Source organism: Pezoporus flaviventris, unplaced genomic scaffold, assembly GCF_033815535.1.
Source record: "Pezoporus flaviventris isolate CSIRO_AGI_PZ_B2104156 unplaced genomic scaffold, CSIRO_AGI_Pfla_v1 ptg000036l, whole genome shotgun sequence".
In the NCBI taxonomy this organism is placed as follows: domain Eukaryota; kingdom Metazoa; phylum Chordata; class Aves; order Psittaciformes; family Psittacidae; genus Pezoporus; species Pezoporus flaviventris.
The window spans coordinates 31,578,145-31,650,233 of NW_026892584.1; the positions used below are offsets into that span (position 1 = coordinate 31,578,145).

The 72,089-nt window shown below is 36.7% G+C and overlaps 1 long non-coding RNA gene across 1 annotated transcript; it reads right to left on the minus strand.

The window, feature by feature from the left end:
* Positions 1–20,886: 20,886 nt before the first annotated feature.
* LOC133274784 (uncharacterized) lies at positions 20,887–54,362 on the minus strand. The gene is made up of 4 exons (XR_009745262.1): positions 54,332–54,362; positions 26,021–26,130; positions 23,448–23,517; positions 20,887–21,545 (listed from the first exon to the last, which is right to left on the minus strand). It is a non-coding gene; the product is annotated as an uncharacterized LOC133274784 (long non-coding RNA).
* Between the last annotated feature and the right edge of the window lie 17,727 nt (positions 54,363–72,089).

Genomic DNA, 72,089 nt, shown 5'->3' on the forward strand with positions numbered 1-72,089 from the left:
GGACAGGAAAGGTAAACAAGAAAGCCATGGGAGGATGGGTCAGGATGTGGTTGTGGCAGGAAGTAGTTGGAGGCCAGAGGATGTGGGGGTTTGTGAGAGGGTCTGCAACACTGTGATTGGACTATTTACCTGAAGAGTTTCACAGTGGCCAATAAGATTGAACGTTTTATGTATGTGCAGGTTGGGAAAGTACGGAACAAGAGGATAAAAAGGGCTTGGTGGTAATTAACGAGGATTTGAGTCTCTGCATCAACTTGAGTCTGTGTCGTGAAATGCCACACTTGCCCTCCCCCCATCCTTCAACTCAAAGTGTCAACTTACCATTAGAATGACATATCCTAGAATCATAGAATAGTTAGGGTTGGAAAGGACCTTAAGATCATCTAGTTCCAACCCCCCTGCCATAAGCAGGGACACCTCTCACAAAAACATATCACCCAAGACTCCATCCAGCCTGGCCTTGAACACTGCCAGGGATGAAGTATTCACAGCTTCCCTGGGCAACCCATTCCAGTGCCTCACCTCCCTCCCAGTAAAGAACTTCTTCCTTATATCTAACCTAAACTTCCCCTGTTTAAGTTTGAACCTTGTCCTTAAGACTCTCTTAAACAATCTTTGGACAGTTTGAAGGAGAATGTTATACTTTGTAAAAACTAGAATATATATTCTTAGACATGCATGCCCACTACAAATCTTGGTTTTTTGGATGTATATGTGTGTCACTGGCATCTGATGTCAATTTCCTCCATGTGAGATAGCCACTGCATGTCAAAGACTGAATCTCTTGCCAGCCTTCAGCATCTCAGTCTTTTGCATTCTACAGCACCAAATGCCCACGCTGAAGCTGTTGTCCTTTTCTCATAGGTGTCTCACTAACCGGGAATGTCTGATTGATATTTTGTGGAATGCTCCTTTCAACTCATTCATCTATGATAAAAAAACATTCTAAACCACAAGTTTTTCTTTTGCTGTGGAAAGGTAGGGGTTTTAACCAAGTTAGTAAAATATATGTTTCTTAGATGTAGGAAGGATTAGACATTTTCTAATAGTATTCTAATGGTTAAAATATGGCCCCGAGATGTGGGAACCCCCAGTTAGCAAAAGGACTGGAATCCCATATCCCTGAAGCCAGGCAGGGTGCCCTGACTGCTGCTATTAGGTTGCTTGATGTCAGCACCATCTAGTCAGAAAATGAAGTTTCTGACAAGTGCAACATATGAAATCCACTTTCCCAGGTATCTAATTAAATAAAGGTGGTTTTTTTGTTAGTTCAAATAAACATTAGCTGGATGTTTTACAATCTCCCCCACATCCTTGCTGTTGGAAAAGTCAGTCATCTGCCTTGTGTTTGTCTTTGACTTCATAGAAATTGAGAAAAGAGGTCCTGAAAAATTTATAATGGAGGTGATAATGTTTTAATAGTCTATGAACCTGGGGAGAACTTTCCTAGTCATGAGTGTGGTTTGTAAGTGCAGACAGGAGCTCATTGGTTTCCAGATTCTCTATTTCTCAAATCTCATGCTTCTTCCTTAGACAAAATATTCAGAGCTGTCTGTTGTTTGATAAAATAAAAACTATTTTGCTTCTAGGTCCTGAACTCTGATTTTAAACCCACTTTATTACAAGAAAAATAAAAGTGCTGTCCAGCTTTGTATCTAATATTAACTTCTTTAACTTGGAAAAATATCTTCACTGAAATTAGTTTACCTCAGATTATCCTTTCTCTGTATTATCTGTCAGTGATTGACTCTTTTGGGTATCTAGTGAAGTGAAGGTTTCTTCTTTTTCATAGAATTGCTTTACAAATCTCTGGGAGTTTGCTTGACTTCACTTGATTTGACCTGTTGCTTGCCCCCTTTTCAAGTGAATTTAACACATTGTAGTCATTCCAACAATGAAAAAACAGTGTTCTTTTAGATTCTGCCAACTAGCTGACTAATAACTTTAACAAATCAATTCATTGTCACATTTAAGAATGTACAAAAAAAAGCGCATTGTGTAGATGTTTGCTACAGTTTTATCCTACTGGTTCAATTTCTTTCAAGGGCTGTTAGAAAGCTATGTTATCAAAATTTTTGATTGAATGGTTGCAATGAAGATAAGTAAGCATGTGATTGTGGAAAAAGAAGTAGTCAAAATGAAAAGATGAAGATAAAGAGATTGACACTAAACCACATTTGTGGTAACATCATAAGTGCCATTGATATTTTTAGTGAATAGTAAAGTTAGTAAAATAGTAAAATTACTAAAGTTGTTCTTCTGTTGTATAATATTTACTAGCATATGCATATGAATTTCCTGCACCGTTTTACCTGTTTCAACAGTTGAATAACATAAAGCTATTGTAACCCTTTCAACTCAATCAGATTGTGAATATCAACAAATTTGCTTAAAAAAAAACAAAAAAACTAATTAAAATGAAAAATCTACTGGTCTTAAGAATTGGATTAGACTTTACTAATACATTGTAATCAGTACCTGAACTTTTTATTATTTTGGATTTTTCTTTTGAAACAACCAAGGATGATGTGTCAGTATTTCTAAATTAATGTGGGGGTTTTTTTAGTTTTAAGACTGCCACTAATTGGTATATTTATTTATTTATTTTATGGCTAATCAATGCATTTTTAATGATTTTTCACTACATCTCTTACTTCAGTCTTTAACTGAGAGCAAAATTAGTCATAACTTTTTAGTCTTCCACACATTTCTGGCTATCTAGGGCTGTTGTGTTGTTTGTTCTTTAAAAGTGCTCTCTAACTCCTTAGGCTTGATAAAACTAATTTCTGATCTCCACTGCCTTTTTTCTTTGCAGTCCTGAGCACTCCAGCTCCACTAGAGACTGCACCTAGGAACTGTTACCAGCTTGCAGGGTCAAAGAAAGTCAGGGCCCATGTTTTATATTATCCTTTCTACAGAAATTTTGCTCCTGAGAAGAGACTAGTGCCAGGAACACTTTGCTGCAAGAAAACTTAACTGAAACTTATTAATGATTCACAGTAGATTAAACAAGAACTGGGAAAGAAATGACCTTTGCTTAAAGCATAGTTTGCCTTATTAAAAAAAACATATTATGTTTAGGGCACAAAAGAAGTGAGATTCAGCATTACATTTGGTAATGCATTGTAGCATATTTTAATCCTTAATGTGCAATATAATATTTTTTTTCTTCATGGTGAGAATTTCTGTTGCTTTTTATTCCAGTGATGGAGAGGTATCTTTAACACCACTTTCTCATGAATGTGAATTTAGTGACTGATCAACTAATCCCCCTGCAGAATCTCACAGCAAGTAAATTTCTCTAGAACTTGATTAATTTTAATTTCTTCCTGCATCAGCTGAAGGCTTTCTGCATTCTTTTAAAACATGAGGTTCAGAATTGGACTTTTCAGTGTGGCTTTCGCAAAATTCTGTGTACAGAATTAAATCATTGTCTCACTCAGAACTTCCTGATTTGCACAAGGTTTCTATTAGCACCCTTTAGCTACAGTATTATCTGGGAATTATTGCTTTCTCGCCAAATAAAGCACAAAATCTGTGCAAGGTGACTCCTTAGATTAGAGACGGCCATGAGAAAGGGATTAACTGGATTTTTAAATTTTAGTTATAAAATCATGCTTCAGTCATGTTAAAATACAGTATGTCTGACTTAGATAACTGTATCATATAGACCACCATCTTGTACAACTTCCATTCTGTCCTTGTTTTTCACCTCAGAAAGCCTGTATTTGTTCTAGTCCTAGCATTTCTTGTCTTTTAAATAAAAATGCTAAGTTAAATTCCAAAATTCTAGTACAACAAATTATTTTTATAATTTAAACTTGCAACCCCAGCACAGCACGAAATTAGAACTGTTTGAATACATTAATTCCTTAGAAAACACGTTGTCTATCATTAACAACATTAATGCACTTAGTTATATTGCATTTTTTATTATTTTTCTCAATTTTATTTCTGGCCAGCTCTGTGAGTACTTTGTTCAGATTCTGCACACAGAAGCTTTTGTTTATTCTGAGGTTTTGTGTATGATAGGTTGTCTTCTTCAGAGTGCTCCTGAGATCAGCTTGAGGCAATCACTTTGCTTAGTCTGAGAGCATTGCACAAAACAAACATAAAATCAAACATTAAATACAGCTGGTCTTGGAGGAGCTCTGCTGTGTATCAATAACTAGTACAAGTTGCATAGGTGTGATGAGCTAAGCATGTGTACCACTGGTAGATATTTGGACCTGCCTCAGTTAATAGAGTACAGGAAACCATTTCTTCACCTTCACATGACTAAAAATGCAAAACGGAAAAAAAAAGTCTGTTGAATATGTCTTTCTGTCCTGAAATGACAAAAGTTTGCTCCATTGCTGAGTTTCATCCTGCTCTTTCTTGCTGTCCTCTAAACGGCCATGCATGTATTTTATTTTTTTTTTTCCATTGGATACTGTTACCTTCTCTATTTTCTGTATAAACTTCATATTTATGTTCAACATTTCTCTTGGATTTTTTTCCGTTTCTGATGGTTCATCAACCTTCTATCACTGAATCTGGATTTGATTTAAACCAAAAAAGTTTTTTTTATCTTCTGAAAAAATCGTTACTTTGGTCACTAAATAAATAAGTAATTCTCTCTGGCTTTTATTTATGCTTCCTACATGATGAGTTTTGCTCATAATCCCATCTAATGCTGCAATTTTCCAACCTGAAGTAGTAATTTTTGAGTCACAGTAAAAAAGCATTAAAATATTTGTGGACCTCTCTGTTCTTTTTAACCTAATTGGTCCTGTAGTCATCATAGATTCCTTTTTCCAGCACCACACTGATTGATTCTTGTTAATAATAAGAGCTAAGATAAAATTATATATTTTTAGTTTATTTTTGAGCTGAAAAATGATTAGAAGATTTAATAACACTTGATTACTATTTATACGGGCATCCCGCTTACATTTTTCAAATAGCATCTTTGGATTTCTTTTGTTTACTTATACTCTTTGTTTATAGATCATCTTTTCTTTGTTTTCTCTCTTGCCTCTTAATAACCAAAATTCAACTCTTAAAATTCTCATGCCTGATCATGTTCCCACATATGTCAGTATAAAGGAGGAGTAATTCAGCTACAGTAGTAAAATCAGCACAATAAAAAGGATAAGAATTTGAGTCAAATATTTCTATGCTAACTAAGGAATAAAGGAACTAAGAACTATGCATAAATATGAATATTCTATATCACATATCTGGTTTTGAGATAACTTAGGCTATAACTTCTTCTGGGCAAAGGCTTTGCTTAATCTTAAAATATTATGCATACTTCTACTCCTTTCTACCATTACAAATTGACAGTATTTGCTGTAGTCAGTGATACCATATAATAAACAGGAAAAGGAAACATTCTTCTGAAACAGCAGTGACACAATAATTTCAAGCATCTTAAACTATGTGCACTTAAAAGCACTGTAAGTAGCAAGTGAACTATATCTACTTGAGAAAATAATTAAAGTTTGGAGTTTTTTCCAGACTTTCAATTGCTACTAAGAGAAACATAAATGTACTTTTACAGTAGTGTACCATGGAACTAGTACATCCTCTTTATGACCATATGTGACCATAAGAGGATTTTTAAATATTGGAAGAAAATTAAAATCAGATTCAAGAGCAAGCAATATGAAACATGGAACAGGAGGTTTATCCATGTTAGGTCATATTTTTGTATAGTATGTAGATCCAGGATAACAGGATCCTCCTGGTTCTGCATTCACATAAGGCCCACTAAACAGCTGAAGCACATGCATACGATATTAGAAACTAAAGGACTGCTGAAGAGCTGACATGCGCTTGTTATCATTATCTAAGAGCAGGTGTCTTTAAATGGTCCTCATTGGTCTACAGCAGTTTGCCATGAGGGCCTCTGCTGCACCAATGTCACAGAACTACAACTTTTGTTTTATCAAAATACCCATGGTAATAGATGCCAAATGCAGCTCAGTAAAGACAAAAGAAAATAACTTCTCTGCATCAAGTAATAAAATGAGTTGTTACTAAATAGAAAAGTGCTGAAGCATAATGACCTCAAAACAGATTTAAGAAATATTACCCTCAAAAAGTCTCAGAAGAATTCACTAGAAATTGAAATTACTTTGAAGAAAACAAATAAGGACACATTTCTGGAGCAGTGATCAACAATATAGATGTAGGCTAATGTTTTAAAATACACGAGATTATTTGTTTTAAAGCTAGAATACATAGTATTGCAAAACAGATGATGATATGTCAGACAGCATACAGTTAAAACCAGTGGCTAAGAAAATAGATCATCAGTTTCAAAAACAATGGTTTCAGGTGGGAAAGAAAAAGCTCTGCTACCCAATTCTCTTTCTCTAAATTTATTTTTTAAATAGCATCTAATGGTACAGCAGCTGACAAACAGCAATGTCACACATGGAGGGGAAAGTGCCCCTTTACTTGCATTTTGTTTGAGATAATACTTCGTTTTCCACATATCCTTATAATACAGCATAACATTTCTGCATCTATAAGTTACTTGCATTCTTTTATTTCTTCATCTAAAACTCTCCTTCAAATGTATCCTAGCTCAATGGAAAGAAGAAAAATTTTTAGAAATTTTTTTTCTTTTTCCCCACTGACATTGAAACTTGAGTATTTGATCAATGCCACTTCACTTGATACGAAGCAGTAATGTTACTCATTTACCAATAATTTTCACTGTAGTTTTGCCCCATACTGCAAAAAGACAGCATGCAAAAGTTGCTGTCTTCAAGTGGATATTATCATTGCTTTTAGTCATCTGATGTATTTTATATGCACCTTCTGAAATTAGAAACTTCCTTAAGTCTACTGGTGTTTCACAATTTTGCGGTTTCAGCTGTGCTGCTATTCTGATTCTTCTTCTGTTGTGTTTTTGTTGAGTGTGCCCAATGCTACATGCCCATAATGCAGACTGATGTTCAGCAGTCAGACAAAGTGCTGTCTCCATACTCCACCTCCCCCTTCCATTTATGAACAAAAAAGACAATTTTGCTGTTAATATAAGGGGACAATCCTTTTATTTTCCTGGGAAAAATGGAACATTTACAACAGGAGTAGACCAGTGCAGGACGTAAAATGACCCCTGAACCATATGGCAGCCACATTAAATCATAGAATCATGGAATCATAGAATAGTTAGGGTTGGAAAGAACAGTAAGATCATCTAGTTCCAAGCCCCCTGCCATGGGCAGGGACACCTCACACTAAACCATATCACCCAAGACCTCGTCCAACCTGGCCTTAAACACTGCCAGGGATGGAGCATTCACAGCCTCCCTGGGCAACCTATTCCAGCACCTCACCACCCTAACAGGAAAGAATTTCCTCCTTATATCCAATCTATCTAAACTTCCCCTGTTTAAGTTTTAACACATTACCCCTTGTCCTATCACTATAGTCCCTAACGAAGAGTCCCTCTCCAGCATCCCTATAGGCCCCCTTCAGATACTGCAAGGCTGCTATGAGGTCTCCACACAGCCTTGTCTTCTCCAGGCTGAACAGCCCCAACTTCCCCAACCTGTCTTCATACGGGAGGTGCTCCAGTCCCTTGATCATCCTTGTGGCCCTCCTCTGCACTTGTTCCAACAGTTCCATGTCCTTTTTATGTTGAGGACACCAGAACTGCACACAATACTCCAGGTGAGGTCTCACAAGAGCCAAGTAGAGGGGCAGGATCACCTCCTTCAACCTGTTGGTCACACTCTTTTTGATGCAGCCCAGGATACGGTTGGCTTTCTGGGCTGCGAGCGCACAATGAAGCCAGCTCATGTTCATTTTCTCATCAAGCAACACCCCCAAGTCCTTCTCCACAGGGCTGCTCTGAATCTCTTCTCTGCCCAACCTGTAGCTGTGCCTGGGATTGCTCCAACCCAGGTATAGGACCTTGCACTTGGCACGGTTAAACTTCATGAGGTTGGCATCAGCCCACCTTACAAATGTGTCGAGGTCCCTCTGGATGGCATTCCTTCCCTCCAGGGTATCAACTGAACCACACAGCTTGGTGTCATCGGCAAACTTGCTGAGTGCGCACTCAATCCCACTATCCATGTCACTGACAAAGGTGTTAAACAAGACCGGTCCCAACACCGATCCCTGAGGAACAGCACTCATTACTGTTATCCAGCCGGACATTGAGCCATTGACCACAACTCTTTGTGTGCTGCCATCCAGCCAGTTCTTTATCCACTGAGTGGTCCACCTATCAAATTGATGTCTCTCCAATTTAGAGACAAGGATGTTGTGTGGGACAGTGTCGAATGCCTTACACAAGTCCAGGTAGATGACATCAACTGCTCTACCCCTGTCCATCAGTTCTGTAGCCCCATCATGGAAGGCCACCAAATTGGTCAGGCAGGATTTCCCTTAGTGAAGCCATGCTGGCTGTCACCAAGCACCTTGTTGTTTCTCATGTGCCTTAGCATGCCTGCCAGGAGAATCTACTCCAAGATTTTGCCAGGCACAGAGGTGAGACTGACTGGTCTGTAATTCCCCAGGTCATCCATTTTCCCCTTCTTGAAAATGGGGGTTATATTTCCCTTTTTCCAGTCATTGGGAACTTCACCTGACTGCCATGATTTTTCAAATATGATGGCCAGTGGCTTAGCAACTTCATTTGCCAGCTCCTTCAGGACCCGTGGATGAATTTCATCAGGACCCATGGACTTGTGCACGTTCAGATTTTTAAGATGGTCTTGAACAAGATACACTCCTTGCACCAGTGGGTGCAAGGTCTTCATTCTCACAGTCGCTGTGTCTGCCTTCCAAGACTTGGGTGGTTTGGTCAGAGCCTTTGCCAGTGAAGACTGAGCAAAAATGAAGCAGGGAAGGAAGGGGTGCTTGAAATGGACCTTTCAGGGTCACTTTTCCCCTGCATGTTATGCTTAGCTGAGTTTAGTGCGGTCTTAGGCATGCAACCATTGTGCTACAAAGGAGTAAGTTGCAGACTAAGGAGTGAAAGTATTCACATAGGCAGGTATTATGTTTGGGTTTTGACAAGGCTTACTTACATCCCCATAGTTGTGGGATGTGAGGTGTGGTTACAGTCTTGCACATCTAGCAATCTTTACTTGTCAAAACCTTCTATTGAACATGGACTTGACTTTTAATTCTTGGATCTGTAAGATACATAAGTTTAAAGGAGTTATCCTTGTTTACTAAAAGAAATTGATATTCTTCTGCATAAAGAAGTTATTGTGGAAAAATTCACCATTTACTAACAATTACTTTTGAAACAGATCCACTTCCACACATTTTTTTTTTTTCCATTTTAAAGACAGAATTAGTATACAGATCCCACTTTACAGCTACAGATGCTATGAGTTCATTGAGTCATTCTCTGGTATATCTGATATGATTCCCATAGCTAGGTGAATGAATGCTGCAAATTGGAACGTTGATGAGTTAAAAACGTAGAGTAAAACCCTAATGTACCTGACTAAATGTAATACAAGAGTCTTTAAAGGGTTGTCTTACAGGAAGGAAATTCAAGCTAAAAAAGAGAATATCAGCTGAGAATAAAATTAATATTGTACTCTCTGAAATAAGTTTTGTGGTATTTGCATGTTATCTGGAAGAAAAGTTGCAAAGGATAGAATTAGAGGCAGAAGACAACTATTGGAAAATCACCAGTGGGTGTCTATTTTTGTCATCCATGTACCACAAAAATCCAGAAACTGGATTTCTACTGAACAGATAAACTACAGGGGAACTAAAATGACTAGCATGACAGAGAACAATTTTTTATCAAAGCTATGTACACTAAACTATCCTGAAGGAGAAGCTAAATATAATGCTAGATATAGTTCTCCTTCTTTCTAAATATAAATATAAAATGAGAGAGATGAGAAAATTATGAAGGAAGGAAGAAACCATGGGGTGCAGGGTATTTTTAATCAATTAAGTAACCCTTTATTTGCTATAAGAGTACTTAGCCAAACATGCATGATACTAAGCTTTAAAGTAGAACAGGGTACATCTTTCGATGCATCCTTTCCGCCCTCCATAGTCATTACCGCTGCCTGCATTTCACAAGATATGACAATAAAGCAAGCCATAGATAGAACAGGACAAAACTTATGTTGCTACAGATTTTTGTAGGTTTGGTTTCAATCTACTCAGTCAGACTGATTGTAGGAGAAAGGTAAATGATCTATTAATGTCAGTCAGCATTTATACAGAATTTTGAGTTACAGTTCAAAATTTACATTGTCACTTATTTCATGACCCCTGGATTGGAGAATGGAGAATTGTAATTGGAAAAAAGAGTGATTTATTGACTCTGGCAGTAAGCTGAAAGTTCGATAAAAAAACATCTATGGATAAGGGCAGCAGAAAAGTAAGAAACAGAACAGGAAAAAGGGATATAACTGCAAATTGAACTCAGATGAATGCTGCTTTTTTTTTTTTTAATTGTCATCAAATAAGGCCTTCATTTCATAACTGTTGTAAAAGAATTTATATTTGGTTTATGTAACTTTATATTTAGCTCATTAACATTACATGACTTGCAAAGAGTAAGATTTATCTAAACTCATATGTTTCAAAGCTTCCCTATAACAATTATTACAATAGAGTAAAAATTGCCTCTATTAGTGGGGATCTGTTTAATAAAGCATTCTTACTAACATGTTTATTGTCTATTTTAACACTCCTGCCAGTCAGTCTTGTTGGTTGTCTCTTGCATATGCATGTATTGAAACCGCTGGATGAAATGTGTCAATAAATAGAAAGCAGTGCAGAAGTATAATAAGTATGTACATTTATTTTTTAAACTGAAACTTACAAAACAAATTACATTTCCTTAGGAAAAAAAAAAAAAGTCAATTAAATTTCCTCCTGTTATTGAAAGCTGAAGAGCCTCTGCATGTATATAATGTTGCAATTCATTCAAGATATTCTAGAAAGTACCTGCAAAGACAATTCTGCTGAGTTCTAAATTGTGTATCTTCATCAAATTCTAGTTCTGGAGGTTTCTTTCTTCAGAAATCTAGATTATAAACTGGAATCTATTTAGAAATGCTCTCCAGTAATAGCATACTTTGAAAATCTTTGAAAAAAGTCTCATGACCCTTCTGAAAACATAAAACACTTATAGTGGTTACCTGGAATCTTTTTGCACCACTTACCATAGCGTCTATATACTGGTCTGCCCTCTTAGCCCAGTCTGGTGTTGCCACCCTGCAGTGCAACAGAAATCAGCTGCTCACTTGGAGTATTTTCTTCCATACATACAGTTACAACTCTGATTGGCCTGGCTCCAAGTTTTTTTTCCTATATCTTCCCTTCAGAACTTTCCGTCAGCTACAAATCAACACATACATATTTGTATTTACAGAGCTGAAGATAGCTGAATACAACTTCATATGAGAAAATACCAAAAGGTTTTAGCACCTGCCACCCTGGCAGGAACTCAGAGGGGGTTAATAAGGTACTTTAGAAATTGTGGGGCTCACAGGTCTCCAAAAGGTTATAGCAGCAGTCAGTGCCAATTTAAACTTGGACTAAAAGTTGCCTATATCTATGCCATCAAGAGAAAGCAGGCTTCAAGGGTTGTTTGTTATGCATATCACAATTATAAATAATGTATAAAATATATAAATGGAAAGCGGTCACCCAGTTTTGGTGGTTTAGTAGCTTTTATGGCCAGTGCCAAGATTTTAGGTTTATCATTCAGAGCCAAATTTCAGTATCTTGGCCACTGAGGCAGCAAAAGATAAACTGGGCCAGATTAGACTTCAAGGGACTATAAAAGGCTGAGTCCCGAGTGTTTTATGCACAGTTGTGCTGTCTAATACTGTGAGCTGATACAGGGAGCCAGGAGGCCTCTTTGCCTGTAGATGACATCATCAGATGTAGATTTTGGGACAAGGAGAACATTTCAAGAGCAGCACAGCCTCTCCTCTGAATTCAGAGTTGCACTCAGGGAAGATCCTGCACTGCTGGGGAGCAGCAACAGCCAGCAATGCAAGCTGGTTTGCAGCTGTACTTGATAGAGACCTGTAGGCTCGGCATGACCATCAAACACAGAAAAGATAATCTGAGTATTTGTACTTATCTCTTGAGGAGTGAAGACCTTTCCAAGCATCCATACCCAACCATGAACATAGCTGCTACTTAATTAGACCAACTTCTGTAGCAGAAATTCTGAGTGTCACATGTACTGTGAATGCAACCCAATGGAGCTTTTTTGAAAAAATTACTCCGTTACAATTACTGTTTGGTTTCTCAATATGATCTTGAAGTTTCACAGTAGCAAGTGGAAGACTTGCTTAGAAAGTATAAGCAAGCCAATGCACCAAATGGCTTTACTAGTCTTGCTCTTCCCTTTTTTTTTAATGCATTGCTCCGTCTTTTCAAACCCTTGAAAATCTATTCAAAACTTCAACTGCACTCTAGGAAGTTTCCTTGTTTGGTATAATGTGCTCTTTAGAAAAGGTTTGGCACAGGGAAAAATAGCTTTATCAAGTGGTTGATTTTTCAGAGAAGGAAGAGAAAGAAAGGAAACAAGATGAAACAGGACATGACTGGTGGATGCTTCCCTGTGGGACATTATGCCAACACCTGCCACAACTTCCCTGTCTGCCAAGATAGGCAGTGCTAAATCTGCTCAAGACAGGAGATAGACAATCTCATTCAGTTCCAGATAGGAAAAGTCAGCGTTGATTGGCACTCTGATTATGGTATCTCCACTGGTCCCTGGCATTTTCTATAGCTTTTTGCCAATATACTTAGCTTCTCATGAGAGATGACACCCAAGACCACAATTTGTAGTGGACTTTCCATCACAGGACAATCTCTGAAAGGGAGACAGTTGGGGAAGGTGGGTAGATGTCAGGGGAAAGAAGCAATGGGTCATGCAAAAATGTCATAAAAATCCTTTTCGTTTCTTGGGATGGTTCTGGGACATTTGATGACATAATGCTGATATGTATCATTTTACTATGATCATTTGTGCATTTCATAAGAAACAGGATATCACTCTTGTTAGGAGAGGGAGGTGAGCTGTCCATTTTGAAAAAGATAGATGGGGGGCTTAGCTAGTGGTAGCCAAATTCTGAGAAAGCATGAGTTCTGCTCTCCACTGACAGCTGCTGGAATGACGGAAAGAGGACCTAATGAGGGTGTAACACTTTTCTAGCTCAACACAGTTGGAACAACCATTGTCAGGGCATGAAGCCCACTTTCCCACTCCCTTAGGGGAATAGCTGACTGCACAAGAATAGTTGTTGGGAAGAGCCATTATGAGGAAAGAGCTGGAAGATAGGCCTCCCTTCTCATTTTCTTGGAACCTTTGTTTAACCTCGGGTCCACTCTCAGCCCTCACCTGAACCACATTAGAGCTGCATTAATGTCATATCCATGCTTTGGCTTCTATCCCATTGAACCAGATAGTGACCCAGAGCCATGTGTTCATGAAACAAGGATGGAGACACTGAGCTCTGGACAAGCAATGCTACACAGCCTACTCTGTGTACAAGACGGGCGCTGTGCATGATTGGTGACCTGATGGTAGCAAGATAAAATGTGTTATGCAATCGTAGAGTGCAGTATGGCTGTGATGGAAGAGACTTCCTGAGTTAAATCTGCAACGCTTTCTCAGAAGTTTCTTTCAGCATACTTTACTGTAAATGTCAATGATTTTACAAATGTAACCTTTAAAAATTTAATCACAATAAAGCTCTGACAGAGTATTTTCAGGGATGCCTTTTCCTTTATTCAGTGAAATTGTTTCACCAAATTATTCTGAAAAAAAAAAAAGGATTTTTTGGTAACCTTAGTCAGCTGAAAGCCACAAAATGAAGGAAGGATTGAGACACAGTAACAATCTTAATTTCTTGTCCAATTTTTGCCTTACCTGATTCTGGTAATGCTCTTACTTATAGTGTTCCTTTTCCTGCTTTTTCCTCTCCTTCCAGACAGTAAGGGGAAATAAATAAATAAATAAATAAATAAAAATGGTATATCAGCCTTGCAAGACTGGGAAACCGGTTGAGGTAGATCCAAAAACTGAAATCAGCACTTGTACCTTTGGGTGTTATATCAGGACTCTGAGCCATGTAAGATTTCTCCTTCTTCAGTAATAATATTTACTTTTAAATCATAAAATATGTCTAACATCTGTGCTATAAAAAATCAGGGTGGAGAGGAAGAATAATAAGCAGGAGAGAATTCTTTAGAAGATGATAAAAAGATAACTCTAATCTGCTATGGGTGTAATCTGTGAGCTCTGAATTGTCCCTTCATTTTACAGAACATCCCCTGAGCCAAAACAGCAATACTTTCTAAGCATGGAAGTTTCAGAGTTGCCTTATATGAGAATTTGTTGTGAGCTCTTTTCCTTTTTTTTTTTTTAATAGCTTCAGAAGAACAGTGCCATTTAGACCAGCTTTTAACATGTTCTTAAATTGCTATTTTATTACTCTTCCTGACATTCCAGAGGCACGAAATTACCAGATCACATTAAGCAGACAGTATGTGGAGGGAGGAAGCTGGTTAAATAATACAAGACAGGCCAAAAAACTGAGTCCTTGTCTTTAACTTTCAAGGACATGCTTATTTAAAAAAAAAAAAAAATGAAAAATTCCTGTTAAAATTTTTAAACACTACAAAGGCAAATAACTGCAGATTCCTTTATGATATAAGGTAATTTGTCTATACCGCTTGGCCTTGATTTTAAGTTTTTGTATGCTTCTTTTTGGATAAATTTACATACTTAAATATATACATATATATGATATGCATATATGAAAAATATATGGGAAAGACTTTACTCATATAATGATTTTACTAGTGACACAAATATCATTGTTAAAGAAAGTAGTTAATTTGAACATGTTTGGCATAAATCTTTACCCTCTGAAGTCAAAACACAGCACTGCACCAGCTACCAAGAAGGAGAAAAATTGACTGCTACTGCTAAACCCAGGACACTGGAAGTGCAATAAATCACCATGTATTTGTTTAAATCCACATATTTTAAAGACTCAGCAGCTATTAAGTATCAAGTTCAAGATGAGTCATAATCAGTATATGCTTGACAATGTGCTATAATCACAAATTGCCTTACTCCTGAATTTATGGGTCTCTCCTCAAGTTCTTGTTGTTCAAACACTCATGTCTCTCTTTTCTTTATTCACCTTCATCAATTCAAATTACAATCTTTATCATCTTAACCTGCTTAAGGGAGCTAAATGGTCAGTTTTCAAATAAATGATTTTCATAGAAGAGCACATACAATACGATAACTTACAGTTTGTCGATTCTGATTATTCTAAAAGAATTACACTGTTCACATCTTTTTAGCAGGCTTGTATGCCACTCTTCCCATATAAAATCAGTATCTTCTTTTAAAGGCACTTTCAGTATGCTTCAAGTTACCACAATATCCCTGGGTTAATCAATAGAAACTGACAGTATGTTACTAAATCTGTAGTTACAATATAATGAATTTTGAATGAGAAATGATTTCTTTTAAGTGTTGCTGAGTGTTACATCTACACTGTGCAAGGGTACATATAGTAAACACTCATCTCCAGGTTCTGGGCCTTGACTTGTGTTCTCAGATTTATTGAGTTTTGTTAATGTAAATTTATTTCACCTTTATTGCACATTCTGCTCAAGAGAGACTATTATTGAGCAAAGAGCAAGAAGGAGGGACCAAGAAGGTGGTGAAGAAGAGATATAAAATCTATGAAATATATAAACTGATGACACAAGTTTTCTCTTTTTAACATGTTTTGAATATATTTTTTGTTCCTTTTTAAGGTGTATTATGTAAATTCTACATAGAAGGACGTTAAAGAGCACACTGAATATCAAATAACCTTGTTTCTGGAGAATTGTCTGTATTTTCTTGGGGAGGGTGCATGATTGTAATTATATTTCACCTAGTGGTAAAATAAACCATAAAAAAAGATGGAAGGACCTTGTGCTGAGTCTTCTCTTTGGGGTGAAGAGGAGCATAAAAGACTTCTTTACAGATTGCGCGTATATTGTAAACAAAGACAATTTCTGACTGTTGAGTACTTTATTGAATTGTTTAGTATTTTATTGAATTGTTTACAATTCAGTTTACAACTTGTTTACCGGACCAAATAAGCAATAGCAGCTTATCCTTCAAGAATTTAAAAATTCTTCAAGATTTTAAAAACTTTTTGTGACTATAAGAATAGAAAATCATGCAGTGTATATCTATCACACTTTTCTGTTACTCAGGGTCTCCATATCCCAAACAGGTAGCATTTATTCTGCCTAGCCTACTTGTATAACTTCCACTTTGCAAGTTAAGTTATACCTGGATATAAAACACAACTGCTCTTTATGCAAAGCTTTATAAATATAAAAGAAATTATTTGTGAAAAATGGGTATTTACATGCAGACCTCAATTTTTCAGTCTGAATTCAGGTCAATTGATTCTGGAACATGGACAGCTATGTCTCCTCAACACTGACCGTTTGGATGCCAAATGAAATCTCAACTTTCTATTAACAGCCTTTCCAACTACATAGCTGTTCATGAAAATATTTTAATAATAGAATAATATTTTAAAACAAAAAATGATATATTTTTAATCCTCGTCATGTGCAAAGATATCTGGATCATTTGCATTCGGTCTTTCCAAATAAATTCAGATTTGGTCAAGAGCCCTGGGGGCTAAAGATGCAACCAAGTAAAACAGAAAATATTGACAATCAAAGCTATTATGAATTTTTAATTAAATACAGCTGCTGCCTTTCTCTTCACTAGTTATGACATTGCCCAGATCTTCGATGAGAGATTTACCCTGATGGGAAACACACTCAAAGACTCATCATCCAAATGTTAAAGTAAGCTGGCTGATGATCATCCAGAGATTCTTTACTTACTCTCCACCATATTTTTAAATTATGGTGGTGTCATGTATCAGTGTTAGAGGTGGCAATTACCTGCATTCAAAAATACATGCTTAGAGCAGTCACACCTTGAATTTCAGATCTAAGAACAGCCAGAGGGGTACATGCTGTACACACTAAAATCCAGTTGCTAGAAGCCTGCATGTGTGGAAGGGAAATATTCACTCCCTGTGTTTGTGTTTTGAAAATGAAAAGGCAGAGGATATCTCCTTGCTCTGAGTTTAATGGTTCATTTATACTACTACAGTGTCCTATAAAGTACCGTACATATGGTGCCTCCTAATGTACTTGGGAGAAAAAAGCAAAAACTTCCTAGGGGTTAGAAGGTTACATCAGTGGGAGGGAAGCCTAGTTAAGCACTAACTATATGACTGTTCAGCAGCAATTTTATTTCATACCTCTTGCCTGAGGCTATAGCTGTCAGCAATGACAGCCTCCTCAGTGGTAGGTGTGTGCTCTGGTTGCATGAGTGTTACCGGGTGAAGAATGCAGGGTGCAGAGAATACACCACATAACATAGGAGAATGAATGGGAGATCAAAACAGTTTTTGCAACTACTCCAGGGATGGAGGAGGGCTGAAGAGGAGGAATCCAATCTCCATCTCCCACAGTAGGAGGATTTCCTCAATGGTGGAAGCTAAAAGATGGTAATTCTGGACAGCAGAAAACTCTTTCTCCACCTGCAGATGTGGAAAAACTGTATACCTCTGGCAAGAGGAAACTGCCACTAGTTACTGTAATGGAAATGTACATGTAGCCAAATCTGTTGTACTTGTTGAGAGAGAGGATTTCTCCTTCCCAGACAGATAAAGCTGGCTTTGCTGGGATGGAAGACCCAGGGGTTATTCCCACCCTGTCATTGTTCCTCTGACCCTTACTCAGTATTTCTGTTTAATTTGATTAGCCTTTAGTTAGATAACCTCATCTTCACAATGAGAGTGGTCAAGCACTGGAAATGGTAGTCCAGAGAAATTACAAAATCTTCCTCCTTGGAGATCCTCAAACTGGCTAGAGAACAACCTGAGCAAGCTGGTCTAAATTTGAAGCTAGCACTGCTGTGAGCAGGAGGTCTGACAACCTGACCTCCAGAGGTCTCTTCCAAACTCACTTTTTCACCTCTGCAAAAAGTGGCTGTTTATAGCAGTGACTGTGTGCCGAAAGGGAGCACTTGAATTATGTCATATCTTTTCAACCCCATTGGATCACTCCTAGAATATAATAAACTGCAGTTAAGTGCAGACCTATAGTGCCTGAACTCTGTATTACCTGATTTCATAGTACTACAGTCAATTGTCAAAAAACGTGGACTCATCAGTCAAATAATAATGTTTACCAGTGCATAGCATGCTGTAGAGCTTTAATGGTCTTTAAGTATCAAAAAGCCATAAGGGATAGTATTCCTATTATCACTGTGGCACAATATTGGGAGAGGCTGCATTATTGAGAGGTGAACGTAGGCTTCCTCTTTATTTCTTCCCTGGATATAAACTGATGCAATCTATCACAATTTAAATGAATCATTTTGAAATGTAGTGGGCTCTCAAATAATTTAAAGTCAATGAGCTAATAGTGGAATCAACTTGGCTCTCACATTCATATTCATAGTTTATGGTCTGCTTGCTGCATGTACAGCAGTGCTTATGCTGCTCTTTAGCCATTGGCATTACACTAAGAATGATGAAGCAGAAGTTCCCAACAATACAGGCATGAAAAGCAAATACCAAGCTCTTTTTTTTTTTTTTTTTGACTGCTTAACAATTGGAAATCCTCATGAGAACTGAGAGCTCCTTCTTTTCTTTTCTCTTTTCTTTTCTTTTTTTCTTTTCTTTTCTTTTCTTTTCTTTTCTTTTCTTTTCTTTTCTTTTCTTTTCTTTTCTTTTCTTTTCTTTTCTTTTCTTTTCTTTTCTTTTCTTTTCTTTTCTTTTTTCTTTTCTCTTTTCTTTTCTTCTCTTTTCTTTTCTTTTCTCCTTTTCTTTTCTTTTCTTTTCTTTTCTTTTCTTTTCTTTTCTTTTCTTTTCTTTTCTTTTCTCTTTCTTTTTTGAACCAATTGCAGGACAATAAAGCTCCATAACCACTCCTCAGCTGCATTTTGCTAAACCAACACACCACACCCTCTGACATTTGCTTCTATCCAGGAGAAAGAAAAAAAGAAACTTTCTTCTGGAGCAGCTAAATCCAATTCATTAGGCCAAAGCAAAGGGTTGCTCATGCTTTCTTTCTTTCCTTAGGCTTTTTTTTTTTTAATGCATTTGTGTGGAATTATTTTTTTATTCATGAAATAGCCAATACTAAAAAAAAACAACAAAATTTTGTTCTATTTCCCTCAAATCTTTCATGTTTGTGTGTGTGTGTGTTTGGGCATGCATAAATTTACTCTTAAATAGACAATCACTAGCTTTTGTCTCAATTGTGTTTCCCTCATTTCTCCTCTCTCTCTCCCTCCCCTTCCCCCCCCCCCATCTACATTTTTATTCTCTTGTTATTTTTTTCTCTTTTTTTTTTTTTTTTGAATGACAAAGGAATTGATGAATCGTTTAGGTTCCTATAAAATGTTTTTGTTTTCCTTGAATGCTTGTTTTTCAGATACTAGAAAAATCAACCTATTGCACGTTCTGGGAGTGTTTTAGAACTGCGTCACTTTCTTGAAAAAACAGAATTTGAATGAGTTCAGTCAGTGGTTCTAACCAAATTACAACATGAACAGAAACAGTGAATGAAAGTATTTCAAAATAATACAAATTTACAGATGGGGAGGCCCAGTAAATATTCAACACATTTCAGAGTTGAAGACAGAAAATGAGCATTTGAAGCATGAATCAGGATTACTTGTAAACAAACAACAAGAAAGAATGTAGCATTCCTCCTGTTGTTGGAATATTTACATTTCTTTGTTTCTGTTTAGACTTTTTCTAAGGTAATTATAAACCTATTACTTCATTTCAAACAGGCACAGGCAGTTGCCTGCTGTCATTGCTGTCAGGCCCACATTATTGAGAGTGCAGAAGTGATTCTTTTTTTGTTCTTTTGAGGTCTTTAACCTGGGCTCTCTGATTGCAGCAAAAGTACAGGAGCTTCAGTTCCTGTAAGCTTCTGCAGCATGGCTCCTCAACTGCCACAGTTCTCACAAATCCTCAGACCTCATTTAAAGAAGGATCAAGATGACGAATAACTAAATAGCAAGATTAAATGGCTATCCCTTCATAACCTTCTGTACTGTATTTTTGTAATACCTTAATTAATATTCAACATTTCTGGCAAAAACATCTTCCAGATGTTAATGCATTTTTCCATATTTAGTTGCCCTGAGATACATGTACAGTGCATGCAAAGATTTATACTTCTCTGCGCTCTAATACAGATATGCATAGTTGTAGATACTATTTTCCCTGTTATTAAAAAGATAATAATAATGATAAAAAAAAAAAATAATTACTACTCCAGTATAGAATGAAATGAAGACCAAGCTACAGATCTTAAGAAAGTAGCCTTTCTGGAATCAGAAAGTGTAGTGCAACAAATTACTTATAAAGTCATCTCTCTTCCGAAAGTGCTCATGCATTGCCAGTTTGTGAATATTTCATTTATTCACTTGCATAAATGCATAAATGCATCAAGGACATTTGTTATGAAAACTTTATTTCATCTTTGTTTCTCTCCCCCTTCTTCATCATGTTGTTTTCTGATGCAATACAAGCCTTGACCCAGAAGAACTTGATAAAATGAGGTAGAATAGGCTTATTTTATGACATGAAGATAAACCTCCCAAAAGGAACACTAAGCACATATTTAATCTTCTCTTACAAAGATTTGTGTTTATTTGCATGTCTTTTAGAAGTTGGCCCTTTAGTTCTTGAGAATAAAAATGGTAAGTTCAACTGATGTTAACTAAATGTTTCAAAGTTATACCAGAATAAAATATAGGTCATTCAGAAGACTTTAGTAGATACAACTTTCTCTAGAAGGCTAGGTGTAAGAAAGAATTTATTCCTCATATATGTACAGATGCTGGTACCCATGCTGAAGATCACTAAAAAGATCCAATACATATAAAATTTGGCTATGGAAACAATGATATCCGTCTAGCAGAAGCTTGTTGAAAATTCCCCATAATTTTCAACTATGTTATCCAGAAAATAGAATAAATATCAGAAAATGTATTTTAATTGCTAAGAGAGTGCGCCGTTAAGAAAGATAGCTCTTCTGGTTAGAAACTGCTTTGATGCTTAGCATTACCTGTGTTCTCTAATAGCATTTAGTAGAAATTTCAACCAGCTTGTTAGTGTCATCCTACCCCTAGGAATCTTCAAAATACTTTCCACTTTCTTAACTATTGACAGCATGACTTCATGTATTACAAATTCTTCCGATTTTTTTATTATGCAATTAGCCATTGTCCACAAAGGATTTTGAGAAGGAGGAGGACATATATATGCAGGCAGTGCTTTTCATCTTGTATAGCTTCTTGGTGTTTAAGTATGGATTGCACCACCAGTCTCTCAGTGACATGTGGCAAGAGCCATGAAACTTTGTTCTACTTATACTTACATTTACCAGTCCCTTTAGCAGCTTGAATATTCTCCAGACTTATTTCATTAACATCTTCAAATTTTGTTTTCATTTGGCTTGAAAAAGAAAAAGGGAAAAAGAAAAGAAAAAATCTGTAGGTTTCTTAGGCTTTGTAAGGACCAGACTGTCTTGATCCACATAACTTTTTAAAGGCGATTTTCGCTTTATATTTACTTTCTTTATCAGGCCAAGTGTGTGATGTCAGGCCCATTGTGTATTTCAGGCCCAGTGTGTGTGATGTCTTTCTTTTTTTTCTATCTTTCATTGAGAAACAGGCTGGCACAGATTTTTTTAAAGGTTATTCTTGTTTCAAATCTATATTCTTGATCTTTGATCTGTCACAGTATGAGATTTTTTTCTTCTCTGTTTTTTGTACTAATATCCATCTCTGCAATAGCTTATTTGCCATCCACTCTGGTAAGATCTTGTCAAACAAGACAACAGGAGGCTGCAGCAGCTGCAGACATCCTCATCTCATCCTGTCCTCCTCCATTTTTTTTTAAGTAGGAACAAATTCTCTGAAAATGAACAAACACCTATGTAAATTTGAAACTATCACCAAGGGCTAATTGAAAGACCAGAGTCTCAAAAATAATTACGTATTCTCCCTTTAGATATGAGAAAAAATATATAAATCATTCAAGGCTAGAAAGTAAGAAATAAATTTGAATACAATCAAATGTCAGAATTAATGACGGTTCCAAGTTTTTCTGTCATATAACCTTAAATGTTTTAGGCCATTGAGAATAACAGCTTTGTCTTAATCAAAATTAGAGCTGTTTTTGCAAGAGAATGTTCAAGTAACTCTAGGGAGTTGCTCATTAAAATAATGTAGTTGTCATTATCCATAACATCTTAGTGTTTATAAAAAAGGCAAAGCACAGAAATCTACCTTGTTATCTTTAAAACAGTGCTTTCCATAAACATTCTATGATACTTTGATTTGTAATGAGTATGACTGATTTCAGTCATTTGCTAGGTGCCTTTTTGAATGAAGTCTGATTTAAACCATCTTTGGTCACCACTTTGTATTGCATTGTACAGGGAGCTATGGACAAATTACTTGTACTTGTTGAACAGTAAACCGTTGAGATTGTCCTCTATGCTATACCAATAGCAGTTATTAACTTGATCTCTGTTCCTGACTTTTCTGAGTCACCTTGAGGGTTACATGACATCCACAGAACCATAGAACTATAGAATAGTTAGGGTTGGAAAAGACCTTAAGATCATTTAGCTCCTCCTGCTGGTCACACTCCTTTTGATGCAGCCCAGGATACGGCTGGCTTTCTGGACTGCCAGTGCACCCTGCTGGCTCATGTTCATTTTCTCATTGACCAGCACCCCCAAGTCCTTCTCCACAGGGCTGCTCTGAATCTCTTCTCTGCCCAACCTGTAGCTGTGCCTGGGATTGCTCTGACCCAGGTGTAGGACCTTGCACTTAGCATGGTTAAACTTCATACTGAAAATATTAAGAAATAACATTAAAATACCGCCAGATTATCATCCCACCAGTCAGCTAAATTTGAATATGAATGGGCATTATCAGGTGATTCGTGTGGATATTCCTTGTGGAATCATTTCCTGTCTTTGGTTCTGTCATTGATTCATTTCTTCCTCCACTTTGTAAATTTAAAAGCCAAAGTGGAAAGATACATAGACTCTAAACAGGATGAAATCCCATTTCCCTACATTCTCCGCAATGTGTCTAATATGTGTGTGGTCTCTGTCGAAAAGGTATTAGTAAAGGCTAATACACAGTTGCTGTAATTACTTACAGGCTTCTAGAAAAAAAATAGAAAATGGACTTTATTTTATGCTTCTGAAGATACTGATACTCCTGTCAAACCTATCAGACTGATTCCTAAACCTAACCAAGCTCATTGCCATAATAAAGCACTTTTATCTCTAAGAGCACACTCCATAGAGGAAAAGTCACATGAAGAAGAAATACTTACATTACAACAGACTGGTATGCAGAGTTCTTTGAGTCATCATGTTATTGTTAAACCAGTCCAGCTCTCCTCTCTGTAGTGAAAAATAAAAGGAAAAAAGCATTAGTCGGTGGTTGTTCTGCACAGAAGACAGTGTTATGGATTCAGAGGGAAATCTGTTGTGTTATAAATCTGTTGATTTAACAGTAATCAAGGTGGATGACGTTCCTGGGAAGAATTAGTTGTTATCAGCTTGATCTGTTGATGATTAGCAATTTCATGTTGCTAGAAAAGCAATCCGTTTTGGATTCTTTCGAAAGTTTTAAATAACACTAATATTAAAAAAAAAAGAAAAGAAAAAAGAAAAAGCAACCAAAACCTCAGCAACAGCTAGCAACCAAGCTTTCAGTATCATCTATTTGTAAAACCCTTTTTGCCTTTTGCATTACCCATAAAAAATCCCCAACTCTATTTTATCTTATACACGTCTTAGAAATGAAAACCTTTGCATTTTCACTGGTATATTTTTAATTCATAAAGCAAAAGATGAAACCTAAATTATGAAGACATATGGATTGATATTCTTCTTTTTTTTTGTTAGTTTTTACAACTTTAGGTACCTGAAGAAGACTGGTCTTGTTAATTACTTACAGTGATTTTTTTTTTTCCTGAAAGTTAGGATGCTTTAAGGATGAGCAAATGCCTTTGTATAGTGGTAGAAGAGGAATGGAAAAAACACTTTGAGTGTTTTGATTTGTTTTCTGGGGGTGGGTTTTTTTTGGGGGGGGGGATTTTTTTGTGGATTTTTTTTTTTTTTTTTACTGTATGAGAGATGGGAATGAATTTGCTCAAATGAGTTAGAATTTAAAAACAACTGATAAAATTTTTCTTCCATCTTTCTCTTCTCTTTTTTTCTCTTTTGTGTGAAGTAAGAGTGCAAGAAGTAAGATTTATTTGGAAAGAAAATTGAGTCAGTGAGAGAAATGAAACTGTATGGTAAGAATAGTCTGAAAGTGAAAACCTAAAGGAAAAATTTTTGTGTTACTGACACTACGAAATATTGGAAAGCCACTAGAGGGAAATGCTGTCATTTTCATATTTCAGGACTTTCATTTCACGTTGATGAAAATTGAGTAACATCCAATTTTCCCAATATTGCAAGGCATTTCACACATTGTCATTTTCAAACAACAAGTGATTTCAAAAGTCAACAAGTTTAAAGCTGAGATTTGACAGTGGGGGTAGTTCTGTGAAAATTGAAGAGTGGTCCGATAACTACTATAGTGGTGTCCTGGGATTTGGAATTCATAGTTTTGCCATAGACTGTCTGATCTTGGACAAGATATTTGATCTTTATGCTGTGTTTCCTCATCAGTAAAATGGGAAAGTATAGCATTCACCAGTCTCAGAGGAAACTGTGAGGATAAATACATCAATTGTCAGGAAGAAAGTTCAGGAAAAAGCAGTTTTCATTTAGGCATACAAAACTGCTGATTTGAAATGTCACTGAGGTTCAACGGTTGAGACAATCAGATGCTTATGTAGCTTTATGTCATATGTAGCTTTAAATCACTGGAATTCCAAGTAGCTGCAAATAGCTGTGAAAAACCTTCAGCCCTCATAAAGCACTAACAGAATTTTCTAGTTATCAAATTTCTACTATAAACTATACTGAGATTAAAAAGATGCACAGAATATTATTATGTATGATTAAAATCTCCAAGTGGGATTGAATAATGTGTTAAAATACTAATAACTCTGAACAGAGAAATTATGTAAAATGAGGGAAAGTCTCTCTAGGTAAAGTGAAATAAAACTTTCTTTAGGAGTTTGTTGCTGTTTGGTTTCTGTGCACTTGTCAAACATGCACATTGTCTACAAGTAATTAGAGCCCATAATTTCTGATAAATTCTAAAAAAGCCATCAAGTTGTGCACCATTAATTCTAGTCACATGTTAGGTAATGGACTATAAAGGCCTTGTAGGGTTTTGTAGAGGCAGGGTGATGAAACATGGCTTTCCATACTTCCAGTAAATACCCCAAATAACAGTGTCCTGGAAAATAACATGGAAGAATTGTACAATTGAGGTGATGCACTAATCAGAGAACTATATGTCAGGAAAAACTCAAAACAAAACAAAACAGCTAAGCTACCTAGCATGAAAGTGTTCAACAGCCCTGCCTGCTTTTCAAGCCGTTTGTCTGTTGTCTATATAGTTCACGGTGTTTCTGCTAGAGCTAGGAGCACTCTTATTTTTGCATTTATATCTGTGTCTGTGCTCTAGTTTTGCAGGTTAATGTTAAAATACAGCTGTGTGAACTGTAATGTGCAGAAGTCAAACTTGGAAGATTTTGGCACAAGTTTAAATAAAGCACCTCAGTTTTGCGTCACTCTGTGGAATTATGTGAGTTCTAAGTGTATAATACTGACGTAGGGGAATTTAGCCTTACATAATATGAAACATATTTATGGTCATGAAAGTATTCCAGAGGAGTTTTTTTCTTATTTCATATTTACTGCTTATTTCATATTTACTGCATAGTTCATCTCTAACTTGAAGGCTTTTCTGCTGCCACTGTGAAGACATGCACATCACCTGCTCAAAACCAAGGTAAATGTCAGTCCTACCCTGTGCATCACCAGCAGCTTTGCCAGGCAAATGTTCTTACTTTCTTTGTAGTCTTTATGGTTCTGGATGAGGAAGACCTATGGAATGCTTTTTCACTTTGAGTATGGCATGGGTGGTAATCACTAAACTGTACTTGAAAGTCAAGGTAATCTTTAAGGTTTGCTTAAATGAAAAAAATGGTATGTGTAAAATATTGCATGCTTAGCTTAATACTATAAAAATAAATAGGTAGGTATTGAAAATTATACTTAAATGTCTTTCGCCCCCCATGGCTTTAATATTAAGAATTAAAAATGTGCTAAAGCTTTCAAGTATGACCGTCCAGTGATTTTAAATTACAAACAGTCATGACCAGAAAAATGTGTTTCAAGGCACAAGAAGACTTGAAACAAAGCATGACCAATTCATCAAGAAATATGTATAACAAATATTTTATAAATTAAATATTTTATATATAGTAAATATTTTTATATATTAAATATTTTTATATATTAAATATTTTGCAACAAGTGTCTGCTTTGCTGCTATTGTAAAAGGTCAAGAATATATGGAACATACTGAAGTCCCGGTGTCCTCAACATAAGGACATGGAGCTGCTGGAGCAAGTCCAGAGGAGGGCCACGGGGACAATCAGGGGACTGGAGCGCCTTCCATATGAAGACAAGCTGAGAAAGTTGGGGCTGTTCAGCCTGGAGAAGAGAAGGCTGCATGGAGACCTCATAGCAGCCTTCCAGTACCTGAAGGGGGGCTACAAAGATGCTGGAGAGGGACTCTTCACCAGTGACAAGAAATAATGGGTTTAAACTTAAACAGGGGAAGTTCAGGTTAGATATAAGGAAGATCAAGTCTTGTTTCTTCACCTGTGAACTGGGAAATGCTTACTGCATGTCAGAAGTATGTATGTACCAACTTCTTACTGCATAGAACAGACACAAAAAATACATGCTGGGCTCAAATGCAGTAGGTTAGAACTTGCATTGTCATTGCTGTTGCCCCAGCTCAGCCCAAAGGTTGAAATTATATAGGGGGCTCTTGACAAGTCTTTATTGCTTACATTTTGTTCTGATAAATACACTGATACATCATTATTACATTGATGAACAGTGTAGGCATGATCTTAGAGTAGTGATAGTGTGATTTTTTCTAGTGGTGTATTAGTTCATTTTCACATGCCTGTCCCCCTTCTGCCTCTGGAAAAGATAATTTGCTCTGTGCTTTATTGACTTCTTGGCTGCAGTAAGCCTGCTAATGAACTGAGTCAAAGCTCCCAGATAACTTCTCATGGTTTACCAAAACCAGGCACTAAGTATCTGGGCAGAGATAAAGAAATTATACAAATGTGAGTGGTGCCTTTTCTTCTAAACCCCTTCTGTCATCCAACCATTTAGTTTCAACCATTCATTTACATAATTTTTGTACTTCCTATAAAGCAGAAGCAGAACACATTTAGAACTGGAAAATGCAATAAAGATTTTTTAAATGACATTATCATCTTAACATCATCTTATTGATCTGTCCACTCCGTGAAAATGTAAGCTTTTCATTTTACCATCACGTTGGAGAAGGAAAACAAACCAGGCCTGACATATTTTTGTTGTTTCTGACATCGCTCCTTTCAAGACGTCTATCTGAACTCTCAGTATGCTTCTTTGCCTGTTTTAACACCTCTTTCTGCTTTCTGTCCTGTGGACTGTGAATGCCATTTATGTGCATAATATAGCACTTTCATAGTTTTTAACTGTCTGTACTTTTATGAGCTGTCTTTTAAAAAACCCTGAGAATTACTCGTTGTTATTTGTTCTGTATTTGTGTTATAATATCTATGTCTAATCAAGCCACTTAATCTTGTACTTGTCCATTCCTATTCTGCCATGGCACTTTCCTTGCTTTTATCTAGGTCAGCTGTCTAAAAATCTTTTTAACTTTGTCTCCTATGGAAAAGGGAACCTTTCTGAGCTAAATACTGACGACATCTAGTATCAGTGGGAAAAATCTGATGAGTTCCATGGTTTTTGTTTGTTATTTGTAGTTCCAGGTTTTTGCTTACTTGAACAAGGTTCTTTCTTATATGCTTATTTGTAATTATTAAATTTGTTTATCTTCGTTCCCCTTCAGTATTCCACATTCACCCATCTTTTGGCCACTTACATATTCCAAATGATTCTTCAGCTGTCCTGCTTACTGGGTAGGAATGAAAACATTGGGTAGCGTGAAAACATGCTATTTGCAAAAAGCCACATACCACCCAAGTTTGAGAAGCTCCTCTTCTCCACATGCTATCCCTGTTATTGGCACAAAGAAGAAGTGGAATGCATACTGAAAAGATCTAAATGTGTTTTTCCTGTCCATAATTCTGTTGTTGCTGGCTTTTGGCTTTGTCTGTGTCTATATCCAGGCTGTGTGCCTTTGAATATTTTACTCTTTGATGCTGATAAACTGGTTGCGTATGGCAGTGACAAGTGTGCTGTTCTATTCCATTACAATGCAACACTATGTGTTGACACTAATTGACCCAAAAATGCGAAGTTTTGCCCTTTGATTTATTTGTTTGCCCTTTCTCATCCTTCTGTTACACTCCACCTTTTTTTTTTTTTTTTCAGGAACAAGACTCAGTTTCCCATATATCTAGTATCTTGTAAAAAGAAGTGCTTCTTTAGCTTGCAATTATTCCATCCTTTTGTCACATATGGGTCTAATTTCAGGGCACTATTTCCACTTGACTCAAGCTTTTTATTTATTTTCCTTGATTATATCCATTCATTTTATGTTTGATGTTTTTGCCTTTGAATTATCATCTAGGAAATTCCCACACCCTTTTTATTTTTTTCTTCTTTAGTTTTTCATCTTAAAGATGTGACATGACCTTCTTCACCATCTCAGCTTCTGCCACCTGGGTGCTGATTTTTTTGAATATATTAACTTTTTATTTTTTTCAAGTTTTGTCACTTAATTTTGTCCCTCGGTTTCTTTCACCAGCCAAATATTCAAGTTAGTTAACTTGGTCAAGCTAGTTAACTAAGTCAAGCTAGTTAACTAATTTTGATTCAAAAACCATGCTCAACTTCTTTTCTTTTTTTGTTCAATATAGTCAGGTTAGACATATTCAGTTTTTAATTGGGACAAAACCCCAAATATTTCTATGTATTTTAAAATGAGGGCATCAAGGCTTCAATGAAAAGTAGAATGGAATGCACATGTAGACTGTAGTCTAGACAAATAGATTGCAAGGAGATTACAGGAAGACCTTAAGTAGAGTGACTACTTCTCAGTTGTGTACTTATAAGCTCTCATATTTGAGACAAAAAAAAGTGGACCTTAATATTAAGAAAGGTATGGGACAATCTGTTAAGAATACAGAAAAATAATTTTCTTATTCAGACAACAGCTATTTTCCCATTACAATTAATTGGGGAAGTCTTTGCTTAAATACAATCAGAAATCTCATGAAAGATGAAAACCTAAATTCTAAACCTAGTCATAATTAAACCCAGTTGAAATCAAGCAGATTATAATCATTGATATTACTATAATTTGGATACATGGGGACTGTTTTCTCCATTGAGAGGTGAAGTTAGAAGAATCTGGTTCAAATCTGGGATTTTGGCTTCCCCTCATCATAACTTCAAAACTAAACACTCAGCCAGGACCATCATTCCCTGATAATCAAATTTCCAAAACATGGTTTGAAGAAAATATTTCCCTGAAAGAATTCTTGAATTCTTGACTAGACTGAACTGGTGATATTGCTTGGGAGTGGAATGTTTCAGAGGCCATGAATAGTGTTCATACCTATAACCAGGAAAGGACCTATTGTAGCACAGAACAAATGGACTAAAAAGACAATTCAGATCCTATCCAAGCTAATTCAACCAATCTCATATTTGTCTACTGCCTGAAGTTCATGCTTTAGGATTATCTAAAAATTAAGTTAAAATCTAAAACAGAACAGTGCTATCTGTATTGTTACATTTTTCAGTACCTTTCTGCTGATCAGACTCAGTGCCTGGCTTTATCAATTGCTTCCAGACAGATTTTGTTTAAGATATGAGTGAAGGTCAACCTTAGAAAGTTTCTTGAGTTTTTTGTGTGTGGCAGACTATGAATTTCACTAGTGTTCTGGCATGTTGACGGCAAATTTCCATGGAAAACATAATTCCATCCATGGGACCAGTCTTTCTCATAGCAGATGTAGTCTTTAAATTGTAGCTAAGTTACCCACTACAAATACTAAGGAACTGCAGCAACATAAAAGACTGCTGAAGGCAGAGTCTCCTGCATAACTTGGCCATCAGTTGCTTAAATGGTGGAGGAATTCTGCCCCGGAACTGGATGAACTCTACTGTACTTAGCGGCATTTGTTATAGGCAGAGGAAATTTACTGTAAAGTCTTTAGAGGGTAAAGAAGCAAATTGAACTCCCAACACCATACTGTATTTCTGGAAAATTAATCTAAAATGTTTCCAAACTAAGTGGAGGCTTTAGGAGATTCCCATCTCCCCATTCCTCTCCTAAAAATACTGTGCAAATAGTCTGAGAGTTTTCACTGTTTTGTGGGCTAAAAGATGAAAGATTTATTTGTCATATTAAATGAGCCCCTTCAAATCAGTAACACTGTAAGATATAAAAACAAATGCATGTTTGTTTTGCTCCCTTTCCCATGCTGTTTGCTCCCCCTCCTTTTTTGTGCCCAATTTTTATTCTTAGAAGTATATAGTACTCAAAATATTATGATCCCTTCTGGCAACAGAACAGAAACATGGTTTCTATTACAGTTTATTACTTTTTCCCTTTTAACTTTTTTTTTTTTTAATCAATCCATACAAATCCCAAACGACTCAAGCCTTTTTTAGAAACTGTAGGTGAGATATGTTGTGGGTCTAGTTCTCCCATATTTCTATATGACTTAAACTGTGTATTTAGTTCCCTTGTGCACAATTAAAATTAAAGTACAATATGTATCTAGTTGTTAGTATTTTGAAAATGAATGGTTTTTGTTCTTTGATAGCTATTAAACAACTACCCTCTTTCGGTTTGTGTATACAGCATGCTTGGACATGTTCTATATAAAAAATAAGGAAAAAGAAAAGAAAATAAAATGCTCTCCTTTTAATTAAGAAACCTATTTTTATGCCAAAGAAAAAGAAATAAATAAAAATTTAAAGCCAGTGTTTTCAGCTAATCTATTCAGACATTTTTAGGTAGTTTCTATTCCCCTATAGTCCAGGTCAGTCAGTGAGGTCTCATCTGTAATCAATAGAGGCAGGCAACCTATTGCATCTTATGCTATAACTTCACAATCAATTTGCAGTGGCAGAATCTGGCACTGATGCCAAGAGAAGTGTTTCTATCACCCCCCTTTCATCTCCCTGCCATCTTCCCCCTCCCTGAGGAAGCTTTGTACAGCTACACAGTGAATCAGGTCAGAGAACTGATCATGCTTAAAACTAACATGGCAAAACCCCAACTGTTTAGTTTAAACGAAGGTAAATGCATGTGCTGACACAAGGGAGAAATAGAGGTGAAGAACAGTGGGATTGCTTCTTTCTGCAGCCCTGCCAACTTAATCTGGTTTAAACTGATTGTGAAACTATACTGTTGCATACCTAGCTTTGAAACCAGATAACAGCCTATGAACATGATCATTTTTACCCTTTATCAAAGATGCTTTAATAACTACTTTAGCCTTTTAAGTGTTAGGCAGCTTGTTTGAAGGTCAAGGAAATTAGTTTCCTCAAAGTGATTTACACAAAGATAGTAAAGGTTGGAACTCCTTAATTATCTTCATGTGAGACTGAAGAAGATATTCATTTTAATCAGCTCACCTGCATGACCTGTATTACTATATTTACCTTTATTTCTGTATTTGCTGTAAGAAAAAAAGAATGTGGTTCACTTCTACAGGTTTAACTGCATTTTAATCTATTTTTTCACTGCTTTCCACCATAGATTTCACTATAGTAAAATGAAAAATCATCCTAAAATATCATTTCCAGAGCTCCTTGTAACAGTGGTTTGACCTGTTAACAGCTAGTACTTTTAGTAAAGTGCTAATCAGTGTAAGTCTTGTGTGTCTTCACCCTTTCTAGGAAATAAAAGTAGTTAGTTAACAGAGAGTTAAAGAATCAAAACTTAGTTGGTACTGTTAAAGGTCATAAAACAGTTAAACTAGGTCTAAGTGAGAACAAGCATTGTGAAAGCCCTCAGCTTAGCATACCCATATTAAATTTTACCTAAATACGATTAAGACAGGATTGATAACTACATAAGTCAACAGAATGGCATTTGCAAAGTGTTCTATGAACACTTTGTTATGAAAGACAACGTGTGGGTGAAGTATTCTATATTTCTTAATTGAAGTCCAGAAAGAAAATTAGGGTATTCTTAAATAATTTGATGTGAAGCATAGATCACAATGCAGCAAATCTTGATTTTGAATTTTTTATTGAACAAAGAAATTAGGAAAAGTAGTATGAAAACAAGTGCTTAAATGCAGGTTTTACTACCATAATTAGTGCAGAGAGAGCCTGAGAGGATAAGCAGATTAGCCTACTATTCTACCAGGAAAGACTGTAAGGACTAATAATCCAATGTACCTCATTTATATTTTAGCATTTAACACACCTTCAGCAGCCACCAGTGGAGGAACCATTGATTCACTTGTCTTATGCAAAGTGATTCCAAAGGTTGTTTCAAATTCTAAAGATGCCTGTTCACTATCTGTAGGAATGTAATTATGTCATGCTTAAGTTAAACACTATAGTTAAACACTGAATATTTGTCAGGATTTTTCTTGGTATTAGCACCATAAAAATGTACTCTCAACATCAAAATTTCTACTATTGAAAAAATGTTCAATGAGAAGTCTTAAAAATTCAACTTCTTATCTCAATATCAGAACATAAGATTCTATTTATTCCCAGAATATATTGCCTTGTGTTGGAGTACCCCCCTACTTTTTACCTCATGTTCTTTGCCTTTCACTATTTATAAGTACTATCTGCCAGACGACTGACATAGAATAAGGCCAGAATTTTGTAAAGGTTTGATTAGGATTGAGGGGAAAACAGAAAAAACAATAGCAAGTGCTGATTTTATAGTAAGTACATGTGAAACATATATGAAAATGTACTTTTTGTCACTTCTGATCTCTTACTTACATGGCTGAAGAACTGAATTAATAATAAAAATCTCTTATACATTCTCCTTTATCTCCTCTTTCCCCCCAGTACAGCAGTCATATCTTGAAACAAGTGGCAGCCAAACCTCTCTAAAGATGTTAGGCAAGCAAACACTGTCACATCATATGGATTGCTGTAGGCTTAGAACAGTAGCAAATGTCACCCAGCTTGGGATAAATTCTCAAAAGTGCACAATCATAGTACAATAGAACTTGCTGATAAACATTATTAGTACAGTAAGATTCATGCCAACCATTGCCTCTCTGCAGTTCTGCATTGTCAAATAAAAACTGTTTCATATTACAATCATTAGAGGAGGGGTTTCAGTAGGAAAATATTTACAAGCAGTTAAGTGTCTAATAAAGAAGCTCCTGCAAAGCTGCAGTTTGCTTGAAAGTGTTTTCCAGGGATTATGACAGCAGGAGTTCATTGCCATTGCTCAGTCTTCGGAAGTGCATTTGATCAGAGTAGCTGTGGAATAACAAATACATTTTTTTCCACTCTCCCATAGTAAGCCCATGTATCTTCATGTGTGTTCCTGGTGGGCAAAGTCCATGACAAAGCAAAGATCTGTGCTGCTCTTTGATTTCCACTTTCAGTACAACCTCGTGCTGTAATCTGTAGCCTACATGAGAGACTACAGAAGAGCATCCTGACTTCTATGCCAAAAATGAAGTCAGGAAAACTACACATGCTGATGAATCTTAAATAGCAAGAGGTGCTTCTTCTTTTGTATTTTTTTTTTTTTTAATTAACTAGTGCTCTGTCCCAGAAGAGAGGTCTCAGACTTGAAGCTGTAAGGTTTTTCACTGTTGTCTTGAAAGTCATCTAGACCAAATAACTGTCATCTGACTTCAACGCACTTGGTATTACTTAGTCTGCAAAGTGCCCAAAAGAAATAGTCTGCAAGAAATAGTCCCTGAGGTGCTTAGGGCTAATATTACAGTAATAAATAAAATAGGCTAAAGCCCATTTTCTGTGTCTGAGGGCAAAGGATAGAGTTTGTGCATAAGTAATACTGTTCCACTTCCTTATGTTTTTTCCCATCTAGTCTAGTGTAGTCTCACCCAAAATGGGTGCCCAGAAGGTCCTGGGGGATCACCAGGGCTGTTGTCCCTATGGGTGCCGTGAGGGTCCTGATAGCACTAAAGGAGGAAAGGGGGGGAATCTCTCCTCTGTCTTCCAGCCTGCATTGCCCACGAATGTATACGGTAAAGTTTTGATCAGTCTTTTCTTAGAAATCCTCTACACCCTTTTAAACAGAAAGTGATCTTGAAGAAAAAATTATTGACTATTTATTCTGAAAAATGGGGAAAAACGTGCAATATCTGAAGTTTCTATGTCAATATTTAAAATTTTTAATGCTCCATTTCAGAAAGATTCACTGTTTTAAAGCTGAATTTCATTTTTCTTTTTAATTTAAAACTTTATTTGAACTTAGTTTAAGAATTTACTGTAAGGGTGGTGAGGCACTGGAATGGGTTGCCCAAGGAAGCTGTGAATGTTCCACCCCTGGCGGTGCTCAAGGCCAGGTTGGACAGTGCTTTGAATGACATGGTTTAGTGGGAGGTGTCCCTGCCCATGGCAGGGGGCTTGGAACTAGGTGATCTTAAGGTCTTTTCCAGCCCTAACTATTCTATGATTCTAATTTAAATTTCAGAATTTAAAAATTCTTAAAAAACAGTGTGTTAACAGCAGTATTCTGTTAATTTATAGGAAATAGTTTGTGATTTTCAAAATTAAATTCTTATTTTAATTCACAGAAAAAGTAAACCAAAAAAAAAAACCCAAACCTTTCCCATGCTTGTCCAGTAGACACTTTTTGCAGCTTCCTCCTTTTTTTAGTTCTTCCTTTAGTGTTCTTTATCCACAAATAAAAATTATGCTATTGCCATTCAGGCTAGAAAATGTTAATTTCCCATGGCTATTTATCAGAGAAAACTATTATTAAAAGAAATCACAACAACAAAACAACAAAATTCTGGGGTGTTTTCAAAAACTATTTAATAAGGATTTTTAACAAAGACAGGATTCACATATTCAAACTAATTTTGGCTGACATACTCAGTTATGAAAGTTATAAACAGTGATAAGTTTAAATTCAGTAGGTGCAGCTTCCATCATTCCACTATGATGCATATTTATTTATACCTTAAGAGTAATGGTAACATTAGCAAGTAATCATGTGGTAACATATACTGTCGCTCTAATTCTATTAAATGTGGGATATGATTCCTAATATATAAGGACATCCACGCTTCTGCGTGTTTATTAAACTGTTCTTTAGATGTATGCCTAATTAATTACTATTTTGGACAGAATAGTAGAGAAGTACTTGCACTGTTGAAGGAAAGATGTTTAGCAGAGGTAGGTTTCTACTCAGGTTATACACATGCAAAAGTGAAATTTAATTTTAGAGCAGAATGAGAAGTATACTCCACGTTTCTAATGCTATTCATGTCCTTTCATATTGAATTACACAATGAAATCAAAGACAAACAAAAATACTAAGGAAAAAGTAAGCTATCAAATTACTTGGTCAATAAAATGAAATAAACTGATAATTCTGAAATGTTTAGTCTTTACAGTTTATCTAAAATTACAACTAATAGGTTAAGAATTTCAGACCGGAGCTGCTTTGAATTGAAGATTAAAACTTCTAATTTCTCTACTCCCCTTGCTACTTTTTTACCATCTTCATTCCAAGATTTTTCAAAATCTAAATAGTTTTTTGAATGAAAAAAACTTAGTCATTTCTCTGTAGGAGAATGAGCAGAAATAATACTCCCAGATATTTTGCCTTCTCTGATAGTATGCACAGAAAATATAGCAGAGCTGATACATATTCTTCTTAATACCAGTAATTTTGTTTCTAAAAAAAAAAATAAGTCTTGTTTTAGTGAAAGCTTTTGAATGTTTATTTTTTGTTGTTTTTTTTTTTTTTTGGTTTTGAGTAAACACAGTCTTTGTTGAAAAATCATCTTCTAACTTTTATTACTGACAATAAATAAGTCTATTTTGGTATTCAAATTACTAAATGTTTCCATAATGCCTTTTAGCTTCCAGACAGTATGTAGCATACAATTTAATTAAAAAAAACAAAAAAAAAAAACAAAAAACATCAAGTTTCTAATCACATACATAGCAATAAACACCATGAATCCCAAAATAGTATTGTTCAAAGATCACAGTCTGCGTATATATACACACAAAATTAATATAGAAATACAAAATAGACATATAGAGCTAAATTAAGTAACATTTCTGGCCTAAATTATGTATTTAAAATTAGTAAAATAATCATGCATACCTGAACATGCACAAATCTGTTATTTCTTCCTGCAGAGGAACTGTAGACATATATTAGCATGTCAGAACACTGCATTGTCATGTCAGAGAAAAAAAAAAAAATTCACCCAGTGACAAAAAATAAAAGGAATTAAAGAAAGATGAAGAAATCCAGAAACGTTGTCTAAGATGATGAAATACAAAATGAAAATGTTTCTGAATACTAAAGCAATAATGCATACTAATAGCAAGTTTCCCTCAAGTTTTATTCACAAATTTTATCTTTCCAGTATCACTTAAAATCAAGATGTCTTCTTTCTACTTTTTATTTCCATTCATAGGACCCAGGTCATTTGCTGGTAGCATGAACATTGGTTTGATGAATCACAAGTAGCCTCAGCAATATGCAACTTTTAGAATTATTTCTGAGCTAAAGAACAGAATATCAAACACAACAATTTTGTGTTTTAAAACTATCTTAAATCTAGACTGGAAATGAGGTAAGAAGACCGTTGAATGATACACCGATTAGGATGATATCACGCATGCTAGCCACGGAAAAAGCATATGTAACTGTGCTGACTTCATTTTTTCTTGGCACAGGACAATAACCCTCAACCTGCAGAACATCTGATAACAATGCGATAGGGGAAATAATAGATGAGCATACTGGAACTGAATACAAAATAGCAGCCTTTGAAACAAAAATGTAGATTTAGGCAATGAGAAAAGAAGTTTGTGTCTGAAATGACAGAAATATATAGGTTGCTGAGAGTGGATTTATTAAGCTTTCCATTTGAGAATTGTAAATATGCTTGTTTAGCTTAGCAAAAGTGAGATGAGAATTTTACAGTGCATACTAACAGTTTAATTTTTACTGTTTAGGGAAGAAATTGTCTCGTTAGTAATGAAATACTATAGGAAAAAGAAACTTGACTTATCTACAGGGAAAACATGTGGTTGTTTAAGGTTGTTTTAGAAAACAAATGACATTATTCCAGAGCTATGCATTGTTAGTGCTTGGATAACTTCATGTTTATCCACATGGCAAACAGAAAATGTTGAAAACACTGAGCCTTACCTGATTAGAAAAAAGACCTTGTGTGTTTCCTGATGTTCAGCCATAAATTTTACTTTCTGGTTCTCTCTGAGACTTTGGAAGGACCAAAAGAGAGATTAATTGAACTCTATGTGCTTCCTATGCAAATTCTGCAGAGGATCTCTGTATTAAAATGCAAGTGAGGCAGTCATTGGTGAATGTGAAGGCAGTGGCAGACGGATGCTGGTATGTTTACATGGATCTGAGCATTCAAAGAAAGCACACATCCCTGAGACTGCAGAGCGCTTATTATTGCAGCACTGCATATATTCCCCCAGCCAGAACATTTTTTGTCAGATTTCTATAGAGTGCCAGAACGGAGCTCTGCTTTTCTTCAGCAGTGACAGAATAGACCAGTTGTGACCCAAACCTGGTCTGTGTGGCTTTGGCTATGGTTTTCAGTGCTCACTGTTCAGTAAATCACTATGGAATCTGTCATTTCAGTATTCATCCTCAAAAATATTTAAACTAAAATTTAAGCTTCCCATATTGCAGGTACAGCTGTCTTTACGGGTATTAAAACCTGTCTTTTTTAGCCACACCCCACAGTGTGCTAGCAATCTGAATTATTGATCATCAGCCCGGAAAATAAAAGATATCATTGATGAGCCTGTTTATCTATTCACGCTTCATGCCTTTGACCTTTAGGGAGAAGTCTAAAATCAGATGGCATCAATCTGATGTCATGCCAGCTTGCTGACCCCACCATTGTTGAATCACCAGGCAAAGTTGTGAAACTTTTATTTAAAATCAAGTAAATGAGAAATATCACCACTGGTTAAGGAGGACCTCTGCTCTCACCAGCTATTTGCAGTTTACAGCATTGAGAGAACAGGCTTGCACACCCGCAGCAGGTAGCACTGTCACATTGTCTGCTGGAGGAAATATTTAATGTTTTCCCCACTAGACCCAGGAATATCTGTTGTGTTTAAGTTAGGTGGCCATTGCAGATCATACAGAGTGAACTGACTTAACTGGCTTTAGGGGAGCTGCAGATGTTCAGGTCCCAGCCTCTCCCAGCACAATCACTCAGAGGATGCAGAGCATAAAAGGCCCTCAGTGCAGACAGAAAATGCTGGAGGTAACTGTGACTATTGCTAATGAGTGGTAGAAGGATAATTTCTGCTTCTTTATGTGTGTGTGTGTGTATGTGTGTGTTTTCCTTCCTCCTTAAAACAAATCACAGCAGTAACTTTGAACCCAGTAACCTTCATAGAAACTCCATGGTGACTAATTATAAGAGAACTAGAAGTACCTACTATTAGTAGAAATAGGATTGTTATTCAATAACCTTGGGAGGTTGCACATCTGATGATGATCTGAAGTTATTAGATGGGGAGGAGGGGGCAGTACAAGTGAAGGTTGCTTCAGATTGCTGCTGGCATCTTGCTGCTGATCTCTGTATATTCAATGCCACAATGTCAGCAGCTTAAAATTCCCTGTCTGGATTTTATGCTGCTAATAAGATTCAGTTTAGTACTGTTTGCAAAGAAGGAGAATGAGAATGAGTTATTTTCAAAGTAGGGGCATTCTCTGCAGCTATCTGTCTCGGGGCAGTTCTGACACTACGTTCTCAGGCACTGCTCACCTGCAACAATGAGTCATGTACTGAAAAAACTATTTGCTTAAGCTGCTGGGATGTGTACTGATGTTGATTAACACAATGCAGACATTTGAAATTGCCTTTATATTGTATACATTGCTTTGTTTGAGCAAAAGGTGAAGAGGGACTGGTATGTCTGCCAGAGATTTCTAGACACCCGGATCTTCACCTGCAACTCCATAAAAGCAGGAACATCAGCTAATTTCAGCATTACTGAAGCAAGAGGACATGCTTAATTTTCACACTGTGTGGATGTTGATGAGGGAAGAACATACCAGCAAATAAGAAAACAGACTATTTTTTACAGAGAGCTGTCTTCAGGGCACTAGCTTAATTTCATTCCAGAAGGTAACAAACAAAGCCACAGAATTAATTTTCAGACCCAACACCTGTGTTTTTGCAGTAAGAGACATCTCCCAGATGATTCCTTAACAAATGACTTTGAAAGACTGTTTTCTCTGGAAAGAGAAGCCAACCCTGTCCTTCTCTCTACAGAGGTTCTGCTCCATGAACCATGAGTTGCTTCGTCAGAAGTTTCTTTAAAAATTGGTTTCTGGAAGAAGACCAGACAGATTTAGCAATTCTTATTAGTAGAAATTGCACCAATTACAACATATGTCAACCTCATTAGAAATCTGTACTTTAGTTAGAAAACCAAGATGAGAGCCAAAACCAAGTTAGAGACACATGTTTTCAGAAAGTAGAGACCCTTTTACCATGGTTTAAGCATAGCACTGTTCTGAGCAGACAGATAGCTGTGAAAATGTAAAACCTGCTTTGCCCCATCCATCCAGAAAGACATCAGTATGATTTCAGAGTGTTTTCTTAAGTCCAGTACATACTCTCTGGTGGTTTTTCAAAATCTGACCATAAGCTGCTGTGTAGACACACAGCCCAGTTTCATTGATTCTCAGCTTGCAGGCAGAGGTTAGGACCTTCTTCAGTATTTGTTTGATTCACAGACCTCTTTCCTTATCTAGTCTGTCTTTATATACAATCAGCAATTCAGAATAACTTTTCAGAGATCTTCATATTCATACTTGCACACTTTCTTTTTTTCATTTTGTTTTTAAATTGAATATTTCTACCATCATCATGCATATAGAAAAAAAAGCTGGATTCTTTACAAAATTTAAAGACTCTTTTAAAATTTACAAGAGTTTTAATTTTCCTGCTATAAAATTTTTTTTCATTAATCCTTCAAAATAGACAAAACCCTTCTTATCTGTAACTGGTGTTGAAAAAAATGTGAATTTTCATTCAAATCTATTAACACGGATAACTAAAATCATACCATGATTTCAGAAATACAGATACTGTAATGCCTCCTCTATGTCTTATTGCTGGATATTGTTTATAACCTGACAGAACAAATAAATATACAGAAATACTAAAAAATAATTCACTTACTTACCTGAAGAACCAACGCAGCCTGCTTCTGACTGTCTAGGTCACTTTCAAGCATTACTCTCAGCCCACTATCCAGGGTTTGGAGACAAACCCACATTTTGGCATGGAGAATGCTCAAGATTCAAAGGATGCTGATACTTGTTTCTCTACTTCTAATACAGACCAAAACAGCCCATCCTGCACAGCAAGCAGGTAGAAAACTGGGTACACAGCTGGGATGTACAAAATGGTGCTTTTATTTCCTGTACCCACTATGGTTACTGGCACAGGTGCAATCTATTCACAGTATATTGCAGAATGGAAAAGCTGATTCCTTTTGCACAGCTGAAATAATGTCCAAGCTCTCAAATATCTGGCTCTTATACCTAACTTAAAAGCTGAATCTGAATTAATAAATGTTTGTCTTTGTTAACAAGTACAATACAGGCTTGAACCCAATGAGATTAATCTGACTTTGCAAACTGCACTTGCTGCAGAAATTCAAAGCTATTAGCTTAGTTCTGAGCAAATTAGCATGCTTTGAAACTAATGTGTTACTAGCCTGCTTCTTTCCAGTTGTGCAGTGGTATTTGGTAATCTTCTGATTTTATGCATGTGTTGTTCTATAAAATGTTCCAGTCAAGAATTAATCAATATATTTTAAGTTTAATATGAAATCTGCAAAGAATCTATTTAAAATAGTTTGTTTTTACTTTATTTCTTATTTCATTTGGATCTGTAGCAGATTTTTGCAGCTGACTATAATAAGAGCATAATTACAAGATATCTTTGCAATTCTAATTAAACTGATAATTTGTACCAGTGGCTTTTCATACATGACATTTAGCATCAGTGAATAACATCACAAACAACAGCAATAAAACCAGCATCATTTTTCCCTTGCAAAACTCTGAAACAAATTCTGTTTTAAATTTTACAAGCTCATTTGATGCCAGTGTTATAGTTTGCTCAAAAGTCTCCAGCACTCTGTGGGAGGAGAACTGTGTTTGTAACCAGATATTGCTGCAGGTAGCAAGTGCATATCATATACTGCCACACAAACAAACTCTAAATAGCATATGCTGAGTAAAGAACAATACTGAATTTGATACTTTAGCCATGAAGCTAAATGCCACCCTTGTGACTGAATTCAGAAAGCATGAAAATAACAATGTGCAGCGATACTGTGAAAAAGCAGATAAAGAGTAGCAGAGCTAAAATTCAAGAAAACCCTTCTTTACCAAACAAGAACAAGTATGTTTGCTAGTCTCTCTCTCCCTGTTGAAGGGAAGATTGGTATAAAGAAATATGGGTGTGCTGAATAAACAAAAAATGCCAGCATCCTTAAATTAACTATAGGGCAGAAGGGAGCTAGTCCTAAAGAATAATCTCATTGTGTGGCTTGCTTTCAGACAAGGAGGCACAAAAGCACAAAATGGAATATAAACCTTTGTAAATACAGTTCTAAGTAATGTTAAGTTTGCTGGCTTTGTAATGTAAGGTAACTGAGGTGCGTGAAGGTAAACACTTGTAGTTGATATAGGGTTAGGTCCTTATGACCTTAGTACAAAAGAAAAACAGGACCTGGGGATGGGAAGTATCTGGGACTAGCAGATGTCAAGGTCGAAGCAGGTCAAATGAGGTGATCCTGCCCCTCTACTCTCATGAGACCTCACTTGGAGTATTGTGTGTAGTTCTGGTGTCCTCAACCTAAAAAGGACATGGAACTGTTGGAACAAGTCCAGAGGAGGGCCACGAGGATGATCAGGGGACAGGAGCACCTCCTGTATGAAGACAGACTGAGGAATTTGGGGCTGTTGAGCCTGGAGAAGAGAAGCCTGCGTGGAGACCTCTTAACAGCCTTCCAGTATCTGAATGCAGGCTACAGGGGTGGTGGGGATGGACTCTTCATTAGGGACTGTAGTGATAGGATAATGGGTTCAGACTTAAACAGGGTAAGTTTAGATTGGATATAAGGAAGAAGTTCTTTACTGTGAGGATGGTAAGGCACTGGAATGGGTTGTCCAGGGAAGCTGTGAATGCTCCATCCCTGGTGGTGTTCAAGGCCAGGTTGGACAGAGCCTTGGGTGACATGGTTTAGTGTGAGGTGTCCCTGCCCATGGCAGGGGGCTTGGAACTAGATGATCTTAAGGTCCTTTCCAACCCTAACTGTTCTATGATTCTATGATTCTATGGGCGCAATTAAACTGATAAGTAGAAGGACAGGATGATTGCTATGTCTGTAATGTTAATTAAGCTGGTGCTTCAAAGACTGACAGAAGTTATGAAGATTGTTGAAAGAAGTAAACGACCCTCAAAGACCACCATCACATTTTTGTATTAATGCGGGAATCTTTCTAGAAAATGATGTAATTCATGCATAGCCTCATGACTATATGTGTATACTCAGTGACTATATAAGGACAGCTTGTGTAGCAATACAGGGATACACGCTGGGAGGAGCTATCCCCTGTGTCTCCTGGTGCCGCAATAAAGAATACCTGCTTGTCAACTTGAAAACTTTTCGGCAAGTTTGTTCCTGGAGTTTTTCCGAATCTGTTTACAGTTGTTTATATCAGTGAGGAGATTTTGTTCCAGGATGTGAAAGGAGATAATTTCTTGCAGAATTTATTTCTATCATTCTCATTTTGTGTGGTAAACTAAAAATGCAAATAAATGTCTGTTAATAAATTTTTATCTCCATTTTACTTTGAGGCAAAACATCACAGTTTGTTTCAAGATGGGAAATACAGATACATAACAAGAAAATGTAATAACCCAAAGGAGGAAAATAATATTTATACCTCTTCTAATCCCCAAACATTATTACATGTGATCATTTACTATCTGATGAACTAACCTTAGCATGGACAAATTTAGATGCAGCTAGTGCCTTTATTTTGAAAATTATATATTTTTATTAAATGTGCCTGATGATAAAATGATGAACTGAGATATTTTATCAAGCATATTATCTTCAAAGAAATAGTTATTGGAATCCCATCTTGTTGTCCCCTCTCATTTAATTAGTCGTTCTCAAGAGCCTGGGATTGCTTAGGTACCCAAGGGTTACTAGAATAAGAAAAAAATTGCAGTTTTGAAATTGTTTATTAGTAGCATGCATGTTTGCCTTGCTCAATACAACTGCATGTTTTACTTTTCTTGACTGATTGCAATACATTTTCATAACTTAAAAAAACAATTTGGTTAATTTTCTAGATACTTCTCTGCATAAAGCTCACTGAAAGCTTATATTGCATTTAAAGTTCGTTTCCATTTGGAATTTGGCAAGCACTTTTTTAATATGGGAAAATAATGTTTAAATTATCCATGTTAAATGACAGTTTTTAATTGCCCTCCATATTTTTCTTTCCTCTTTTATACTGTAGACGATTTGGAATAGTGAGCAAGCATATTAAATCCTTAACATGTAGCAAGTCTTCTTTAAAAAAGTTAAATGGTACTGGATTGGAATATACCTACTTTTTTCAGCAAAGTCTGCTGTCCTGTGCTGACAGGGCTAATCCTGCAAGGTAGTTCATAGTTATAAAAGTGACTAAATTTGCAGCACTTTCAAGCTATGATTTTCAAGGACAGAGCCATAATGCTCATTTACACATTGATTTCAGCTTACTCACTTGAGTGACTAAGGACTGTTTACACAGATATGATATTACCAGGCTGATTTTGTCTCATATATCAGATATCAAAGACAGTTGAAATACTGAACAGAACTTTTTTTTCCGCTCCTATCTAAATCTTGCTAATTCTGTTAACAAATTCCCTGGCATTTTAAATCTTGCTTTCCTCATACATTAGGATAGAGTAAGAAGTTTCCAACTATTTTATTCTCAAACAGTAAAAAGGCATGAAGATCTCAAGGCCCCTTCCAACCCTAACTATTCTATGATTCTATGAATTAAAGCAAAAGATAAATTAAGAAATTAGTTTTATAGAACAAATGATGTATGCAGTGGTCTGAAATCCTATAATTTATTGGGAAGAAAAGAAGAAAGATAAGGAAATCAGGAGGGGCAACTACCATTTTACTGACATCACAGAAATCTGTTGTATTAAAGGTCAAGTGACCTTAAATGCCACAAAGCCATTAAGAGTAATGGGATATGATCTCAAGCCAGTGAGTGATGTGAAGCCAATTCCTTCTCAGGGGCTCAAACTGTAACTTCCACATTAATGTATTAGTATCAGTAGATGAAACATAACGAATGGCACATCTCATTTATATAATGGATGAGATGAGGGAAGTAGTTCCAGATGTCTGATGAGCACCTTGAGCCAAAAGAGGAATTTTTTTTTCTGGCATACCAGCATCCACAAGTCTAAAGTGCTGAGATTAGATGAAAATATGGACTTTGAGTGATATGTTGCCCTTACATTTGAAGAAAGTTAAAATACCTCTCAAGAACAACAGCACTGCATGCAGCTGTTGGACATTCTCTGCTTATTGTTATTTGTTTATAGCTCAGGTAGTTCAATGGAAATTAGAGGTGCAAACTTCAGGAAAAATCTTATTCTATAACCAGACCTGTTGAAGATGCATTCAAAGAGTCAACTGATGTGGTCAAAATCAAAGTCATATTTATGCGCTGTACTAGGTTTGTGCCTTAATGCAGGTAGGCTCACTGTGTGGAAATGCTGGACTATTTGTGAACTCACTACAACGCTCAAACACTCAAATGGCTTAAAGACAAATAAGAATTCAATGTCCTTTTTAACAACTATAGGCTTGCTTTATAAATGATCGGTCCAAGCCTGGCACAGGTATAAAATCAAATGCATTGGATCACTTTTATCAGTGGATTGAATTATGCGTTACTGGAAGAAGGAGTCTGTTTTGCCACTGTAAAAAGGAGCTGATGTCCTTGATGACTTCTTATTCTTGCAGAAGGTACATTAAATTATTCTTATTTGTTGTATTTTTACTCATGTATTAAAGATACTGAGTATAAAAATGTATTTGAAAGAGTGATTTAGTCATTGTGAAAAGGTGTAGGTGCAACAGAGGAGATGTGCTTAAGGAGTCATAGCTTTCACGTGCTAGGCTGACACTAATTCAGTGTCTGGAGCCTTTCTAGTCTTCTGTTTCATAACTTTTTCTCTCTTATATAAATATCAACACAGAATGTAAAAAAGCCTTGGAGAATGTTAACTGAAACTATAGATTTGTGTCTGAGTGCATGTGTGTGTGTGCACATGAACTTTAGATACATATATTTGTAGGAGTAAGAGGTGGGAAGGAGATATGTAAACCGTTTGATAGAAGGCCATTTAATATTTGAGGAACAATCTTAGAGAGTCTGTCAGCAGTTTTTGGGTTTAAAAAGCTTCTCCACAGCTCTCTCTCAAACATTTGTTTGACTTTTGATATTTAAAAAAAAAAGAAAAGAAAAAAAGTTGCCAGCTAATTCCTAAATTCGAAAGAAATTGCAGGAGAAAATATTTCTGAGTACAGGAAAGTTTCACATGGAATTCCCAGTCCTCAGAAACCCTCATAGGTGAAATGCAGCTATGTGGAATTTATGACATTTGCTGCCTTGCAAGATTATACTGTACAGTCAAAAAGATGTAGAGAGGGCTGTTCGATTTGCAAGGCTCAGAAAAATAGATTGCCCATTTTCAAAATTCAGCTTGGTAAGAAATCAAAATAGGAGGTTACATACAGTTATGAATCTGGTTCTCAATCAACCCTAATATGCTAACAGAGACTATTGGAGAAAAGGTACCAGCAAGGGGGAAAAATGAAATGCGATTTTAAAAGCATTGAATTTAAATTATATCAGAATGTAACTCTATAAAGAGATATTTTGCTACCCTATATACCAATATTTTTATATTTTTTTATGAAACAACCTTTCTGTAATCTTAGAATTAAAAAATGCTAATGGAATTCTTTAAAGGTTTTCTTTTAACTTCTCCCTTCTCACTTTCTTTTCCTTTCTTAAAAGTCAGTGTCAAAATTGCTTTTAACTTGATGTGTTTTCCATTGCCTGTGGTCCATGTGCAAAATTATAGGCTGTGTATCACTGAAAATAGGATAAAAAGCCATCACAATGGTAACAATGCTGGGAGGTGAAGTGAAATGAGGAAGATGTGATGCTAATGTGTCCCTTTGTGCTATGTGAAGCATAAAACAAAGCATCCTTCATTGCAGAGAAGTGGCTATGAAACACATTTGAGAATAGCAGCTAGATTTATGTTGACTTAATATTAAGTTAATATCGATTGAGGTGAAAAAGCCAAAACGTGGATAGATACATTAATTCATAGCATTATGCACTATTGGCAGCTATATTTTTTTGCAAGCTTAACAAAATATATAGTTAAACTAATTCATCCTTAAAGGTTTGCCTTATTTAGAGATCTCTTGCTGTCTGATTTGTCTATCTTCTCTTAATTTGTTCAAACAAACACTTTTTCAATCCTCAAATTAAGTTGGCTTTTTGCTTCTCCCTCAAGACAATTGCACGTCATTAGAGAGGTGGTGAAACAAGTACAATTACAAACATCTGCTACTATGTACAATGACGCCATAAGCTGATCTGCAGTCATTGTGACTTCAAGTTTGTGTAAAGGTCACATTGTTTGATTGTGGATAAATGACCCTGGGATTTCATGCTGTCATTAAGAGACTATAAACCCATTTTGATTATTCAGTAAATTTGTTATGTGAAGGGAGAAATTGTATGAAGTCAAGTAAGAGTCCAGAACTATCTGTGTGCTTTTTTGTTACATATGAAATATTCTTGATCATTTATATCACATGGAATTTCAAATGCTGCTACCTAGCTTCTTTCAAATGGGAGAAAATAGTACTGTAATAGCACCATATAATGAATTATTAAATTGTGCTGCTGCTAGGCATGGCTTTTTAAGTGCATACACAATGTGAATACTGCGCATAGACAATTTTCTGGAGTTTAAAACTCAGGATTTTTTTTTTTTTCTTTTTACTGTTAATATTGGAAAGTGACTCATTTATAATTGCAAGCATACTATCTTTTATAGCCTAGGAATTTGTGTATGATCCTACAAGGACAGCTTTCCCTAATATATGGAAATAAGTTTTCACCACTAATTAGAGAACTTAGTTGTACAAATAAGCTACCTCTGCTTAAATCCTAAAATGTTCTCATACTCCCATCTACCACTGTAGTCAGAGAAGTTATGTACCTACTTCCCTTTAGGGATCGAATTCTTCGTTTTGTTTGGACAAATCTTAAGTTAGCGTAAATTGGAATTGCTTCATTGCCTTCAGAAAGGTGATAATGATTTATGACAGCTCAGAATGTGGTGCTTAATCTTGGGACTGAGAGAAGAAGGTAAAAAAAAGGAACACTCCATATCAGTTTAAAAAAAGTAGCCTCTGGTCTTAACAGAAGACAATGGAAAATCTAATGCAAGTTATAAATAGGGCCATTAATTTGATATACAATGCTCTAGCAGTATACTCCATTAAGCATCTATATTTACTTAGCTGCTACTGTGCTACCAATATGACACAGCAGTTACTATATAAAACCCTTCCATCGTATCATATTAGTTTTGTGTTTCAGACTTCATTAAAATGCACATAGCTGCATAATAAAGTTTCTAGTTTTGCCAAGTGCTCACCTGTTGTCATAATACCTTGTGTTAAAATAGGAATGAAGAAATCTCTTATGTATGATTCTGAATCTACTTGGTCTGTGTGAGTTTAGAAGTTTGACTCAAATATTATTAAACTAAAATTCTACTTTGAGTTTAAAACCATAAAAATCTTATGTGATAAACATGAAATTTATTAGAAAACCTTTGCTAAAGCACAAATAAAAACAATAAAAAGAGATGAACACATGAAAACTCAGTCTAGAGTGAAGTAAAAAAAAATAGATCAAGCGATAGGGTTAGATGATTGTGTAATGAAGATAAATTGAGTTTCAGTCTCAGAGAAGGACAGAAGGCATCAGAACCCTTACCACTGTTGTCATCAAAAAGACAGACATGGAATATAAGACTCACAAGAACCTCCAAGGTCAGTAAATCCAATTCCCATAAAAGCAGGCAATTATTTCATAGTGCCTTATGCATGTAATTCATAATGTCACATTACACTGACTACAGATGGCTCAGGAGAGGGGTTTGTTCTCACTATTCTTTTCTATTGGAAGATATTTCAGACCTTTATTCCTTTTGTGCCTAGAAGCAACTTCTAATTACTATCGTAAATTTATTAATTTCAGTGCCTCCCAAAATTTCCAGGTCCTCAGAGTCACCTTACTTTCCTCTCAGTTCAGTAAACAGTGCACAAGAGTCTGTGTCAAGGAATATCAACATAAAATTGTATACCACGTGCAGAGGCAATCAGATTAGATTCTACAGTGGTCCCTTCTGGCCTGTTTTCACTTTTCCATTGATCAGCTCAATAGCAGCGATTGTACAGACAGTAGACTTGAAATAGCACAAAGAGCTGTGATAGCAACTTCACAATTAACTTGCCCAATAGCTTTCCCCCATCTCACTAAGGATTTTATAAACTGTTATTTGCTGTTTCCTAGGGTTTGAGGGTTTTGGGGGTGGGGTTTACTTTGGATTTTTTTTTTTTTATTTGGGATGGTTTGGGGTTGGTTTTTTTAAACACTTTTTTCTCTTAACCAGCTTTTATTCATTCCACCAGAAAAGGCCATTCTCCAGCTAAAGGCACATCTTATGTCCCTAGGGAAGAATGAGTTTTCTGACAGGCAATATAAAGAATCTTACTTTCTGCTGCTTCTTAAGTCTTTATCTTTTATGAGTTAAATGAGCTAGAGTGAGTCTGTTAGTAATACACATAAACAATTACATTCATATAATGATATTTTTAATACATAAAAAAATATGGATATATTAAGAACATCACCAACAGACCTACAGAGTGGAATGGAATGGAATAGAACAGAATATTTCTGTTGAAAGGGACCTACACTGATCATGTAGTCCAACTTCCTGATGAATTCAGGGCTCACTAAATGTTAAAGACTGCTGTTAAGGGCATCGTCTGAATCTCTTTTAAAAACTGACAGGCTTGGGGCATTGACCACCACTCTAGGAAGCGTGTTCCAGTGTTTGACCACACCCACAGTAAATAAATTATTCCTAATGTCCAGTCTAAACCTCCCAGCAGCTTTGAACCATTCCCATGTGTTCTATCATTGGATCCCAGGGTGAAAAGCTCAGCACCTCCCTCTCCACCTTCCCTTCTGGGGAAGCTGTAAAAAATAATGAAGTTTTAAGCATAATTAAGAGTATAATAATTTGCACATGTAGGATCTAGATAAATAAAATCTACTTATCTTTCTGTAGATACATTAATTCATCCAAAGACTGAAAGAGAGCTATTGATGAAAGACTAACATGTTCTGACTAGGAGCAGATTTGTTTACAGCAAAAATCAAAAGTCTTGCTATGCTATCTTTACCTCAGAAGAATAAATAAATTTTGTCCAAAGGAGAAATTCATTGAGGAGATATTTTACATTTTTATATTTTACAGTACCTTTTTTGTGGTATGATTACTATCACATAATTGCAGATTTTACCCTGAACATTTCTGTATCAAGATCAACTCTGTCTAGCCATTACAGGGTTTTGTTCCCATGACCACAGACTGTACTTTATATATACTGATATTTATTGACAATAAGATCATGCTATTGCAAATGCTGGAAATATTTGATGCAAAAATGTCAAAGACAAATGTATTGTATCATGGCTCTTGTGGTGATTGAGAGAAATTGCATGTGATGATTGAGAGAAACCTTTCTCTCCTCTTTGATTTCTTCTTGCAGGTTCTCCTAAACCACTAATCAATTTCCCAGTCCTTACATGTTCTATCCAAGACAAATAGAAAAGGAGGAAAATAGCATTTCTTAAACCAAATGGCCACTGAAACATTTTTCAGTGAACCATCAGAACAGTTTATATCCACTATTTCAAGAGACCATGATTTATGCCATGTTTCAAAACCTGTCTCCAGAGGTGTTTGTTCTTCACACTCAGAATCCTTTAAGGATATAGTGAAGTCATTGAATTAATTGCCAGACTTCAACAGTAAGAAAAATTATTTTTTTCTTTTTTAATTGCATATTTAATTTAGATATTCCAAATATTTCAAATCTCTTAATTCTTATGCAGAAGAAAGAATACACACATGCAAAGAAAGCCACATAATATCTGTATTTTTCCACCTATTTCACTAACAAGAAGTAATAAAAATCGAAGTTCCCAGCTTTAAGTAGCAAAATAATCACTTTGAAGTGCTGCACCAAGCTTTGAGGTTTTCTTGAATGCATATCAGTAAATCCTACCAGCTGTTTTTAAGAGAATCTCAGTGATTTAGAAATCATTCAGAAGAATTTGCCATTCTATGAATGCTATCTCACTCTTTGGTGTGTAGTAGTTGAATTAATGGAAAGCTTTATTCAGTCTTACTGAAACTTAACTCAGCTTGAAATTAGTTTTTGATCATAATTCCTGCTTAGAGAAATCAATATGGAGCTAGTGAGCATTGTGTCCATTCCACAGGGTTTTTAAATGCTGTATTCCTACTGTATAATAGCCTATTTCATATTAATATAATCTGTGCTGCAAAGAACCAATTAATTCCAGTTTGGATAATGAAGGTATATTCTGAACACTTCAGATCTGTCAGCCAGACACAGTATGTTTGAAAGCAGTTATGTTGCCAAGACTTTCTGAATGCTCAAGGGTCTAGGAAATAGATGAAAGTTACAGAGCAAACAAATAATAAAATCACAGCTAAAAGTGGGGGCTAAAGTGGTAAATCATCTATATGCACTTTAGAGATTAGTGCTCCAATTCTGCATTAGGACCCATACTGAAAAACATTTTAATGGCTTCAATATGATCCTCTGGATGTAGTTTATGTACATTACAGATTTCACTATGCCATTAAGAATGACATCCATTTTTCTGCTAAAGAAAGGTGTGGAACAGGAATCACAGGGGACACTTCATAGACCAGGATTGATGTATGTTGGCAGAACAATGTGTGAAAACTGTAGGCCTGTAAAAGTAAGGGGATTAAGTATGGATTAAGAGGCACTGAAAGGGTCTATGGAGAACCCTGTATGACCTCTGTCTGCACAATAGTGCTAATATTCAAACCTTTGTGAACACCATTTTCATCAGTATAGTTATTAACTATAATAAATTAATGTATATCTAAAGATCAGAGCCTGTGGTAGCTTATCTCCCACAAGGCTGGGTGCTGCAAATCCTAAAAAGACTGCACTTTTCACTTATCCTGATCTAGAATTGTAATAAAAATGAGAGTAGGCTACATTTTAGAGATATTGCAATAATAATAGTTAACTAATACAGCTGTAGGGTTTATTTAGTACTTGTTGTGGAAGCTGTACCAAGCTGTGGCTTATAAACACGAGGACCAGCTTGATTTATCACAGGTAGTAATTCAAACCATTTTTAGAGGTATATTCTTGATCAGTGTTTTATATATCACAACGTGGGTTTGGAACATATTTCTCCTTTGTTCTGTTCTGGCATTTAGTTCAAGTTTAATCTTCTTGTAGCAGTTCTTTCACTCCCATGGGCTATTTCTCTTGTTCTTCAGATATTAATCCATGTAGCTGTTCTTTACAATTACATTAACTCTCACTGCATCTGGGATCTTCTAAATGATGAAGTTGATCCATTTGTGAATGTAACTATAGGAATTCCCAGAGGCTGAATTTTTTAAAACAGCTGCCTCCAAGCTGGTCTCTCAGATGTCACTGGTACCGTGTTGCCTAAGAGACTCACTGACATTGGATGCAGCTAGAAGCAATAAAAAAAGTTAAAACTTGACACTGGCAACAAGAGCAAGCTTGTGGCATTGCCTGTGCTGTAACAGCTACTGCGGTGTAACAGCTGTCATTTCTGGCCCTTTCATGCCTAAAAGATTTCTTGGGTGGCCCAAAGAATCTCTGCTGACCAAAACTGCAGCAGTGAAGGACTGAATGTCCCTCTCCAAAGTACGGTACTGTGACTTACCTCATCTAGAAAATCATTCTTTTTGGAGCACAAAGGGAATCAGGGAGAGCTAGCAAGTTCCCACTACTGTAATGTCTCATCTAGAGTTTCTGTGCCAGTTAGCTTGCAGAAGAGTCATCACCAGACAACAGCCTGCAAATACTTGCAAACACCGTAATCGTTCATGTTTCTTGCAAGGAATAACATAACCTATATGATGCATTCTGTAGAAGAGCACTATTTTTTATTTTTTTTTCTATACCAAAACACCTCAGAAATCTTGAGAGATCTCCATATGTAGGGAAATATTGTTTTGGTTTATGTACTATTTGGCCATAAACTCAGGGTGAAATATTGACCCTGTAGAAAGTAATGAAGTTCTAACACCAACAGGGCCAAGAGTTGGTGCTCTGAAAGCTACAGCTCTTGTTACTGTAACCACTAGGCGGAAGACTGGCTAAAGATTAATTTGGGTGGAAGCTTTCTCAAATACACCTCACTCCCCACTTTGAAGCATCACTGTACATATTTTTTCTGTTCTTTTCCAAGTGCCATCAGCAAGTTTCAACTCAGAAAAGATTCAAAGAATAAATCTTCTTTCCTTTTGATAGGCAAATAGGATACAAGGAAAGAGCAACAGCACTGTAATGGATTTGGAATAGAGATGATCACAGGAATAGATGGGAGGAAGAATTGAACAGGAGAAAGGAAGACTGCTGATTTCCAAGTCTAGCTTGCGCTGATATTCAATTAATTTGACCATTAGCAACAAAAGTTGAACATTTTGATGTCCTTTGACTTTTTGCACCCAATGTGCTTTTCCTTTTAGAAAAGAAAATGAAAGCAATTTATTTAAAGGGATAAAAAGATTGAGCAAGTCTGAGAAGGGATCAGTTTCTTTTCTATACTCTTAAAACCAAAATATTCTTCATAAACCCTTCTGTACTCTAAAACAAACGCTGATAAAGAGAAAAAGCTGTAAAAATGAAACATTTTTCTTGGCAACAAGGTTTTGCACTGAGCATGCTTCTGCTGAAATACCAGCTGTGAAATGTTTTGCATGAAGTCAAGAGAAAGCCTTAATCTTCTAGTTGTTGGCATTTTGCTTATGCATTCAGCATATGTTATTATAGTTCCTATTGTTATTATAGAACATGGTTTAAAAACTAGCTTTGTCTTTGATCAATGACAATGGTTATGAACAAATTAGAGTTTAAAAATGCATTTTCCTCTCTTATTTAAAAGAAACAATCTTCCATGCAAGAAGAAATTTCAAATGGTACTTGGAAGAAATATAGAAAAAATGTGTACAGTATTAAAAACAACATAGTATATCGTGGTTTAAACCCAGTCAGGCAACTCGTTCACCCAATTCCCCCCCTTCTTGCCCTCCCCCTGCTCCCAGAGGGATGGAGAGGAGAATCGAAAAGAATGCAACTCCCACTGGTTGAGATAAGAACAGTTTAGTAACTAAGGTATAACACAAATCACTACTGCTACCACCAATAATAACAATGATAAAGGAAATAACAAGGGAAGAGAATACATCACCTCACCACCAGCCAACCAATACCCCCCCCCCCCCCCCCCAGCCCAACCAAGAACCGACTGATACCTCCTCCAACCCTGCAGTCCTAGCCCTTTCGGATAACCCTCAGTTCCATCCTGGGCATGACATGCTGTGGTATGGAATACCTCTTTGGTCAGTTTGGGTCAGGTGTCCTGTCTCTGTTTCCTCCTGGCTTCCCCTCCTCCCTGGCAGAGCATGAGGCTCACAAAGCCCTTGGCCAAACCAAAACATCATTGTTATCAGCTCTGTTCCCGAGCTGAAAGTCAAAACACTGCACTGCACCAGCTACCAAGAAGGAGAAAAATGACCGCTACTGCTGAACCCGGGACATAGTATTATTTATTTTTATTTTTGTAATATATACTCTGGTTATTCTCAGTAGATTGTTTACAAAATGTTCATAATGTAACCTTAGGATAACATGAATTTTTTTCTAGGCATAAAATGCAGCGGAAAGTACCAAAGGCTAAAAATGTGGATCTTCTTTTTTCTAATCTCAGGCTGATGTGTGTCCTCTCATGAAAACCACAGGAAGCTTAAGGATTTGACATTAAACCAAGGGAAACTGTGGGTTTTGACTAGCCTTGGCTTCATTCCATTTTGAAATTTAAGATTTGTGGCAATTTTACTCATAAAATCAAATTAATCCTTACCTTAGTGCAGATCTGTGGAGGTCAGAGTTCTTTTATCTGGGATAAATTAGGTCACTAGGACCTCATATTATTCCACAGGGAGTTTTGTACTTTGAGTATCAAGTTTTTTCCATCATTCTGGCATTAGGAAGTAAGAATGTGTCCTGGGTTCAGCAGTAGCAGTCATGTTTTTCCTTTGTGTTAACTGGTGCAGTGCTGTGTTTTGACTTCTAGTTTGAGAACAGTGTTGGTGAAGCCGATGTTTTCGGTTGTTGCTAAGTGATGTTTACCCTGACCAAGGACTCTGTGAGGCTCATGCTCTGCCAGGGAGGAGGGGAAGCTGTGAGGAAGCAGAGACAGGGCGCCTGACCCGGGCTAGCCGGGGAGGTATTCCATACCACAGCACGTCATGCCCGGGGTGGGGGGTAACTGGGAGTTACCCGGAAGGACAGGGGCTTCCGGGTGGAACTCGCTTTCTTGGCCGGTGGTATCGTATTCTCTTCCCTTGTTATTTTCCCTTATCATTGTTTTAGCTGGTAGTAGCGGTGGTGATTTGTTGCTGGACTGTTCTTGTCTCAACCCGTAGGAGTTGCACTCTCTCGATCCTCCTCCCCGCTCCCGGGAGAGCCCCGGTGCGGGAAGGGGGGGGGGGGGGGGGGGGTGAGACGGACACGGACCTCGATTGTTGTCAGCTCAGCACCACTCACTGGGAGTGAGTGAACAAGTTACCTGACTGGGTTTAAACCACGACAGAATGCAAAGGTTTTTTTTTCCCCATAATAAGTGGTTAATTTTGGTCTGAAGCATCAGAATTAGAAACTGTCATGGAATTTTAGCTCCTGGATGATGAAATAAAAATATAGCAGAATGGCTTCTCTGTGGGAAGGCTTTTGTCTAATGTTGGCATAAGGATGCAAAATCGGCTTACTGTCCTGTGCATGGATGCATGTTGAAAGAGTATGCTGCTGCTACCTGCCTTCTCATCAACTGTGAGAAAGGATTTCTCCCAATGTAACTGGAATAAGATCAGTTTTAGGTGATTACAGATAGCTCATAAGAAAATCTATTACTGTAAGATTTCAAGCAACCTTTGCATTCTTACAGAATCTTCTTTGTTACAAACGCACTCCAGCCAGATACGGACATACTTCAGTGCTTACACTTCCTGCTCCTAACCTATTATAGTTTGTCCTTGAGATACTACCTAAGCAGGATAACTGTAGTTATTGGAGGTGATAAGCAGTACAGATGTATTTCTCAGTTCCACATCCAAAGACAGTTTTTTAAAAGTTTGTTAAATTTTGTGACATAAAATTTCAAGGAATAGAATCCAGAAAAATAAGTGAAAGTTAAATTAACAATATTTTTTTCTTTTTTATTGCATGTTGCTGTAAGTTTTGCTGAAAAGAAAAACAAAAACACCAAAACACCCCACCAAACCTCAGATGGCACAACACTGAATTTATAAGAGAAAATAAAACTATATAGTTTATAATTTAGTGGAGTTTTTTGGTTTTGTTTTGTTTTGGGTTTTTTGTGTATATATTCTGACCAACAGTGTGGCTAGTTACCTAAAACAACGGAAATTTCTGTAACCACAGCCATCTCTGCTGCTAAGGTTTTATGTCTTCACTGCTGCAGTGTTTCACCAAAAATAACTTCAAGATATGAAAAATTGAGGATTCATCCAGGTTTTTACACTCTTTCTGACACTGATTCTGTGGGGAAAGAAATTCTGTTTGAGTTTACATTTGCTTCAGCATTCAGATTAGATATTAGGAAAATATCTTCTCTATGAGAGTGGTGAAATACTGGAACAGGTTGCCCAGAGAAGTTGTGGATGCCCCAACCCTGAAAGTGTTCAAAGCCAGGCTGGATTGGTCTTTGAGCAACCTGGTCTAGTAGAAGGTATTCCTGCCCGTGGCAAGGGGGGTTGGAAGAAGATAATCTTTAAGGTCCCTTCCAACGCAAGCCATTCTGTGATTCTATGATTCCGTGATTCTCCAAGAATGCTGTAGCTACATGGAGTCTTGAGTTCACGCTCAGGCTTCAAAGTGCATTGTAACATGCTTGGCATCTCCCTGTAAAGAGGTGTTTGTGCTTGTGCAGACATAACGATTAAGTAACAGTATTCAAGGTGACACCCACTACTGTAGGTTTTCATCCTAGTCCTGTGCTTCATTGTTCAATGTTTGAAGGAGGGGTTTTTATTCTAGTACTAATTAACTACTTCTCCTTCCCTTCGTATTGCCACAGGAAATTTGTTACAGACTTTCTAAATAATCTTTTTATAACAAAAGGAACCAAATACATATGAATATCTGCAAAACATTTAAAATACAAATTTGGGTTTGGGGGAGGCAGGGGAGACATCAAAATTGTTGCAGAAAATGAGTTCATTTGGTGTGAAATTGCCCTGTCAGTATTTTCACTCATTGCTTGTAAGGGACTGAGGTGGAAGGGACAGGCAGATTAAGGAGGAGAGGGGAATGCTGTTCACAACTCATTTAATTCGCTGCCTTTAAGAGGAACAGCAGTGACTAGCGCCTGACCGACTTTCATGTGATTAAGGAAGACTCCTACTTAGGATGCAACTCTTGGCTATGGGCTTTCATATGAGCTGAAGATGTTCTACACTGGATATAAGTCTTGATTACTTTTTATGTCCACCTGACACAACATAAAATCTGCCACCTTAGCACAGAGTAAACTGTATGATGTAAAGACAAATTTAATACACTTGGAAAACTAACTGAGATCAGGAGTTGTGTAATATGTCTGCGTAGTTAAAGTCAGCATCTCTCCAAAAAAAAATAGAGGAAAGGTTTAGTTCTAGATATGCAAATGTGGGTGCTTATCTCAAGATATTTATTTCCTTAGGTGCTCTGTAATCAATGAAGCTGAATAGTTCAGATGCAGACAGATTAATTTGGTGGCTAACAGCACAGACAGGATTCACAGCATGGTATTCAAGGTAGAGTTTGCTCTATTCTCCTGCAGGTAAAATTCCTGAATTTTATGTGCTTCCTTTCATTGTCCTTCTGGCTGTGTTATCTCTCCTTCAAAGAGCATTTGCTAGCCTACTGTAGCAGGAGTGCCATGTGCATTCCTTCTTTTATCATTTCTAAGAATAATAAGACTATAATAATGAATAGTCTTTCATATGCTTTAAAAAATGTAAAATGTGATAAGGTAATATTCATGGGGCAAAGGGAAACCTTTAAAAGAATTTCTGAGTAGATGCCTGGGTATTGCCAGCCAAAATAAAGAAAATTATAGCACTAAAAAAAAAAAAGAAATCACATCTTTGCAAGGACAACACTACATAAAGTCAGAATAATTCACTTTGTCCTGCCTTGGGGTTAAATGCTCACTGCTGCTTGGGAAAGCTTGTATTTCTTTTGTGCTGTCTATGTCTGTGAATGTTTTATGAATCTCACCGAGTGTAGGATCAAGTTTCTTAGACAGACACAGTTTATCCAGAAAAATAAAGATACAGCAGAAAGTTATTGATTTTTTGAGGAATCTACGCCTTCTGAAAAATTAACCAGACATTCCTTCCAAATCAATACTATTATCCTTGCTGTTTCAGGACTTCTTAATCTGACCCACAGAGTATTTCCAGTGGAAAATAGTGTTTACTATCATTCCTTCTATAAAAGCTGTTTTCTGTTCTCCTCTTTGTCTGTTAATATCTGCCACTAGTCTTTCCAGGTATGCATACATGCATGTCTCTGTGTATGGATACTGGTATTCATGAGAATTAAAGAAGCTGTCCTCCCACGTTTAAAAAATTTAGGTGTGTGACAAATGTTCAAGAATCTTTGGCATAAAAACCAAGTCTGCTTTCACTAATGGAACTGAAAACACAGTTATACTTTTCCATAATGCTTAAATGCTGTTTTGGAAGAAAGAGTACTAGGAAATTAAAATCCCTTATGTCTTCATTCTGAGAAATTTGGGGCTGTTCAGCCTGGAGAAGAGAAGGCTGCGTGGAGACCTCATAGCAGCCTTCCAGTATCTGAAGGGGGGCTATAGGGATGCTGGAGAGGGACTATTCATTAGGGACTGTAGTGATAGGGCAAGGGGTAATGGGTTCAAACTTAAACAGGGGAAGTTTAGATTGGATATAAGGAGGAAATTCTTTCCTGTTAGGGTGGTGAGGCACTGGAATAGGTTGCCCAGGGAGGTTGTGAATGCTCCATCCCTGGCAGTGTTCAAGACCAGGTTGGATGAGGCCTTGGGTGATATGGTTTAGTGTGAGGTGTCCCTGCCCATGACAGGGTGTTGGAACTTGTTGATCTTAAGATCCTTTCCAACCCTAACTATTCTATGAATCTATGATTCTAAGTGAGGTCTCACAAGAGCAGAGTAGAGGGGCAGGGTCACTTCCTTCAACCTGCTGGTCACGCTTCTTTTGATGCAGCCCAGGATACGGTTGGCTTTCTGGGCTGCAGGCGCACACTGAAGCCGGCCCATGTTCATTTTCTCATCAACCAACATCCCCAAGTCCTTCTTGGCAGGGCTGCTCTGAATCTCTTCTCTGCCCAACCTGTAGCTGTGACTGGGATTGCTCCCACCCAGGTGTAGGACCTTGCACTTGGCATGGTTAAACTTCATGAGGTTGTCATCAGCCCACCTCACAAGCATGTCGAGGTCCCTCTGGATGGCATTCTTTCCCTCCAGGGTATCAACCGAACCACATAGCTTGGTGTCATCAGCGTCACTTGGAGTATTGTGTGCAGTTCTGATGTCCTTCGACATAAAAAGGACATGGAACTGTTGAAACAAGTCCATAGGAGGGCCATGAGGATGATCAGGGGACTGGAGCACCTCCCGTATGAAGACAGGCTGAGAAAGTTGGGGCTGTTGAGCCTGGAGAAGAGAAGGCTGCGTGGAGACACCATAGTACCTTCCAGTATCTGAAGGGGGGTATAGGGGTGCTGGGGATGGACTCCTCATTACGGACTGTAGCAACAGGGCAAGGGCTAGTGGGTTAAAACTTAAACAGGAATTTCAGATTAGATACAAGAAGGAAGTTCTTTACTATGAGGGTGGTGAGGCACTGGCACAGGTTGTTGAAAGAAGTTGTAAATGCTTCACCCCTGGCAGTGTTTAAGGCCAGGTGGGACAGAGACTTGGGCAATGTGATCTAATGTGAGGCATCCCTGCCCATGGCAGGGGGGTTCTAACTAGATGATTTTAAGATACTTTCGAACCCTAACCATTCTATGATTCTAATAATAAATGAATGGATTTTCTTCTATACACTAGCATACATTTTTGAGACCATGATGCAGACAAGTTTCTCTTCTGGATGCTGCATAACAGAAACAAAATTCAAGTGACCAGAATCTACCTTCTACAGGAGCCTTGGTAAGAATAAGCATTTATGACAATCCCTTGGTACCTGACAACAGCAGGAACACATGCAACTCTGTCAAACATGCTTTCCTGCACTTTTTAGGAACGCATCCCTGTCGGAGCTCATAAACCAAAAAAAAATTACACCTGTTTAGACAAGGAATGATAAACTTCTAAATATGGTGTCCCTGTTTAAGCCTAGTTGGCAACTCAGCCATGCAGCCCTCACTCACTCCCCCCCCTTCCTCCCCCAGCTCCCAGAGGAATGGGGAGGAGAATTGAAAGAATGTAACTCCCATGGGAGTAACTAAGGTATAACACAAACCGCTACTGCTACCACCACTAATAATGGTAAGGGAAATAACAAGGGAAGAGAATACAACCGCTCACCACCCACTGGCTGATACCCAGCCTGACCCTGGCAGTGATCTAGCCCTTCCAGGTAACTGCCCCCAGTTTATATAGTGGACATGACGTGCTGTGGTATGGAATACCTCTTTGGTTAGTTTGGGTCAGGTGTCCTGTCTCTGCTTCCTTCCAGCTTCCCCTCCTCCCTGGCAGAGCATGAGACTCAGAAAGTCCTTGGTCAGAGTAAGCAACTCAAGTCCTTGGTACTGAGCAGCAACTAAAAACATCGGTGTTATCAGTGCTGCTCCCAGGCTGAAATTCAAAAAAATAGCACTGCACCAGCTACTAAGAAGGAGAAAAATGACTGCTACTGCTGAACCCAGAACATATGGTCAGGTTTGTTTTGAGAAATGATGGAAGTTCTGAGGGGAAGGTTCGTATTTATGATGAAGTCCAGTCTGTCAAAACACAGTTTTACTCTTGGTGACTTCTTGGGCATTTGAAATTTTTACAGACATTTTTGTAGGTTTCCAGTGTAAAAGTGCTTCTGCTTGAATTAAACTCCTTACTTTGTTAAACACCTATTTTCACAAATGTGGTAAATTATTTTCCACCTCTGTAATTGCTATATAATTTAAATGGTCAGCAAGTGCTGAACCATTCTACTTATGAATGGCTGGGTTTTCCTGTAAGACATAATTTGTAAAGTGCTTTGGAATCTATCTGAATGAAAGTTACTCTGTTCACAGAAATTATTGTAATTATAAACAATGAGAATTCAAAATCTAAATGATTTTTTCATTGTGTTCAAGGAGTCCTTAAACTGCCATATGAAATAAGTTACCTTGTGACATGGGAGTATAGGACTTGGTCAGGGAGGAGCAGCAAGATCAATGCCAGTGAAGCTGAGCTGTAAAGGTCTGATTTTCCTGGGCTGGCAGGTTGTATACACAGACCTGACTATTCTTCTTAATCTGCAGTACTGCAGTCTGCAGTACTTTTACTCTATACACGTGATCTATGCACTTGTGTGCATATGTAGTATGTAGTTATTTATATTGACTTCTAACAGACACAGGTAAGAAGTTTCACAATATAAAAAAAGCAGACTGATATTTCAGAGTGTGAGATATTCTAATTGATTATCTGCACCAGTAATATAAAATTGAAAATGTCATAGCTCAGAAGAGATTTATAGCCTTCCCAATATTAAAAGCCATGAATAAATAAATAAATAAATAGGAAGGTTTATGTTGGAACATGTCTTAACTTCAAATGGAATCAGAGATTTCAGGTAAGGAAAATGAATGTTTTAATATGAAGTCATCCGAGATGCAGTTACTGGGAGGCTTTTAAAGGACTGTGTTTTTTCTTTTTTACAGTTGTTTCACCGTAGAACTGTAATTGAATTTTTCATTTTGAATCCAGTTGGTGTTTCATTTTAAATTGACTTTAACTCTTTCTTGAATTTACCGCAGAGTTTGAACTCTTCACTGCAGATAAGGAAGATCAATTCAGTATCAGTTTTCCCAGGTTCCCTGTGATCACACACACATAATGACTGATTAAAATTAAAACAAAACAAAACAAAACAAACAAAAATAACCAGCTTCAATAGAGTGAAGTTTGCCTATAACTTACTCATAAGCATTTGGAACATCAAGGATCTCGGATTCCAAATTATAGGGAAAGATATATTATAAACCCAAGTTTGATTTAAACACAGTATTCTGATGGGAAGAAAGATTTTTTTATAGTTTTTGCACATTGTCTTTTAAATAAGAAAGGCTATGACATGATCAGTCAGGACTGACAGAAGGTATCTGTTTAATTAGCAGATGGGTTAAAACTTTGAGTGTCATCATGTTTTCCACAGAGTAAGTCTTGACACTTTTTCAACATGTGCTCTGATATTTGCTAAATGATACTTCACAAGCAGCAGTCTCTGCAGGACCACACTGATTACAGCTGAGAACAGAGAAGCACAATGAACACAATGACAAAAAGGGCCAGCCCCTTGTACAATTAAACTTGATTGAAAGGTGCTATGAAGACGTCCATAAGAAATTAAAAATGCAATGAATAACAAAGGAGAAAGTGGAAAAAGGAGGCAAAATACTTTAAAAGTTATGAAGTGTAGAAAGCTTATTCAAAAACTTGAAATAGTAAAGATGGTGCTGATTATTAACTACAAAGACAAGTTCCTTTTTAAAGCAGAAAGAAAAAAGCAATCCTGCATTGCTGTAGGTGTACTAAATGGAGATGGTGAAATTGCTAATTAGATGCAGAGCTGGCACATATGTTTGATAAATATGTCTGTGCTCCATGGAAAAACATAAAAGGATGTTGTATTTAACCTCAAGAGGATGATAAAGTGTATTCTAACCTATTAGCAACTGAAGATGTCTTAAAAGCTACTAAGTATAAAATTCTTTCCCAGCTTAAAAAAAAAAATAAATAATCCAGTTATGCTAATTTCTAATATTTTTTCTGATATTTTGAATATTCCAAAATAATAGAACAATTATACAGATTTGTCAGGCTGCAGAAAAGCAGGCAGGTTAATAGGACATTTGTAGGCTGGTTATTCTGACACCTATCTGGAAAAAATAATAGAAGAGATAATAGAGTAACCAGTTAATAAAGAAATAGAGGATAGGGATATGATTAATGCCAGTTAAAATGGTTTTATGAAGAATGAACCTTGTCAGACAAACCTGATTTAATTCTTCCATGGGATTACATGTTTAGCTCATAAAGATATTGTTGCAGAATGAATATGCTTAGATTTTTGTAAAACATTTGACTTAAACCATCTCACATTCAGATATTGAAAAATTACCTTCATACTCTATAAAAATAAAGCACATGCTTAATGAAATACAAAGTGATGGATCTCCAAAGGTAGGGGTCAGTATGGAGTGATCACTGAATGTGAATGTTTTCAGAGGAACTGGTATTCAGTCTGACAATATTTAATATTTTTTTTATCCATGATCCAGGAATAAATATGAAATTGCTTCTTAAAAAGATAAGTTAGTAGGTGACAGGCAAGAATGGTAAATAACAGAGGAAAATGCTTACACTAGAGAGGCGTATCACTGAATAGGCTGGGAGCATTAGGAGAACTTGCAAGTGAAAACTAAAGGTTATTACTCTAAGAGCACTGCAGCTCCAGGCAGGGACCGAGCCAATACCAGATTTTCACTCCAAATGCAAGAATATAAGCACGCAAATGACTGTAGTCAGAAGGCTACACTAACATAATTACTTCCAGACCTGTTAGAAACTGCCCTGGTAGACAAAGCAGCTAGCCTAGAGCTGCTGAGTGATGCCTGCATGGCACTACACTTGGCTGCAACGACCTGAGGGATAGATCTCTCCTAACGTTAGACATTTAGTCTCCTTTTATAATCAATGAAGAGAAATGGACCTCTCTGAAGTGTGATTCATCTGATCTATTTTAAACATTAGACTTATAATGAGACAAATGTGACCTAGAATTATCTGTTTATTTCAACTGACTGTAAAGCAAGACTGCATAACTAATGAAGACAAAAATGCGACATTTGGTGACATGAATCCCAAATGCTTGTGGAAGTTAGAAGCTGCTAGGTTAAGGCTGAAGTCAAGTGAGGTATATCTAATTAGAATTCAGACTTTAGAACCTAGATTTCACCCACATCCCTTAAATATGACCAATTCCTTCTCTGCACCTGCATCCCAGTTGATCTTACCACGCTTTTAAAGAGTATGCTGAATATCCTGGAAGGAAAGGGAATGAGCATCTTCATCAAACCGTATTGTTCATTTATGGTGATTTCTTCCTTTATCCATCCCCTTTGAAAGAAATAAGCATGTGTTCTTCAAATTATCTACTTCATATGGTCTTTGCCCAGCCAGCAGGTCTCACAAATGCATCCAGAGACGCACATATCAGGACTTTACTGTACCTGTTAGTTGTTACCTCAAATCTGATTTCCAGAGTCAGCTCTTCTGAGGTTTTCTTGGGTTGGTTTGTTTTCGTTTGGTTGTTTTTGTTGTGGTTAATTTTTTTGTTAGTTTTTTTTTCCTTTTTTTTTTTTCCTGGGGGAAGGGAATTCTTTGTTGCATTTTTGTTTGTTGTTTGGCATTTTTTGTTTATTTTTTTAGTGCTGGTGGTGGTTGGTTTGGGTTGTTTTATTGATCAAAGCAACTTATTTAAAAGGAAACGGATTTTTTTAGGAAAATTAAAATCTTATGAATCAAATATAAAAAAAGTTTCATATCATATATTTAAGATAATTATAATGCAATTATACTAAGTATTCCTGAAGTACTCCAATAAATAACATAACAGGAGACAAGCAGAAACATAGGTATTAAAAATATGGACTTGGTAATAAAAAATGTGTTAATTTCCAGCATTCCCAGACTATTATCCTTTCTCCCCAAATTCTTCATATTACAGCACAATTAGCAATTCCCTATGATTTTTACTTTTTCATTATGTATTAATCCTATTTTAGTTTGTAAATCTTTTTAAAGGAAATGACTATTTCAATGGGAAGAACCTTAGATTTCAGATCACTGCAGTTGGAAATATTAAAAGTTTGTAAAGGTACAAGAAAACAGAAAAGTTTTACTCTGGCACCTCTTGTGAATTTGTTTGAAAACTGATGAAAACTGGAAACAATACCAGAATGTATAAAGTAGAAGAAATAAAAAAAAAAATAGTAATATAAATATATAGTGTTCAGAACACTGGTCTCTGCTGCTTGCCAACCATCTTGTTTGGGCACACATCTCAGAGGGAGGTGTAATTCATTGCAACTCTTAAAAGTCTGTAGCTTGTGAATCATTTTGATAACTCTTACCTAAATTTAAAATATTATTACCATCTTTTGCTCCAGAGTTGCTTACAAGCCTGTTAATTTCAACTGCATTTAAGTAAAATAAAATGTCTATATTGCATAGAGACCAGAAGTTATTTTCTAAACCTAATGGAAAAAATATGAGAACTAAAGAAATTTTTCATGTTGCTATACGTATACACATGCACTCACAAACAGCCTCACAGAGAATAGCAAAAAAGGGCCATAAATGACTTAAAATTAAGACATAGAACCTGAAATGCAAAATGGAGCATTGTGCAGCTAAGAAAAAAACAATGTGCAGTAGTAAAATTAGTGCTGATGTATGAATGAAAGATTATGCACGGACAGAGTTGTGGTCAATGGCTCAATGTCCAGCTGGAGACCAGTAACAAGTGGTGTCCCTCAGGGATCGGTGTTGGGATCGGTCTTGTTCAACATATTCGTCGCTGGACAGTGGGATTGAGTGCGCCCTCAGCAAGTTTGCCAATGACACCAAGCTGTGTGGTTCGGTTGATATGCTGGAGGGAAGAAATGCCATCCAGAGGGACCTTGACATGCTTGTGAGGTGGGCTGATGACAACCTCATGAAGTTTAACCATGACAAGTGCAAGGTCCTACACCTGGGTGGGAGCAATCCCAGTCACAGCTACAGGCTGGTCAGAGAAGAGATTCAGAGCAGCCCTGCCAAGAAGGACTTGGGGGTGTTGGTTGATGAGAAAATGAACATGGGCCAGCAGTGTGCGCTTGCAGCCCAGAAAGCCAACCGTATCCTGGGCTGCATCAAAAGGAGCGTGACCAGCAGGTGGTAGGAGATGATCCTGCCCCTCTACTCTGCTCTTGTGAGACCTCACCTGGAGTATTGTGTGCAGTTCTGGTGTCCTCAACATAAAAAGGACATGGAACTGATGGAACAAGTCCAGAGAAGGGCCATGAGGATGATCAGGGGACTGGAGCACCTCCCATATGAAGAGAGGTTGAGGAATTTGAGGCTGTTCTGCCTGGAGAAGAGAAGGCTGCATGGAGACCTCATAGCAGCCTTCCAGTATCTGAAGAGGGGTTATAGGGATGCTGGGGAGGGACTCTTCATTAGGGACTGTAGTGACAGGACAAGGGGTAACGGGTTCAAATTTAAACAGGGGAAGTTTAGATTGGATATAAGGAAGTTCTTTCCTGTGAGGGTGGTGAGGCACTGGAATAGGTTGCCCAGGGAGGTTGTGAATGCTCCATTCCTGGCAGTGTTTAAGGCCAGGTTGGACAAAGCCTTGGGCGATATGGTATAGTGTGAGGTGTCCCTGCCCACGACAGGGGGTTGGAACTAGATGATCTGAAGGTCCTTTCCAACTCTAACTATTCTATGATTCGATGATTGCCAACTATATATTAATAACAAAATATAATTGTTACTGGGCATATCCCGAAAAAAAAGCAAACTTACCAACCAGTACATTGCTTTGTTAAAATTAGATATTCTTCAAATATGTGACTTCAAAATGCATGGATTTTACTTAATATCCAAAAGTTATTTTCAGTCTGCTGTCTCCTTACTTTACCAAACATGTCTATTAAGTAGTCAAAAAAAGCAGGGCAAACTGCATTAAAACTTATAAATATATTAATAAATAGAACAGAATGTACTTGTTTAAGTGTACAGTACTTATAATTTTTTGCATTTCTGTATCACTTCCACCTTGAAATCTTCATTTACTGACTCTGGAACCAAGCAGACCAATAATATTGCACATTTATTCAGGTGTTTAGTTGGAGGAGGGTTAGAGTAATCATGATCTCGGAGTATTGAACTGGACAACCCTGACATAGGTGTTATTGTCCAGTATTCCTTCTTGACAATACTGATGATTTCAGTGTAGATTTGGTTCAGTTAAGTCATTCTTGACTAGAAATGGATTAGAAACATAATGACAGTAACATGAGTGAAACTTGGGTACTTTTGAGGTGCCCCAGAAAGTAATAAAAAACATGCAGTGCTGTCCTAGACATTAACTAGACCAAGAGAAAGTGAGGCTGACATCAGGAAACTGTTTTAAATTCCACTTGGGATGCCTTTGGTGTTTAGGTATGTGACTCCAAGATTCTCAAAGGTGTCATTCTTCACGAGACTCACAACAGAAAACACAATCCTGTCCTTCAGCATTTCAATTTCTATTTCAGAGCAACTTGTGTAGAGGAACTCAGTGCAGAAATGAGTGACTCAGGTTAACTACTCTATCAGGATTCAAGTTTAAATTCACAACCACACACTCTTCCCACTGTGTACTTGACTTTTCTACAATCAGACCAAAAGCAATATTGACTAGGTGAATTTGCAGTCTGCCTTCTTAATAGTACCCCTTACATGAAGTACAAACATTAATCTAAACCAGTCTAAAACATAGAGGAAGAAGTAATGCCTGTGTCCTTCAGGTTTGTATGCTTACCTGGAAGTGAAAATTATTAACAAAAATTGGATAAAATACAAAACCGGTGCAGATTATTATCATAGTCTTTCTGAAGCTGTCATTTCTTTTTCTCCTAGAACACGTTGTTTTTCTGATATGAAAGGCTTTCCTTGAGTGCAGCTTCTGTTTTCAATTCCATGTCAGAAGAAGATGGGTAATACATTGTAGTGTATCTCAAAGAGTAGCTGCTGAAGGTCCCTCTTGTCAGTAAGGACAGAGTTACTTCTGTGAGTTGATTCACCAGACAAATAAGGAAGTATCTATGAAATTCAAATTCACCTTAAGCCTACATCATGTGGGACAGCAGGCTGGACATGCACCCCTCAGTCCCTGGTGCATTCTCAGAGCTCCTATCCACCTTGCCATTTAGGAAAAAGTATGTCCATGTTCATAATATGTTCATCGTGAACTAACACATAGTACAAGAAAATACACAGTCCTCCAAAACATCACCTGCAGTTATATGCTGCTGTAGAGAAGCTACTGCAGCAATTTTTGTATCTCCTATTTCTATTCCCTGGAATCCTAGCAGTTATATAAAGGTCAGCAGCAAACTCCTGAAAGACTTTTGTTTACTGCTGCCTAGATACCCTATGGGGATTTTATTTTGATGGGGCAGTAAGCAAGCTAAATAGTCTATTTGCATATTATTATAAAAGTATAAGCCTTTTATAGTGTCTAATAAAAATTTATGCTATATCATAAACTTGATACATATCCAGTGCTTGTGTAATTGAGAGATGCTAGACAAACTGTACTTGCAATATCAATTTCTTCTGTTATTTATGATTTTGAGTAGCACCATTAGTTATGAACATATGTTGTTGTAAAACATTTGGTAAACCACTCCCCTCCCTCACACTAAAGAGATCTAAATCTCGTTGAAGTTCACCTGTTCTATCACAAATGTGACGTTTATCAAGGCAAACACAGGGAGAAAGATATATTCGCAAGTGGCCTGTAACCAGAGGAAACACCTTGTAGTTTTCTTAACTTGTAGAGATTATTTCATTATTTATCATGGCAGCAGCACTGATTCTTGAAGAAATAACTGTAATGTCAAAATTGCATTATAGTGAAAGCTTGCAACTGCAGCCTCAAATGAAGAACGCAAGTAAAATACTAAAACTGGAAATCCAGACTGTTGTTAATTTATGTTCAATTAATTTAGAACACATGTCCTTATCCAGAACAAATGGCTCCCCAACATCCAGAAACACAGAAGTCAAAACTAGATAATCATGTGTCTATACATAGATTTTTTGTTTGTCTGTTTTTTCTTTTTTTGCATGAGCAATGAGCATATTTCGTCTCTGGGAAAAACAATGGAAGGAGCTAAAAAATATATAAAGCAAACCAGAAAACACAAATAACCAAAATCCAACAAAAAACCTGTGTAAAATTATTGGTAAGACCACTACCTCCAACTATGAAATTAGCTAGTACCAGTGTGCGTCGGTAGCATAAGCAGTGTTAAACTGTGAATGAAGTGGTTCATGGGTGTAGATTTGCAGTGAAGCTTGGAGTCTTGGTTCATATCAAAGCAGGAAGATAGCACAATCTTTTGAGAAGTCTTTCAACTGGTTATAATGTTTTTTGTCCTTGTGCAGCAGAAGATCTCTTGACCTCCTTGTGCTTCGTCTTCAAATCTGTAAAATGGTAGTAATGACACATTCCTTATGACTTGCTGCAATGACACTGAATTTATTGAGAGGCACTTGGAGTGGTTTATGCTATAAAGATATCAAATAAACAAGGACTAGGACCTAGACTCAAAATGATAGATTTAACTTTCCAAAATAATACTAGATTTTTTTGTGTTAAATATATTTGTCACAAGCGCTTGTTGTGCACTTGTTCACACAATTGAAATCTTTCAAGAAAATCTGCACTCCTTTCCACTGTTTTTTACTTCTGTTATGTCTGGAAAAGTGCTGCGTGCACCTAAATGTAGCTGTATGCACACTTAAATGATTTTAAATGGCCCATTTGTGCTTTCTGAGAGATCTGATGTTCCAGATTGGGTATTCTTTCATTTCCAAGCCAAAAGAAAACCTCATTTTAATTTTGTTTGTTCAAGATCTTTCTGAAACCATAGTTGTTTGTTTTTTACAAATCCAAAACCATGGATCTAAGCTGCCTAAACTAAGTGTCTCTTATTAGAAACATAAAGAAAGTCTAATCTCTGGGTATTTCTAATGCATTCATTACTCTGGCACCAAGGCTGCATCTGGGTGGTAAGAGAATAAATTTTGTATTTCTCAAAGTATTGTAGAGGCTTTTTTACATTCTCTTTGAAGAATTCTCAAAACCAAAAAAATAAAGCCCTGAGTTTAAAAAAAAGTTGAGGTCAATTCTATTCCTTTCTAAATTAGTGTTGTTACCTCCTGCTGAAATACTGCTGTTCACAGAGCTACCTTAACTGCCCCAACTGTGGTTTCAATTGCTTTGTATGTTATAAAAGTCAAGGGAAAGCAAAAGTGGAATGCATTTTTGAACTAATGACCTTATCTCTCCTTACTAATGTAGTTTTTAAATTCAGCCTTTGAGAACATTCAGCTGAACTTATGAAGTTCTCCAAAAGGGCTGGTTATTAGCTTTCAGGCTTCAGCTGTCTTCCTGCTTTTACAATCCTCTATGAATGCCATATCATCTATACATGTAGAAGGAAGTGACTTGAATTAATTAGCTCCTAATAGTTAGGTACTCATTGACACCTGATGAAGGTAATGCAGTCATATTTTATTTAAGCAAAAATGGCTTAAATGCCTAACTGTTGTTCAGGAACTGAAGTGGTGAAGCATTTGATTGGTACCATACTTCTGCTTCCTTGTGGAGGAGAATGGAGTAGGAAGTCTGGAGATTAAAATCCTTTCAGAATGACAAGCCATCAAACCTAAAAGAAATGCAAAGTATTATTAGTGATCAGCTGATTTGTAAGAGTTTATTGGGCACTGTGTCTTCTTATTCTTTTATTTCTCATTTTCTTTTCATGTTTTATTGAAATCCTGCTTTCTTCTTCCAGGAGTTTTTTCAACAGCCTTTCTCACCCTTGCTGTAAATGAACACAGGAGACATATTGAGGTAAAGCAGTATTCTTACTATGAGTAGTCTGGGGCTAATAGTGAAACAATGAAAATTAAATTTATAAAATACATGTTATTTTTAATTTCTGTTTTCCTGTGAAATTATGATAAATCAAGCTCAATTGTTACGTTCTTGTATCATTTCCTTAAAAGCTTATTACATACTAACTAACTCAGTTATTCCTTTACACTGCTTTAGTCAGACTGGGAACAACTAACATACGCAAAAGTCAGGGAGGAATATGTTTGAACTTTACAATCCACAAATAATCCTTTTTCTATTGGAGGTGGGTTTGAAGTTCAGGTTAAATTCGCAATGCTTTAAACTTTTAAGAAGCCACATTCCTATTTTATTGTTATAAGCTACAGCTGGTTGGAGGCTTGAAATTGCTGAAAAAATACATTTCAGGTTGAATATTAAATTATATCCTGTTTCTAGATGTAGGTTTCCTATTATGCAAGAAAGAAACTGAATGGCCAAATTAAAACAAAATAATTTGAAAAGACTGACACAATGTATTTCAATTGACTCAATGAATGTCTACTCCACCACCCCCTTTTCTTTTTTTCCTTTATTCAACATTTTAAGAGCAGTTTAAGGATTAGAAGGATTTTGTCTTTATTTGAGCAAATGTATAAACTCCTCAAACACCTTTCCTAATGGGAAACTGTGTCTATGTTCACATAATTGAAGTCAGCAAAATCATGGCAGTCTGCCTGTCATACAGCAAAAGCAGTACTAAAGCTCATGAAGATGAACTAGTGAACAGTGTGGCAGAAGATCTTCCTCTTGAATAGAAATGAGGATCTGCACACTTTCAAATTCCCAAGAATTGCTGCTTTGATTTGAAAAGAGCCTTAAAAGATTAAGGAAATGCTTTTGAAGGTTCATCCAATGAGGGATGCAAGGGGACTTGAAGCTGCTGCTCTTCATGATGAAATTGCCAGTGTTTGGCATATGTTTTCTTTTGTAATTATAAATTGCTTAAGGAAATGTTCCCCTAAAAAAAAAAAAAAAAATAAAATGTTTCTATCAATTTTATAGTCTCAATCTGTCATCAGGAGAATGCATTAACCTAGAAAACTGAGAAAGAAACAGTCTCATGAAATCGTAGCAAAGCCTACAGTAAAACAAATCTAA